We start from the raw sequence: 72,089 nt of genomic DNA, 5'->3' as shown, positions 1-72,089 counted from the left end.
CGTTGGATAGAAACACCCACTGGTTGGACAGTAACACATCACCGTTGGATAGGAACACCCCTGGTTGGATAGGAACACCCCCTGGTTGGACAGTAACACACCACGGTTGGATAGGAACACCCCCTGGTTGCATAGGAACAGCCCCTGGTTGGACAGTAACACACCGCCCTTGGATAGGAACACCCCCTGGTTGGAAAGGAACACATAACTGTTGGATAGGGACACCCCTTGGTTGAATAGGAATACCCCCTTGTTGGATAGGAACACACCACGGTTGGACAGTAGCACACCACCGTTGGATAGGAACACCCCCTGGTTGGACAGTAACACACCCCATGGTTGGATAGGAACACCCCCTGGTTGGACAGTAACACACCACTGTTGGATAGGAACAGCTCCTGGTTGGACAGTAACACACCGCCCTTCGATAGGAACACCCCCTGGTTGGAAAGGAACACCCTCTGGTTGGACAGTACCACATAACTGTTGGATAGGGACACACCCTGGTTGAATAGGAACACCCCTGGTTGGACAGTAACACACCACATGGTTGGATAGGAACACCCCCTGGTTGGACAGTAACACACCCCATGGTTGGATAGGAACACCCCCTGGTTGTACAGTAACACACCACCATTGGATAGGAACATCCCTTGGTTGGATAGGAACACCCCCTGGTTGGACAGTAATACACCACTGTTGGATAGGAGCACCCCCTGGTTGGACAGTAATACACCACTGTTGGATAGAGCACCCCTGGTTGGACAGTAACACACCACCCTTGGATAGTAACACACCCTGGTTAGAAAAGAAAACCCTGGTTGGACAGTAACACATAACTGTCGGATAGGGACACCCCTGGTTGAATAGGAACACCCCCTGGTTGGACAGTAACACATCACCGTTGGATAAGAACACCCCCTGGTTGGACAGTAACACACCATCCTTGGATAGGAACACCCCCTGGTTGGACAGTAATAAACCACTGTTGGATAGGAACACCCCCTGGTTGGACGGTAACACACCACCGCTGGATAGGAAAACCCCCTGGTTGGACAGTAACACACCACTGTTGTATAGGAACACCCCCTGGTTGGACGGTAACACACCACCGCTGGATAGGAAAACCCCCTGGTTGGACAGTAACACACCACTGTTGGATAGGAACAACCCCTGGTTGGACAGTAATAAACCACCATTGGATAGGAACACCCCCTGGCTGGACAGTAACACATCACCGTTGGATAGGAACAGCCCCTGGTTGGACAGTAATACACCACCGTTGGATAGGAACAGCCCCTGGTTGGACAGTAATACACCACCTTTGGATAGGAACACACCACCGTTGGATAGAAACACTCCCTGGTCGGACAGTAACACCCCCTGGATGGACAGTAACCTACCACCTTTGGATCGGAACAGCCCCTGGTTGGACAGTAATACACCACCTTTGGATAGGAACACACCACCGTTGGATAGGAACACCCCCTGGTTGGACAGTAACACACCCCCTGGATGGATAGGAACACCCCCTGGTTGGACAGTAACACACCACCGTTGGATAGGAACACCCCCTTGTTGGATAGAAACATCCCCTGGTTGGACAGTAACACACCACAGTTGGATAGGAACACCCCCTGGTTGGACAGTAAAACACCACTGTTGGACAGGTACACCCCCTGGTTGGATAGCACCCCTGGTTGGACAGTAACACACCGCCCTTGATAGAACAGATGGTTGGAAAGGAACAGATAACTGTTGGATAGGACACCCCTTGGTTGGATAGGAACACAGAGCGCACCACGGTTGGACGGTAGCACACACCGTTGGATAGGAACACCCCCTGGTTGGACAGTAACACACCACTGTTGGATAGGAACACCCCTGGTTGTACAGTAACACACCACCATTGGATAGGAACAGCCCCTGGTTGGACAGTAAACACCACCCTGATAGGAACACCCCTGGTTGGAAAGGAACACCCCCTGGTTGGAGTACCACATAACTGTTGGATAGGGACACCCCTGGTTGAATAGGAACACCCCCTGGTTGGACAGTAACACACCCCATGGTTGGATAGGAACACCCCCTGGTTGGACAGTAACAGACCACCATTGGATGGAACACCCCGCTGGACAGTAACACATCACCGCTGGGAACACCCTGGTTGAATAGGAACACCCCTGGTTGGACAGTAATAAACACCCTTGGATTGGAACACCCCCCTGGTTGGACAGTAATGTGCACTGTTGGATAGGAACACCCCTGGTTGGACAGTAACACACCACCCTTGGATAGGAACACCCCCTGGTTAGAAAGAACACCCAGCTGGTCGGACAGTAATGCAAACTGTTGGATAGACACCCCTGGTTGAATAGACACCCCCTGGTTGGACAGTACACACCACGGTTGTTAGGAACACCCCTGGTTGCATAGAACAGCCCCTGGTTGGACAGTAACACACCGCCTTGGATAGAATCCCCCTGGTTGGAAAGGAACACATAATTGTTGGATAGGGACACCCCTTGGTTGAATAGGAATACTTGTTGGAGTAGGAACACACCACGGTTGGACAGTAGCACACCACCGTTGGATAGGAACACACACCGTTGGATAGGAACACCCCCTGGTTGGACAGTAACACACCCCATGGTTGGATTGGTTGGACAGTAACACACCACTGTTGGATAGGAACAGCTCCTGGTTGGACAGTAACACACCGCCCTTCGATAGGAACACCCCCTGGTTGGAAAGGAACACCCTCTGGTTGGACAGTACCACATAACTGTTGGATAGGGACACACCCTGGTTGAATAGGAACACCCCCTGGTTGGACAGTAACACACCCCATGGTTGGATAGGAACACCCCCTGGTTGGACAGTAACACACCACCATTGGATAGGAACACCCCCTTGCTGGACAGTAACACATCACCGTTGGATAGGAACATCCCTTGGTTGGATAGGAACACCCCCTGGTTGGACAGTAATAAACCACCCTTGGATTGGAACACCCCCTGGTTGGACAGTAATACACCACTGTTGGATAGGAGCACCCCCTGGTTGGACAGTAACACACCACCCTTGGATAGGAACACCCCCTGGTTAGAAAAGAAAACCCCTGGTTGGAAGTAACATAACTGTCGGATAGGGACACCCCTGGTTGAATAGGAACACCCCCTGGTTGGGCAGTAACACATCACCGTTGGATAAGAACACCCTGGTGGACAGTAACACACCATCCTTGGATAGGAACACCCCCTGGTTGGACAGTAATAAACCACTGTTGGATAGGAACACCCCCTGGTTGGACGGTAACACACCACCGCTGGATAGGAAAACCCCCTGGTTGGACAGTAACACACCACTGTTGTATAGGAACACCCCCTGGTTGGACGGTAACACACCACCGCTGGATAGGAAAACCCCCTGGTTGGACAGTAACACACCACTGTTGGATAGGAACAACCCCTGGTTGGACAGTAATAAACCACCATTGGATAGGAACATCCCCTGGCTGGACAGTAACACATCACCGTTGGATAGGAACAGCCCCTGGTTGGACAGTAATACACCACCGTTGGATAGGAACAGCCCCTGGTTGGACAGTAATACACCACCTTTGGATAGGAACACACCACCGTTGGATAGAAACACTCCCTGGTCGGACAGTAACACCCCCTGGATGGACAGTAACCTACCACCTTTGGATCGGAACAGCCCCTGGTTGGACAGTAATACACCACCTTTGGATAGGAACACACCACCGTTGGATAGGAACACCCCCTGGTTGGACAGTAACACACCCCCTGGATGGATAGGAACAGCCCCTGGTTGGACAGTAACACACCACCGTTGGATAGGAACACCCCCTTGTTGGATAGAAACATCCCCTGGTTGGACAGTAACACACCACAGTTGGATAGGAACACCCCCTGGTTGGACAGTAAAACACCACTGTTGGACAGGAACACCCCCTGGTTGGATAGGAACACCCCCTGGTTGGACAGTAACACACCGCCCTTGGATAGGAACACCCCCTGGTTGGAAAGGAACAGATAACTGTTGGATAGGGACACCCCTTGGTTGGATAGGAACACACCACGGTTGGACGGTAGCACACCACCGTTGGATAGGAACACCCCCTGGTTGGACAGTAACACACCACTGTTGGATAGGAACACCCCCTGGTTGTACAGTAACACACCACCATTGGATAGGAACAGCCCCTGGTTGGACAGTAACACACCACCCTTCGATAGGAACACCCCCTGGTTGGAAAGGAACACCCCCTGGTTGGACAGTACCACATAACTGTTGGATAGGGACACCCCCTGGTTGAATAGGAACACCCCCTGGTTGGACAGTAACACACCCCATGGTTGGATAGGAACACCCCCTGGTTGGACAGTAACACACCACCATTGGATAGGAACACCCCCTTGCTGGACAGTAACACATCACCGTTGGATAGGAACACCCCTGGTTGGACAGTAATAAACCACCCTTGGATTGGAACACCCCCTGGTTGGACAGTAATACACCACTGTTGGATAGGAACACCCCCTGGTTGGACAGTAACACACCACCCTTGGATAGGAACACCCCCTGGTTAGAAAAGAACACCCCCTGGTCGGACAGTAACACATAACTGTTGGATAGGGACACCCCCTGGTTGAATAGGAACACCCCCTGGTTGGACAGTAACACACCATCCTTGGATAGGAACACCCCCTGGTTGGACGGTAACACACCACCGCTGGATAGGAAAACCCCCTGGTTGGACAGTAACACACCACCCTTGGATAGGAACACCACCTGGTTGGACAGTAATACACCACTGTTGGATAGTAACACCCCCTGGTTGGACAGTAATAAACCACCCTTAGATAGGAACACCCCATGGTTGGAAACACACCACCGCTGGAACTCCCTGGTTGGACAGTACCACACCCCATGGTTGGATAGGAACACCCCCTGGTTGGACAGTAACACACCACCATTGGATAGGAACACCCCCTTGCTGGACAGTAACACATCACCGTTGGATAGGAACATCCCTTGGTTGGATAGGAACACACCACCCTTGGATAGGAACACCCCCTGGTTGGACAGTAACACACCACCCTTGGATAGGAACACCCCCTGGTTGGACAGTAACACACCACCCTTGGATAGGAACACCCCCTGGTTAGAAAAGAACACCCCCTGGTTGGACAGTAAGACATAACTGTTGGATAGGGACACCGCCTGGTTGAATAGGAACACCCCCTGGTTGGACAGTAACACATCACAGTTGGATAGGAACACCCCCTGGTTGGACAGTAACACACCACCCTTGGATAGGAACACCCCCTGGTTGGACGGTAACACACCACCCTTGGATAGGAACACCCCCTGGTTGGACAGTAACACACCACCCTTGGATAGGAACACCCCCTGGTTGGACAGTAACACACCACCCTTGGATAGGAACACCCCCTGGTTGGACGGTAACACACCACCACTGGATAGGAACACCCCCTGGTTGGACAGTAACACACCACCGCTGGATAGGAACATCCACTGGTTGGACGGTAACCCACCACCGTTGGATAGGAAAAACCCCTGGATGGACAGTAACACACCACTGTTGGATAGGAACACCCCTGGTTGGAAAGTAAGACACCCCATGGTTGGATAGGAACACCCCCTGGTTGGATAGGAACACCACCTGGTTGGACGGTAACACACCACCGCTGGATAGGAACACCCCCTGGTTGGATAGGAACACCCCCTGGTTGGATAGGAACACCCCCTGGTTGGACAGTAACACACCACCCTTGGATAGCAACACCCCCTGGTTGGATAGGAACACCCCCTGGTTGGATAAGAACACCCCCTGGTTGGACAGTAACACACCACCGTTGGATAGGAACACCCCCTGGTTGGACAGTAACACATCACCGTTGGATAGGAACACCCCCTGGTTGGATAGGAACACCCCCTGGTTGGATAAGAACACCCCCTGGTTGGACAGTAACACACCACCCTTAGATAGGAACACTCTGGTTGGACAGTAACACACCACCGTTTGATAGGAACACCCCCTGGTTGGACAGTAATACACCACTGTTGGATAGGACCACCCCCTGGTTGGATAGTAACACACCACCCTTGGATAGGAACACCCCCTGGTTGGAAAGGAACACCCCCTGGTTGGACAGTAATACACCACTGTTGGATAGGACCACCCCCTGGTTGGATAGTAACACACCACCCTTGGATAGGAACACCCCCTGGTTGGAAAGGAACACCCCCTGGTTGGACAGTAACACATAACTGTTGGATAGGAACACCCCCTGGTTGAATAGGAACACCCCCTGGTTGGACAGTAACACACCCCCTGGTTGGATAGGAACAACTCCTGGTTGGACAGTAACACACCACCTTTGGATAGGAACACCCCCTGGTTGGACAATAATATACCACCGTTGGATAGGAACACCCCCTGGTTGGACAATAATATACCACCGTTGGATAGGAACACCCCCTGGTTGGACAATAACACACCACCGTTGGATAGGAACACCCCCTGGTTGGACAGTAACACACCCCATGGTTGGATAGGAACACCCCCTGGTTGGATAGGAACACCCCCTGGTTGGACAGTAACACACCACCCTTGGATAGGAACACCCCCTGGTTGGACAGTAACACACCACCGTTGGATAGGAACACCCCCTGGTTGGACAGTAACACACCCCATGGTTGGATAGGCACACCCCCTGGTTGGATAGGAACACCCCCTGGTTGGACAGTAACACACCACCCTTGGATAGCAACACCCCCTGGTTGGATAGGAACACCCCCTGGTTGATACAGTAACACCCCTGGTTGGACAGTAACACACCCTGGTTGGATGTAACACACCACTGGTTGGATAGGAACACCCCCTGGTTGGACAGTAACACACCACCCTTGGATAGGAACACCCCTGGTTGGACAGTAACACACCACTGGTTAGATAGAACACCCCTTGTTTGGATAGGAACACCCCTGGTTGGACAGTAACACACCACCCTTGGATAGGAACACCCCCTGGAGGACAGTAGCACACCACCGTTGGAGGAACACCCCCTGGTTGGACAATAACACACCACCGTTGGATAGGAACACCCCCTGGTTGGACAGTAACACACCACCCTTAGATAGGAACACACCTTGGTTGGATAGGAACACCCCCTAGTTGGACAAACACACCACCGTTGGATAGCAACACCCCTGGTTAGACAGTAAGACATCAGCATACATAGGAACACCCCCTGGTTGGAGCACCCCTGGTTGGACAGTAAACACCACCCTTGGATAGGAACACCCCTGGTTGAAAAGAACCACCCCTGGTCGGACAAAACAGATAACTGTTGGATAGGGAATGGCACAGGCTAGTTGAATAGCCAACACCCCTGGTTGGACAGTAACAGATCCTTGATAGATGGTTGACAACACACCACCTGGATTAGGAAAACTGGTTGGACAGTAACACACCACCCTTGGATAGGAACACCACCTGGTTGGACAGTAATACACCACTGTTGGATAGTAACACCCCCTGGTTGGACAGTAATAAACCACCCTTAGATAGGAACACCCCATGGTTGGACGGTAACACACCACCGCTGGATAGGAACACCCCCTGGTTGGACAGTACCACACCCCATGGTTGGATAGGAACACCCCCTGGTTGGACAGTAACACACCACCATTGGATAGGAACACCCCCTTGCTGGACAGTAACACATCACCGTTGGATAGGAACATCCCTTGGTTGGATAGGAACACACCACCCTTGGATAGGAACACCCCCTGGTTGGACAGTAACACACCACCCTTGGATAGGAACACCCCCTGGTTGGACAGTAACACACCACCCTTGGATAGGAACACCCCCTGGTTAGAAAAGAACACCCCCTGGTTGGACAGTAAGACATAACTGTTGGATAGGGACACCGCCTGGTTGAATAGGAACACCCCCTGGTTGGACAGTAACACATCACAGTTGGATAGGAACACCCCCTGGTTGGACAGTAACACACCACCCTTGGATAGGAACACCCCCTGGTTGGACGGTTTCCACCACCCTTGGATAGGAACACCCCTGGTTGGACCTTAACCACACCTTGGATAGGAACACCCCCTGGTTGGACAGTAACACACCACCCTTGGATAGGAACACCCCCTGGTTGGACGGTAACACTTTATCCACCACTGGATAGGAACACCCCTGGTTGGACAGTAACACACCACCGCTGGATAGGAACATCCACTGGTTTGGACGGTAACCCACCACCGTTGGATAGGAAATGCCCTTGTTTGGGTGTAGGGCCCTGGATGGACAGTAACCACTGTTGGATAGGAACACCCCTGGTTGGAAAGTAGACACCCCATGGTTGGATAGGAACACCCCCTGGTTGGATAGGAACACCACCTGGTTGGACGGTAACACACCACTTGGATAGGAACACCCCTGGTTGGATAGGAACACCCCTGGTTGGATAGGAACACCCCCTGGTTGGACAGTAACACACCACCCTTGGATAGCCAACACCCCCTGGTTGGAGGAACACCCCGGTTGGATAAGAACACCCCTGGATTGGACAGTAACACACCACCGTTGGATAGGAACACCCCCTGGTTGGACAGTAACACATCATCGTTGGATAGGAACACCCCCTGGTTGGATAGGAACACCCCCTGGTTGGATAAGAACACCCCCTGGTTGGACAGTAACACACCACCCTTAGATAGGAACACTCTGGTTGGACAGTAACACACCACCGTTTGATAGGAACACCCCCTGGTTGGACAGTAATACACCACTGTTGGATAGGACCACCCCCTGGTTGGATAGTAACACACCACCCTTGGATAGGAACACCCCCTGGTTGGAAAGGAACACCCCCTGGTTGGACAGTAATACACCACTGTTGGATGGACCACCCCCTGGTTGGATAGTAACACACCACCCTGGATAGGAACACCCCCTGGTTGGAAAGGAACACCCCTGGTTGGACAGTCTGCATAACTGTTGGATAGGAACACCCCCTGGTTGAATAGGAACACACCCCTGGTTGGACAGTGAGACACACCCCCTGGTTGGATAGGAACAACTCCTGGTTGGACAGTAACACACCAGATTTGGATAGGAACACCCCCTGGTTGGACAATAATATACCACCGTTGGATAGGAACACCCCCTGGTTGGACAATAATATACCACCGTTGGATAGGAACACCCCCTGGTTGGACAATAACACACCACCGTTGGATAGGAACACCCCTGGTTGGACAGTAACACACCCCCATGGTTGGATAGGCACGTGGTGAGGAGACCCTGGTTGGATAGGAACACCCCTGGTTGGACAGTAACACAGACCCTTGGATAGGAACACCCCTGGTGGACAGTAACACACCACCGTTGGATAGGAACACCCCTGGTTTGGACAAGTAACACACCCTGATGGTTGGATAGGCAGACCTGGATAGGAACACCCCTGGTTGGACAGTAACACACCACCCTTGGATAGCAACACCCCTGGTTGAGTTGGAACACCCCCTGGTTGGATAAGAACACCCCTGGTTGGACAGTAACACACCCCATGGTTGGATAGGAACACCCCCTGGTTGGATAGGAACACCCCCTGGTTGGACAGTAACACACCACCCTTGGATAGGAACACCCCCTGGTTGGACAGTAACACACCATAGGTTGGATAGGAACACCCCCTGGTTGGATAGGAACACCCCCTGGTTGGACAGTAACACACCACCCTTGGATAGGAACACCCCCTGGGTGGATAGGAACACACCACCGTTGGACAGTAGCACACCACCGTTGGATAGGAACACCCCCTGGTTGGACAATAACACACCACCGTTGGATAGGAACACCCCCTGGTTGGACAGTAACACACCACCCTTAGATAGGAACACACCTCATGGTTGGATAGGAACACCCCTAGTTGGACAGTAACACACCACCGTTGGATAGGAACACCCCCTGGTTAGACAGTAACACATCACCGTTGGATAGGAACACCCCCTGGTTGGATAGGAACACCCCCTGGTTGGACAGTAATACACCACCCTTAGATAGGAACACACTCTGGTTGGACAGTAACACACCACCGTTGGATAGGAACACCCCCTGGTTGGACAGTAATACACCACCCTTAGATAGGAACACACTCTGGTTGGACAGTAACACACCACTGTTTAGTTTAGTTTAGTTCATTTTATTTTTACAGGGACAGTGCACATTAATCAACGTTTCAGTAAAAGTGCCGGTTTTAGCCAGGCAGATTTTCAACCGAGTCCCTGGGCAGGTTATTGGACAATTACAATATAGACAATAGCACCATAGAACAAGCAAGACATAGCAACATAGGACAAGCAAGACGTAGCATACAGACAGAGGAACACAGAACAAAAACCAGCAAGACAAAATTCAGGAAAGCAACAAAGTGTTTCCACAGAGGAGACAGACAACATGGAAGAGGCAACACACAGCTAGGGACCATGTTCACAAATCTGATTGACCTTCAGCCAGGTCTTCACATTTTGTGAGGTGTGCAGTGGTGGGAAGTGTGTGGATGAGTGCGACATGGGAAAAGGATACAGAGAATGCAGTTTACTAAAGGTGACTTTTCCTTAGGGGAACTATACAGTCACCTTAGTGGAGGAACAGCATCTGGGTTTTCTGTTTAAAAAAATGAGTGGAGGGTATTGCCTGGCCATTGGATCTTGAATACAAGAATGGTGAGGGTATTGTGAGGTTTTCCCAACTCAAGAGCTCAGAGGATGTGACAATGATGATGGCTATTGGGCTTCCTATCAAAGGTACTTTGGGAGGTTTGTAGACAGACTGAATAGAACTAATGTTGTACAGCAAGCTTGGGCCCAACTAGTCAAGCAGTATGTTAAGTGGGGGAGTATCATAGATTTGAAGTACAGTTTTGCTACCTCTGTAGTCAAACAATTTCGTATAAATCGGAAATTAGCTAGATTGAATTTAGTTATTTGAATGACCTTTTTCACATGCTTTTTAAAAGAGAGGTTGGAATCAAGTATGATGCCAAGGTACTTAAAATCGGATACCACCTGGAGCTTCTCCCCTGACACATAGACATCTGGCTCAGTAGCATCTGTTGCCCTCTTTGTGAAGAACATGCAAACAGTTTTTTTCACATTGAGATGCAAACACGAGTCACTGAGCCACTTTGTAACCTGGACCGAGTTCTTGTGCAGCTTGTTGTTTGCTCTTTGCATGCACATATATCACTGTATCATCTGCATACATTTGAACTTCAGACCCAGTACAGACAGAAGGCAGATCATTAATGTACAGGCTGAACAGGAGGGGCCCCAGTATTGACCCTTGGGGCACGCCCACATCATAGCTACGAGTGGGCGACAGCTCATTGCTCACTCTGACACACTGAGTTCTGCCTTCAAGGTATGATTTCATCCATCTCAAGGCATCAGGGGAAAAGTTGAACTTGGACAATTTTGTGATGAGAATCTCATGGTTAACAGTATCAAAAGCCTTCCTTAGGTCCAGAAACACAGCCCCAACAGCACCCCCTTTGTCCATCTTGGACTTCACATTTTCCAGAAGAAAGCAGTTGGCCGTTTCTGTGGAGTGTTTCGCTCTGAAGCCAAACTGCATGGAGTGTAATGTGAAGGGGCTGTTGTTGAGGTGGGCAATCAGTTGTTCTGCTACACACTTTTCAACAACCTTTGACACCACAGGTAGTATACTAATGGGCCTGTAGTTACTCACGTCAGCAGGGTCGCCTGATTTAAAGATGGCCGTTATTATGGCCGACTTCCATACCCTTGGAAACACACCGAGACCAATAGATGTGTTGGTGACCTTAGTAATGGGGCCAATGAGTGACTCTTTGTAGTTTTTAAGAAAGGTAGAGTCCATCCCAAACACATCTTTGGCTTTAGAGTTCTTTAGTGAGCTAATCACCGTGTTCACCTTTGACTCAGAAACCTCCCTTATGATGAAGACAGGTTGAGTGTCATTCACTAGCACTGAGCCCAAGAAACCAGTGGAGGGGTTCTGTGTCAGTAACCTGACAGAGTCAATAAAGTAGGAATTGAAGGCTGTTGCTATTTCAACTGCATCCTGTGTTAGATTGTTATTCACCATGATTTCTAGTCTTTTTGCAGTGTTACTATGGTCTTTCCCTGTTAACTTTTTTAGATTCTCCCATATCAATTTAGAATTTCCCTTTGCTTCACCAATTATGTTAATAAAAAAGTTTGCCTTGGCCTGTCTGATTTCTTTTATCACCTTATTTCTCAACATGGTAAACCTACGTCTGTCATGCTCTAATTTAGATTTTAGGGCTATTTTTAGAGCATAATCTCGTTCTTTCATCAATTTCCAGATTTCTCCATTTAGCCAAGGAAGAGTGCTCTTTTGGCCAGGTTTGGATTTGATTTTCTTTAGGAAGCCATTTATTGTAGTCTGGATTGTGGATAGAAAAACCTGACTATCAGCTTCCACGTCTGTATAGGACAAGAGATCATTCCAGTTTATTCCCTTAATTGCTTTTTCAAAATAGTTTAATTCACTCTTAGGTATTCTGAGTTGATCCGGCTTTCTAACAGTAGAGAGGTTAAACCTGCTCTTAGACAGCTTTCTGGCTATAAGTGTCAGATTATGATCAGACAGCCCAGTAACCATATTGAATGATTTAGTCACTCTCTCTGGTTTATTACTGAACACCAGATCAATCTGTGTTTTAGAGCAACAAGTCACCCTGGTTGGCCCTTTAACTAGCTGTGTAAGGTCAAAGGTATTAGTGATCCGTTTGAGGGTTTTCCTACAACACTTGTCTTCATAATTAATGTTAAAATCTCCCATTAAGATGACCTCTTTCCCAAAATCACATTCCCTAAGCATGGTATTAAACTGATCAAAAAACACACTTTTGGTGGAAGGTGGCCTATACATTCCAATGAGGGTAAAAGACATTTGGGGAGACAGTGTAACGTTCAGGCCGATACATTCTAGTTCATTATCACATGACCACTCAATTTGTTTACATCGGATATGTTCTTTAATGTAAATCATCACACCCCTCCTCTTCCTTCAATCCTGTCTCTCCTGAAAACATTGTAGCCAGGCACAATCAAAGCAGCATATGGAGAGTGTTTATGGAGCCATGTCTCTGAGAGGCAGAGAAAGTCAAGGTTGGAGTCTGTGAGTAGATGTTGAATTTGATCACTTTTTGGAATGACACTACGAATGTTCAAGTGCCCCCCTAGTAGTCCCTTGGGCTTAGCTCGTGGGTCCCAGATGACTCGAGAGTGATTGACACATTGAAAAAAGTTAAATTTTCTGTGTTTTCTGACGGCTGGGTTTAGGCCGTTTTGTTTCGTTTTGATTAGGGGCAGTTCGGTAGCGCAATTAACAATCCCTCCCGCCTGCACTGGATGCGGGGAACTAATTAAAATAGCTTGCGTACCAGAAGCAGAGTCAGGGATCGCATATAGCGACTCTGGTATGTTTGAAGAGTCAAAATCTATCCTGGAGCCGGGTGAGTCGAGAGAAACCATAGGACCATAGCACTCACCCACCTCCACAGCGGTCGACGACCAGTGGACAAGGCCATAGGACCATAGCACTCACCCACCTCCACAGCGGCGACGACCAGTGGAGGCCTTCCACCGCTCTCCACTCCGGTGCGTATCACTGGCTCGGTGATATTGGGCCCAGGGTTGAGTTGTATAAGGAGCGAGGTAGACTTGGCCATTATTCAGAACATTATGGTATGCTGTGTACTGTCCGCTCCCGTGGAACGGTGAACCAATGTGTTTGGTGTTGATATTCTCTGGTAGTAGACTGATTGTGTCATCCCAGCAAGGACGCACTGAGATTATCAGTAGAGCAGCTACATAACTGACAATCATGGCAGAGTACTGGAGATAAAACACATAATTGCGCTTTAACTCTTTGCATGAGTTACTTAGCTGGGATCGGCGTACACCTGATGGTTTAGATAAAATTACAGCATTCGAATGAGAAGCGGCACCTGCCGCACCACCCTGTCTTCCGTCCGCCATTTTCCGTGTGTGAAGGAGGCTTTGTTGCAAAATTGGAAGCAGATTCTAGATTTAACTTTTTTAGGGTAGATACTGGTTGGATAGTAACACACCACCCTTGGATAGGAACACCCCCTGGTTGGAAAGGAACACCCCCTGGTTGGACAGTAACACATAACTGTTGGATAGGAACACCCCCTGGTTGATTAGGAACACCCCCTGGTTGGACAGTAACACACCCCCTGGTTGAATAGGAACACCCCCTGGTTGGACAGTAACACACCCCCTGGTTGGATAGGAACAACTCCTGGTTGGACAGTAACACACCACCTTTGGATAGGAACACCCCCTGGTTGGACAATAATATACCACCGTTGGATAGGAACACCCCCTGGTTGGACAATAACACACCACCGTTGGATAGGAACACCCCCTGGTTGGACAGTAACACATCACCGTTGGATAGGAACACCCCCTGGACAGTAACACACCACCGTTGGATAGGAACACCCCCTGGTTGGACAGTAATACACCACTGTTGGATAGGAACACCCCCTGGTTGGACAGTAATACACCACCCTTAGATAGGAACACACTCTGGTTGGACAGTAACACACCACCGTTGGATAGGAACACCCCCTGGTTGGACAGTAATACACCACCGTTGGATAGGAACACCCCCTGGTTGGATAGGAACACCCCCTGGTTGGACAGTAATACACCACCCTTAGATAGGAACACACTCTGGTTGGACAGTAACACACCACCGTTGGATAGGAACACCCCCTGGTTGGACAGTAATACACCACTGTTGGATAGGAACACACCCTGGTTGGACAGTAACACACCCCATGGTTGGATAGGAACACCCCCTGGTTGGATAGGAACACCCCCTGGTTGGACAGTAACACACCACCCTTGGATAGGAACACCCCCTGGGTGGATAGGAACACACCACCGTTGGACAGTAGCACACCACCGTTGGATAGGAACACACCCTGGTTGGACAATAACATACCACCGTTGGATAGGAACACCCCCTGGTTGGATAGGAACACACCCTGGTTGGACAATAACACACCACCGTTGGATAGGAACACCCCCTGGTTGGACAGTAACACACCACCCTTAGATAGGAACACACCTTATGGTTGGATAGGAACACCCCCTGGTTGGACAGTAACACACCACCGTTGGATAGGAACACCCCCTGGTTGGACAGTAACACATCACCGTTGGATAGGAACACCCCCTGGTTGGACAGTAATACACCACCCTTAGATAGGAACACACTCTGGTTGGACAGTAACACACCACCGTTGGATAGGAACACCCCCTGGTTGGACAGTAACACACCACCGTTGGATAGGAACACCCCCTGGTTGGACAGTAATACACCATTGTTGGACAGTAACACACCCCATGGTTGGATAGGAACACCCCCTGGTTGGATAGGAACACCCCCTGGTTGGACAGTAATACACCACTGTTGGATAGTAACACACCCCATGGTTGGACAGTAACACACCCCATGGTTGGATAGGAACACCCCCTGGTTGGATAGGAACACCCCCTGGTTGGACAGTAACACACCACCCTTGGATAGGAACACCCCCTGGGTGGATAGGAACACACCACCGTTGGACAGTAGCACACCACCGTTGGATAGGAACACCCCCTGGTTGGACAGTAATACACCACCCTTAGATGGGAACACACTCTGGTTGGACAGTAACACACCACCGTTGGATAGGAACACCCCCTGGTTGGATAGGAACACCCCCTGGTTGGATAGGAACACCCCCTGGTTGGACAGTAACACACCACCCTTGGATAGGAGCACCCCCTGGGTGGATAGGAACACACCACCGTTGGACAGTAGCACACCACCGTTGGATAGGAACACCCCCTGGTTGGACAGTAATACACCACCCTTAGATGGGAACACACTCTGGTTGGACAGAGTACACACCACCGTTGGATAGGAACACCCCCTGGTTGGACAGTAACACACCCCATGGTTGGATAGGAACACCCCCTGGTTGGATAGGAACACCCCCTGGTTGGACAGTAACACACCACCCTTGGATAGGAACACACCACCGTTGGACAGTAGCACACCACCGTTGGATAGGAACACACCCTGGTTGGACAATAACATACCACCGTTGGATAGGAACACCCCCTGGTTGGATAGGAACACCCCCTGGTTGGACAGTAACACACCACTGTTGGATAGGAACACCCCCTGGTTGGACAGTAACACATCACCGTTGGATAGGAACACCCCCTGGTTGGATAGGAACACCCCCTGGTTGGACAGTAATACACCACTCTTAGATAGGAACACACTCTGGTTGGACAGTAACACACCACCGTTGGATAGGAACACCCCCTGGTTGGACAGTAACACATCACCGTTGGAAAGGAACACCCCCTGGTTGGACAGTAATACACCACTGTTGGATAGGAACACCCCCTGGTTGGACAGTAATACACCCCATGGTTGGATAGGAACACCCCCTGGTTGGACAGTAACACACCCCATGGTTGGATAGGAACACCCCCTGGTTGGATAGGAACACCCCCTGGTTGGACAGTTTTTATTTATTTTACCTTTATTTTACTAGGCAAGTCAGTTAAGAACAGATTCTTATTTTCAATGACGGCCTAGGAACAGTGGGTTAACTGCCTGTTCAGGGGCAGAACGACAGATTTGTACCTTGTCAGCTCGGGGGTTTGAACTTGCAACCTTCCGGTTACTAGTCCAACGCTCTAACCACTAAGCTACCCTGCCGCCCTTGGATAGGAACACCCCCTGGTTGGATAGGAACACCCCCTGGTTGGACAGTAATACACCACTGTTGGATAGGAACACCCCCTGGTTGGATAGTAACACACCACCCTTGGATAGGAACACCCCCTGGTTGGAAAGGAACACCCCCTGGTTGGACAGTAACACATAACTGTTGGATAGGAACACCCCCTGGTTGAATAGGAACACCCCCTGGTTGGACAGTAACACACCCCCTGGTTGAATAGGAACACCCCCTGGTTGGACAGTAACACACCCCCTGGTTGGATAGGAACAACTCCTGGTTGGACAGTAACACACCACCTTTGGATAGGAACACCCCCTGGTTGGACAATAATATACCACCGTTGGATAGGAACACCCCCTGGTTGGACAATAACACATCACCGTTGGATAGGAACACCCCCTGGTTGGACAATAACACACCACCGTTGGATAGGAACACCCCCCATGGTTGGACAGTAACACACCCCCTGGTTGGACAGTAACACACCCCATGGTTGGATAGGAACACCCCCTGGTTGGATAGGAACACCCCCTGGTTGGACAGTAACACACCACCCTTGGATAGGAACACACCACCGTTGGACAGTAGCACACCACCGTTGGATAAGAACACACCCTGGTTGGACAATAACATACCACCGTTGGATAGGAACACCCCCTGGTTGGACAGTAACACACCACTGTTGGATAGGAACACCCCCTGGTTGGACAGTAACACATCACCGTTGGATAGGAACACCCCCTGGTTGGATAGGAACACCCCCTGGTTGGACAGTAATACACCACCCTTAGATAGGAACACACTCTGGTTGGAAAGTAACACACCACCGTTGGATAGGAACACCCCCTGGTTGGACAGTAACACATCACCGTTGGAAAGGAACACCCCCTGGTTGGACAGTAATACACCACTGTTGGATAGGAACACCCCCTGGTTGGACAGTAATACACCCCATGGTTGGATAGGAACACCCCCTGGTTGGACAGTAACACACCCCATGGTTGGATAGGAACACCCCCTGGTTGGATAGGAACACCCCCTGGTTGGACAGTTTTTATTTATTTTACCTTTATTTTACTAGGCAAGTCAGTTAAGAACAGATTCTTATTTTCAATGACGGCCTAGGAACAGTGGGTTAACTGCCTGTTCAGGGGCAGAACGACAGATTTGTACCTTGTCAGCTCGGGGGTTTGAACTTGCAACCTTCCGGTTACTAGTCCAACGCTCTAACCACTAAGCTACCCTGCCGCCCTTGGATAGGAACACCCCCTGGTTGGACAGTAATACACCACTGTTGGATAGGAACACCCCCTGGTTGGATAGTAACACACCACCCTTGGATAGGAACACCCCCTGGTTGGAAAGGAACACCCCCTGGTTGGACAGTAACACATAACTGTTGGATAGGAACACCCCCTGGTTGAATAGGAACACCCCCTGGTTGGACAGTAACACACCCCCTGGTTGAATAGGAACACCCCCTGGTTGGACAGTAACACACCCCCTGGTTGAATAGGAACACCCCCTGGTTGGACAGTAACACACCCCCTGGTTGGATAGGAACAACTCCTGGTTGGACAGTAACACACCACCTTTGGATAGGAACACCCCCTGGTTGGACAATAATATACCACCGTTGGATAGGAACACCCCCTGGTTGGACAATAACACATCACCGTTGGATAGGAACACCCCCTGGTTGGACAATAACACACCACCGTTGGATAGGAACACCCCCTGGTTGGACAGTAACACACCCCATGGTTGGACAGTAACACACCCCCTGGTTGGACAGTAACACATCACCGTTGGACAGTAACACACCACCTTTGGATAGGAACACCCCCTGGTTGGACAGTAACACACCACCTTTGGATAGGAACACCCCCTGGTTGGACAGTAACACACCCCTGGCTGGACAGTAACACACCACCTTTGGATAGGAACACCCCCTGGTTGGACAATAACACATCACCGTTGGATAGGAACACCCCCTGGTTGGACAGTAACACACCACCGTTGGATAGGAACATCCCCTTTGTCGGACAGGAAAACCTTGTTGGGCAGGACAACCTCCCTCGGACACCCTCGCTATCGGTGGTGATAACCTGGTCCAGTACGATGTCATAGCAGTCCCGTGAAAGACAAAATGTTTTCAAACTGTGTATTGGTTCATTCTCATATCATGTCCTACAAAAACATACCATTTAGTAGCTTCTACAAAACCTATGTGAATGTTAATATTATTATTAGAATGTTTACACAGACCAAACACAAACCTTTCGTCGCACATAAAACACATTAAAAACAATTAAAATATCAGATAAATCTTGTTGCACACTCAGTAGTTCAATAACAAACTTGAATCTAATTGATGATGAATAGTGCTTATTCTTTCAAATCTGTGGAGAAGATTTGAGTAGTTACCAAATTTACTTAAAATAAACATACATTCCTATTGTAAAAGAGGACAGTATAAAAAATACATGATAAAATAACTGAGATGTCAAACATAACCATGAGGAAATAGCCTGGCGTACATTTGTGATGCGGAAGTCAGATACGATATTGTCAACACAGAAACAAATGATTTTTGAATAGTCTGACAACAACAAATGAGGTAAACATTATATGGAATTTGAAGTTTGTTAGTTGCAACTGTAGGCCTATGTTACTCTATGATATCACCCTGAGAGGGGCCATTCAGGTGATGGCCAGAGCTGGTTTTTCCCCTACAATTAGAATGACTGGCATGTGTACACTCAATATGGCTGCCCGACAACTCATCATGGACGTTGACGTGAATGAAATCATGCGTTCTAGTCATTCTAATTTCCTTTCATGGTTGTCTTCTCTTCTCTACGCCATCTCAATTGGTTCTTCTTGCAGTTGTGTCTCCAGCTTGACATCTTTCACTTTCTTTGTATCACTTTTGTGATTCTTCCTGATATTTGATATAAAAGAACAGTTCGTTATTTGTAGCATAAATATGCTAAAAAAACTAAAATAGAACAAACTGAGTGATTCTAATTTTCCTGTTCAACTAGTTTCCTAACAGAAGAGATTAGAGAAGAGAATGATGAATAGTGTACTGACTTGCTCTGCATGGCCAGGACAACAATGACTATGATGAGTATTGCTCCAGTGATCCCAAACACCACTCCTAGAATCAGGGCTGCAGGACACAGAATAACAGGTCAGTGTTTAATTAACAGAAGACAATAAATGAATATTAAGTCCAAACTGTTGAACAGGCCTACAGTATATTGTTTTTTAACAGACCTACACTACACAGTGCCTTTGGAACTTATTCATAACCCTTGGCTTTTTCCACATTTTGTTACTTAACAGCATTATTCTAAAATGGATTAAATTATTTATTTTTCTCATTAATCTACACACAATACCCCATAATGACAAAGTGAAAAAGTGTTTTTAGAATTTTTGCAAATGTTAAAAAATTATATATGAGACACGAACATGAGACTCGAAATTGAGCTCAGGTGCCTCCAACTTATTGGACATGATTTGGATAGGCACACACCTGTCTATATAAGGTCCCACAGTTTGGAACCATCAAGACTCTTCCTAGAGCTGCTGCCCGGCCAAACTAAGCAATCAGGGGACAAGGGCCTTGGTCAGGGAGGTGACCAATAACCTAATGGTCCCTGGGACAGAGCTCCAGAGTTTCTCTGTGGAGATGGGAGAACCTTCCAGAAGGACAACCATCTCTGCAGCACTCCACCAAGCAGGCTTTTATGGTAGAGTGGCCAGACGGAAGCCCCTCCTCAGTAAAAGGCACATGATAGCCCTCTTGGAGTTTGCCAAAAGGCACCTAAAGGACTCTCAGACCATGAGAAAAAAGATTCTCTGGTCTGATGAAACCAAAATTTAACTGAATGCCAAGCGCCAGGTCTGGAGGAAACCTGGTAACATCATCCCTACGGTGAAGCATGGTGGTGGAGGCATCATGCTTTGGGGATGTTTTTCATAGGCAGAGACTGGGAGACTAGTCAGGATCGAGGGAAAGATGAACGGAGCAAAGTACGGAGAGACCCTTGATGAACCCTGTGAAAGGTCTGAATACTTATATAAATGTTATTTTTCCGTTTTTTATTTTGAATAGATTTGCACAGATTTCTTAAGAACGGTTTTGATTCGTCATTACGGGGTATTGTGTGTTGACTGGTGAGGGAAAAAACGATTTAATAAATTTTAGAATAAGGCTGTAACGTAACAAATGTGGAAAAAGTTACGGGGTCTGAATACTTCCGAATGCACTGTACAATACAAAAGTATGTGGACACCACTTCAAATGATTGGATTTGGCTATTTCAGCCACATCCGTTTGCTGACCGGTGTATAACATCGAGCACACTGCTCGACCTCACTAATGCTCGTGGCTGAATGGAAGCAAGTCCCCGCAGCAATAATCCAACATCTAGTGGAAAGCCTTCCCAGAAGAGTGGAGGCTGTTATAGCAGCAATGTTCCTACATCTAGTGGAAAGCCTTCCCAGAAGAGTGGAGGCTGTTATAGCAGCACAGGGGGGACCAACTCCATATTAAAGCCTTCCCAGAAGAGTGGAGGCTGTTATAGCAGCAAAGGGTAGACCAACTCCATATTAATGCCTTCCCAGAAGAGTGGAGGCTGTTATAGCAGCAAAGGGTAGACCAACTCCATATTAATGCCTTCCCAGAAGAGTGGAGGCTGTTATAGCAGCAAAGGGTAGACCAACTCCATATTAATAATGCCTTCCCAGAAGAGTGGAGGCTGTTATAGCAGCAAAGGGTAGACCAACTCCATATTAATGCCTTCATCTAGTGGAATGCCTTCCCAGAAGAGTGGAGGCTGTTATAGCAGCAAAGGGTAGACCAACTCCATATTAATGCCTTCCCAGAAGAGTGGAGGCTGTTATAGCAGCAAAGGGTAGACCAACTCCATATTAATGCCCATGATTTTGGAATGGGATGTTCGACAGGTGTCCACATTCATTTGATCATGTAGTGTATTTCTCTACTCACCAACAGGAGTATCAGGCTCATCCTCCTCCTCTTCAGTACCCTCATCTGATGACAGAACATGTCAGAAATATTATAGACAACATAATATCAGGTTATTATAATATCAGATTATTATAGACATAACATCAGATTAATATAAATATTATATTATCAGATTAATATAGATATTATATTATCAGATTAATATAGATATTATAACATCAGATTATTATAGACCGAATCATCAGATTAATATAGATATTATAACATCAGATTATTATAGATATTATATTATCAGATTATTATAGACCGAACATCAGATTGTTATATAAATTATAATATCAGATTATAGATATTATAATATCAGATTAATATAGATATTATAACATCAGATTATTATAGACCGAACATCAGATTGTTATATAAATTATAATATCAGATTATAGATATTATAATATCAGTTTATTTTTCAACATGACATTCATCTGTAGTTAGTTTTCAGTTTCATTGAACACTACAAGAAAAATTGATATTTCATCATTGATTAATACATTTTTTTGCTATGCTATGTAATTTTATGTAATGTAATTTTACCATGAATCCCAGCACAGGTGGCATTGCAGGCATGATGGTCGATGAACCTGTTCCCGTTCCCCACACAGCCAGTCCAGTGAAACTTCTTACACTTCTCATGGATGGGGTCGTAGAAATAACGCAGGTAGGTGCCAAAGCATTCACCCAGAGCCTTCTTGAAGTGGCAGGCTTTTGACTCTGGGGAAGGACAAGGGTTGGGTATGGAGAGATGGCATTAATTACACACCAAGATGTGTGATTAATTACACACTAGGAGCCCATGCACTTACAATGGAAAGCATAGGGTCATATGCAATCCCAGATTGCAATTCCTATGGCTTCCACTAGATGTCAGCAGTCTTTGTTCAAGGTTTCAGGCTTGAAAAATGAAGAATAAATATGAGTTTTAGTACGATGACACAAGTTTGGAAATCCGTGTTTGCGTTCGCAGCGAAGCGAACCTGCTAATTTTGCTTTCCTATTGAACATACTTCTTTAATTATAGTGTAATTACATTTTAGGGTACGTGAAGAATAAAATAGAAAATTATTTTGACTTGTTGAAACAAAGTTTAAGTGTAGATTTCGGATTCCATTCTTTCCATGTTAAACGAGTGGATTACTCAAATCGATGGCGCAAACTAAATTGACTTTGGGATATAAAGAAGAATTTTTCTAACAAAACGACACTACATGTTGTAGCTGGGACCCTTTGGTTTGCAAATCAGAGGAAGATTTTCAAAAAGTAAGTGAATATTTAATCGCTATTTGTGAATTTATGAAACCTGTCCTGGTTGAAAAATATTTTGATGTGGGGCGCCGTCCGCATGGTATGCTTTTGCTGTAAAGCCTATTATAAATCGGACAATTCAGTTAGATTAACATTAATTTAAGCTTTCAACCGATATAAGACACTTGTATGTACCTAAATGTTTAATATCCATACATTTTATGATTATTTATTTGAATTTGATCGCACTGCAATTTCACCGGAAGTTGACAACAGGTATCCCACTGGCAGGATGCCTAGCTCATGTTTAAATATTTGTATGAACATAGCAAGATTCAACAACTGAGACATAAACTGAACAAGTTCCACAGACATGTGACTAACAGAAATTGAATAATGTGTCCCTGAACAAAGTGTGTTGCTAAAAGGCTATAAGTTCTACTTTAAATGTGTGTTATCTCACCGTCCATGGGATAGATCTCCTCTGCCTTGGCAGAACAGTTCCTCATACAGAGCCTCTCCAGGGTGAAGCGGTTTGCGTTGCCGCCCTCCCCCAAGTACTTGAAGGGGTAGCACAGGTCTTTCGCTGCGTCATAATACAGCAGGATCTGGAAGTCATCTGCTCCTGAGGTTGGAGCTGTACCCTCATCCTGCGGTAGGGAACAGTACTCTGTTGGAACACAGAGAGAAATGGAGAGGGAGGGTTAGAACACAGTACGCTGTTGGAACACAGAGAGAAATGGAGAGGGAGGGTTAGAACACAGTACTCTGTTGGAACACAGAGAGAAATGGAGAGGGAGGGTTAGAACACAGTACTCTGTTGGAACACAGAGAGAAATGGAGAGGGAAATGAGGGTTAGAACACAGTACGCTGTTGGAACACAGAGAGAAATGGAGAGGGAGGGTTAGAACACAGTACTCTGTTGGAACACAGAGAGAAATGGAGAGGGAGGGTTAGAACACAGTACGCTGTTGGAACACAGAGAGAAATGGAGAGGGAGGGTTAGAACACAGTACTCTGTTGGAACACAGAGAGAAATGGAGAGGGAGGGTTAGAACACAGTACTCTGTTGGAACACAGAGAGAAATGGAGAGGGAGGGTTAGAACACAGTACGCTGTTGGAACACAGAGAGAAATGGAGAGGGAGGGTTAGGTACTCTGTTGGAACACAGAGAGAAAGGGAGGGTTAGAACACAGTACTCTGTTGGAACACAGAGAGAATGGAGAGGGAGGGTTAGAACACAGTACTCTGTTGGAACACAGAGAGAAATGGAGAGGGAGGGTTAGAACACAGTACTCTGTTGGAACACAGAGAGAAATGGAGAGGGAGGGTTAGAACACAGTACTCTGTTGGAATACAGAGAGAAATGGAGAGGGAGGGTTAGAACACAGTACGCTGTTGGAACACAGAGAGAAATGGAGAGGGAGGGTTAGAACACAGTACTCTGTTGGAACACAGAGAGAAATGGAGAGGGAGGGTTAGAACACAGTACTCTGTTGGAACACAGAGAGAAATGGATAGGGAGGGTTAGAACACAGTACGCTGTTGGAACACAGAGAGAAATGGAGAGGGAGGGTTAGAACACAGTACTCTGTTGGAACACAGAGAGAAATGGAGAGGGAGGGTTAGAACACAGTACGCTGTTGGACCATACAAGATAAAAGGAACATTTACAAAAGACAGGTTGAGAGAACTGAGAACATCCTGTGTGCTGCTGGACCATGGAGAGATGGAGATAAAGTAGAGAGAACTGAGAACATCCTGTGTGCTGCTGGACCATGGAGAGATGGAGATAAAGTAGAGAGAACTGAGCAGACACATTTAGGGGTTGGATGCATTTAGAAAAATAGATTATTTTAAGATGAAAATTGCACTTGTATACCACTTGTATTTGTAATGTTGTAATGTCGCAGTATGAGGGGGAGAATTAGACAGACAAACAGCACATGCACTACATACATCCACTACGATTGACTGCAGATGATTATCGTGCAATATGTTGAATGTAAATGTTTAACCAACTCTGTCACCAGAGAGGCCCACTCCTAGTTTTTATGATGGCTGTAAACATCATAATGTCATCTACAGTTTCACCACTCCCTTCTCAGTCCCACCCTCAACTCCCTCCTCAGTCCCACGTTTTCAATATGGCAGCCTAGAGGCTTTCTGGCTTCTTGTTTTTAAAGCAAGTCAAAGTGAGGGTGTCCATCACAGAGATGTAGGTACGGTCTAATTATTTTTCTGGACGTATGTATCCAATCCCTTACAATGCAACACAGATTCCATTGGTAGAAAGATGTCCTTTTGCCAAGATGGTCTAGACCTCCAGAGAGAGCTGAAACCAAGATGGTCTAGACCTCCAGAGAGAGCTGAAACCAAGACGGTCTCGAACTCCAGAGAGAGAACTGGAACCAAGGTGGTCTATACCTCCAGAGAGAGAACTGGAACCAAGGTGGTCTAGACCTCCAGAGAGAGATTTGGAACCAAGGTGGTCTAGACCTCCAGAGAGAGAACTGGAACCAAGATGGTCTAGACCTCCAGAGAGAGAACTGGAACCAAGACGGTCTCGAACTCCAGAGAGAGAACTGGAACCAAGACGGTCTAGACCTCCAGAGAGAGAACTGGAACCAAGGTGGTCTAGACCTCCAGAGAGAGAACTGGAACCAAGATGGTCTAGACCTCCAGAGAGAGAACTGGAACCAAGATGGTCTAGACCTCCAGAGAGCTGAAACCAAGATGGTCTAGACCTTCAGAGATGGTCAGAACACCATGCGGAAAACTGAACCAGGTCAAACCATCCAGCCTGCTGCCACAGCACAACTTCCCTGTATCTTATTGACCTTGACCGTAACCCCTCCCCAACCACTAGTCACAGCCCAACTAACTTCCCTGTATCTTATTGACCATAACCCCTTCTCATCCAGCAACCACACCCCAACTAACTATCCTGATGGTATTAAGGCCTATAACAATTAGCTGTGGTCCCAGTCTGGGGTAGATTTGAGGTTGTTGAGTCCCTTAATGGCAGAAACCCATGTGACCGTCTCAGTTTGCGCAATATCGCTATCATTGTTGGGCAAATGATTGTTCCTAGCTTTATAGGGTCCTAAAACATTTCAAATACAGGAAGCAGCATTCTCTGTAAACTCTGACTCCTAAACTGTAGGACAACAACATCCAACCACATTCTTTTCATTGTAGTCTTGATGATTCTCAGATTTACACCATGTGACCTGGACTTAGCACTACGCTGGTGTTGGATATGGCCCACAAGGTCGAAAGGTAAACCTTCAACACCTCATCAACGCCCATCAAAACAGATGAGTACGAAGCATTCATATTTCACTGTACAATGTATACTCTATTCAACTGCTTCAGAAAGAAAACCTTTGACACAGAAACAGATGAGAATTAGTGCTTGTCTTTTATTACGTCTTGATCTAAAGTAAAGCCTTCAACTGTCAGTGAAACCGCCATGTTGTCAGACTGATACTGTCACGGATCATAAAGGATTTGAAGAGAATAACCTTTGACCTCCCTGTTCTATATTAGTTTCAGTGTTACCATACATGCAGAATCTTTGAATGGATAACATATTGAAACATGAGTAACTTCATTCATTGATTAAATTAATAAATATTGTTGTAAAATATTGTCATATTTTCTATATTGAATTAAATGTGTGTTGGACTTTTTTGCACTCCCTCCCAAACTCAAGTGAAGTGAACTCAAGTTGAAGAGAATCACAGACAGGCTTCCCTTATTTCAAGTGGCAGAGGAGTAAAACTAATTGAAAAACATTACAAGCGTTTGATGCTAGAACGAAAACATAGTAAAAGAAGAGTTATAAGACAACTTTATAAGCAGAGAACGGTAGACATATTTGATGAAATCATAGTCTCAAAATGCAAATTCATTTCAGATGTACAGACAGAGTACTGACTGAGGTAGTCACACATAAATACTAGATGGTTGAACCTACCTGGTACTGACTGAGGTAGTCACATAAATACTAAATGGTTGAACCTACCTGGTACTGACTGAGGTAGTCACACATAAATACTAGATGGTTGAACCTACCTGGTACTGACTGAGGTAGTCACATAAATACTAGATGGTTGAACCTACCTGGTACTGACTGAGGTAGTCACATAAATACTAGATGGTTGAACCTACCTGGTACTGACTGAGGTAGTCACATAAATACTAAATGGTTGAACCTACCTGGTACTGACTGAGGTAGTCACATAAATACTAAATGGTTGAACCTACCTGGTACTGACTGAGGTAGTCACATAAATACTAGATGGTTGAACCTACCTGGTACTGACTGAGGTAGTCACACATAAATACTAAATGGTTGAACCTACCTGGTACTGACTGAGGTAGTCACACATAAATACTAAATGGTTGAACCTACCTGGTACTGACTGAGGTAGTCACACATAAATACTAGATGGTTGAACCTACCTGGTACTGACTGAGGTAGTCACATAAATACTAGATGGTTGAACCTACCTGGTACTGACTGAGGTAGTCACACATAAATATTAAATGGTTGAACCTACCTGGTACTGACTGAGGTAGTCACACATAAATACTAGATGGTTGAACCTACCTGGTACTAACTGAGGTAGTCACATAAATACTAAATGGTTGAACCTACCTGGTACTGACTGAGGTAGTCACATAAATACTAGATGGTTGAACCTACCTGGTACTGACTGAGGTAGTCACACATAAATACTAGATGGTTGAACCTACCTGGTACTGACTGAGGTAGTCACACATAAATACTAAATGGTTGAACCTACCTGGTACTGACTGAGGTAGTCACACATAAATACTAGATGGTTGAACCTACCTGGTACTGACTGAGGTAGTCACACATAAATACTAGATGGTTGAACCTACCTGGTACTGACTGAGGTAGTCACACATAAATACTAGATGGTTGAACCTACCTGGTACTGACTGAGGTAGTCACACATAAATACTAAATGGTTGAACCTACCTGGTACTGACTGAGGTAGTCACACATAAATACTAAATGGTTGAACCTACCTGGTACTGACTGAGGTAGTCACATAAATACTAGATGGTTGAACCTACCTGGTACTGACTGAGGTAGTCACATAAATACTAGATGGTTGAACCTACCTGGTACTGACTGAGGTAGTCACATAAATACTAGATGGTTGAACCTACCTGGTACTGACTGAGGTAGTCACATAAATACTAGATGGTTGAACCTACCTGGTACTGACTGAGGTAGTCACACATAAATACTAGATGGTTGAACCTACCTGGTACTGACTGAGGTAGTCACATAAATACTAGATGGTTGAACCTACCTGGTACTGACTGAGGTAGTCACACATAAATACTAAATGGTTGAACCTACCTGGTACTGACTGAGGTAGTCACATAAATACTAGATGGTTGAACCTACCTGGTACTGACTGAGGTAGTCACATAAATACTAAATGGTTGAACCTACCTGGTACTGACTGAGGTAGTCACATAAATACTAAATGGTTGAACCTACCTGGTACTGACTGAGGTAGTCACATAAATACTAGATGGTTGAACCTACCTGGTACTGACTGAGGTAGTCACATAAATACTAAATGGTTGAACCTACCTGGTACTGACTGAGGTAGTCACATAAATACTAGATGGTTGAACCTACCTGGTACTGACTGAACCTACCTGGTAGTCACATAAATACTAAATGGTTGAACCTACCTGGTACTGACTGAGGTAGTCACATAAATACTAGATGGTTGAACCTACCTGGTACTGACTGAGGTAGTCACACATAAATACTAGATGGTTGAACCTACCTGGTACTGACTGAGGTAGTCACATAAATACTAAATGGTTGAACCTACCTGGTACTGACTGAGGTAGTCACACATAAATACTAAATGGTTGAACCTACCTGGTACTGACTGAGGTAGTCACACATAAATACTAAATGGTTGAACCTACCTGGTACTGACTGAGGTAGTCACATAAATACTAAATGGTTGAACCTACCTGGTACTGACTGAGGTAGTCACATAAATACTAGATGGTTGAACCTACCTGGTACTGACTGAGGTAGTCACACATAAATACTAAATGGTTGAACCTACCTGGTACTGACTGAGGTAGTCACATAAATACTAGATGGTTGAACCTACCTGGTACTGACTGAGGTAGTCACACATAAATACTAGATGGTTGAACCTACCTGGTACTGACTGAGGTAGTCACATAAATACTAAATGGTTGAACCTACCTGGTACTGACTGAGGTAGTCACACATAAATACTAAATGGTTGAACCTACCTGGTACTGACTGAGGTAGTCACACATAAATACTAAATGGTTGAACCTACCTGGTACTGACTGAGGTAGTCACATAAATACTAAATGGTTGAACCTACCTGGTACTGACTGAGGTAGTCACATAAATACTAGATGGTTGAACCTACCTGGTACTGACTGAGGTAGTCACACATAAATACTAAATGGTTGAACCTACCTGGTACTGACTGAGGTAGTCACATAAATACTAGATGGTTGAACCTACCTGGTACTGACTGAGGTAGTCACACATAAATACTAAATGGTTGAACCTACCTGGTACTGACTGAGGTAGTCACATAAATACTAAATGGTTGAACCTACCTGGTACTGACTGAGGTAGTCACATAAATACTAGATGGTTGAACCTACCTGGTACTGACTGAGGTAGTCACACATAAATACTAAATGGTTGAACCTACCTGGTACTGACTGAGGTAGTCACATAAATACTAGATGGTTGAACCTACCTGGTACTGACTGAGGTAGTCACACATAAATACTAAATGGTTGAACCTACCTGGTACTGACTGAGGTAGTCACATAAATACTAAATGGTTGAACCTACCTGGTACTGACTGAGGTAGTCACACATAAATACTAAATGGTTGAACCTACCTGGTACTTCAGTGTGAACCATGTAGAATGTAGCAAAAGGAAAAACCCCAAATATGACCATTTGTTTCATGATGTTGTCTGTGTGTTCTCTCTAGTCTTCAGCAGAGTGAATGACGATTGTAGTCTCCAGTAAACTACAGGGGAAGTGGAGGATTGGCAGTTAACATCACTGACCTTTGTACTTATAATGGTTCCTCTGATACCAGGGTTGTGTCCCAAACCCTATTCCATATGGGCCCCAGGTAAAAGGAGTGTACTATAAGGGTATTGGGTGCAAAAAGGATATTAGCCTGGTCCCAGATCTGTTAGCCTGGTCCCAGATCTGTTAGCCTGGGCCCAGATCAGTTAGCCTGGTCCCAGATCTGTTAGCCTGGTCCCAGATCTGTTAGCCTGGTCCCAGATCTGTTAGCCTGGTCCCAGATCTGTTAGCCTGGTCCCAGATCTGTTAGCCTGGTCCCAGATCTGTTTGTGCTGTATAGGTTAACATATAGAGAGGATGTCAAAACTCGATCTTTAACCAGAGATCACACTTTTTTTCAAATACTGTAAAAGTATTTGCTCCAATTTGTTTATTAACTTTAATTTACTGTTCCATGAATACATGTGCACAAAAAAAAAAACGCAAACCAAGCAGGGACGGACTGGGACAAAAATTAAGCCCTGGCATTTTAGCCACGCTAGCCCACATCACCCCAATGTCTGTCACTCCTGTTAATCGCTATTACATATAGAGCCAACATATTCTTCCTACCTCCACTGCACTCACCTCTGAGCTGTCTATGCTAAGTCTAGCGTCCTTTACCACAGCACTGGGACCAGAAGACCAGGGGACCACACTGCCTGCACTGGGCCCAGCAACATCCTAGTTGTGAATGAATAATCACATGTCGTGACTTGACTTTAACATTGCTCTCAAATCAAATCAAATTGTATTAGTCACATGTGCCAAATACAGCAGGTGTAGTAGACCTTACAGTGAAATGCTGAATACAACAGGTGTAGTAGACCTTACAGTGAAATGCTGAATACAACAGGTGTAGTAGACCTTACAGTGAAATGCTGAATACAACAGGTGTAGTAGACCTTACAGTGAAATGCTGAATACAACAGGTGTAGTAGACCTTACAGTGAAATGCTGAATACAACAGGTGTAGTAGACCTCACAGTACAGTGAAATGCTGAATACAACAGGTGTAGTAGACCTTACAGTGAAATGCTGAATACAACAGGTGTAGGTAGACCTTACAGTGAAATGCTGAATACAACAGGTGTAGTAGACCTTACAGTGAAATGCTGAATACAACAGGTGTAGTAGACCTCACAATGAAATGCTGAATACAACAGGTGTAGTAGACCTCACAGTGAAATGCTGAATACAACAGGTGTAGTAGACCTCACAGTGAAATGCTGAATACAGCAGGTGTAGTAGACCTTACAGTGAAATGCTGAATACAGCAGGTGTAGTAGACCTCACAGTGAAATGCTGAATACAGCAGGTGTAGTAGACCTTATAGTGAAATGCTTACTTACGAGCCCCTAACCAACAGGTGTAGTAGACCTTACAGTGAAATGCTGAATACAACAGGTGTAGTAGACCTCACAGTGAAATGCTGAATACAGCAGGTGTAGTAGACCTTACAGTGAAATGCTGAATACAGCAGGTGTAGTAGACCTTACAGTGAAATGCTGAATACAACAGGTGTAGGTAGACCTCACAGTGAAATGCTGAATACAACAGGTGTAGTAGACCTTACAGTGAAATGCTGAATACAACAGGTGTAGTAGACCTTACAGTGAAATGCTTACTTACGAGCCCCTAACCAACAGGTGTAGTAGACCTTACAGTGAAATGCTGAATACAACAGGTGTAGTAGACCTTACAGTGAAATGCTGAATACAACAGGTGTAGTAGACCTTACAGTGAAATGCTGAATACAACAGGTGTAGTAGACCTCACAGTGAAATGCTTACTTACGAGCCCCTAACCAACAATGCAGATAAAAAAAATATGAATAAGAATAAGAAATAAAAGTAATTTAAGAGCAGCAGTAAAACCACAATAGCAAGACTATATACAGGGGGTGCCGGTACAGAGTCGGTTTGTTGAGGTAATATGTACATGTAGGTAGAGTTATTAAAGTAACTATGCATAGATGATAACAACAGAGTGTAATAGCGGTGTAAAAGAGAGGGGGGGGGGGGCAATCCCTGATGTCCTCACACAGCTCTCTGGTGTTGGCCATTGTGGAGAGGTTGGAGTCTGTCTGATTGAGTGTGTGGACAGGTGTCTTTTATACAGCTAACCAGTTCAAACAGGTGCAGTTAATACAGGTAATGAGTGGAGAACAGGAGGGCTTCTTAAAGAAAAACTAACAGGTCTGTTAGAGCCGGAATTCTCATCATACAATGTGATTTTATGGATTTTTGTTTTATATTCCGTCTCACAGTTGAAGTGTACCTATGATAAAAAAAATGACAGACCTCAACATGCTTTGTAAGGAGGAAAACCTGCAAAATACTTGTTCTCCCCACTGTACATATGAGATGAGTAATGTAGGGTATGTAAGCATTATATTAAGTGGTCAAATAAAGTTTGTTCAGGGCCATAGATGTGTCTACTTGGGGAGGAATATACACGACTGTGATTATAATCGAAGAGAATTCCCTTGGTAGATAATGCGGTCAACATTTGATTGTGAGGAATTCTAAGTCAGGTGAACAGAAGGACTTGAGTTCCTGTATGTTGTTATGATCACACCACGTCTCGTTAATCATAAGTCATCCACCCCCGCCCCTCTTCTTACCAGAAAGATGCTTGTTTCTGTCGGCGCGATGCCGACATCAGGTAACTGATGCAAGCAGTTGAATCAGATTTAAAAAGCAGGTAAAAATACACCTTAAGGAACAGCGGGGACTGTGAAGTAACAAACATAGGCACAGACACATGCACACACACACATGATAACATACATTTACATTTACATTTACATTTAAGTCATTTAGCAGACGCTCTTATCCAGAGCGACTTACAAATTGGTGCGTTCACCTTATGACATCCAGTGGAACAGCCACTTTACAATAGTGCATCTAAATCTTTTAAGGGGGGGGGTGAGAAGGATTACTTTATCCTATCCTAGGTATTCCTTAAAGAGGTGGGGTTTCAGGTGTCTCCGGAAGGTGGTGATTGACTCCGCTGTCCTGGCGTCGTGAGGGAGTTTGTTCCACCATTGGGGGGCCAGAGCAGCGAACAGTTTTGACTGGGCTGAGCGGGAACTGTACTTCCTCAGTGGTAGGGAGGCGAGCAGGCCAGAGGTGGATGAACGCAGTGCCCTTGTTTGGGTGTAGGGCCTGATCAGAGCCTGGAGGTACTGAGGTGCCGTTCCCCTCACAGCTCCGTGAGGCAAGCACCATGGTCTTGTAGCGGATGCGAGCTTCAACTGGAAGCCAGTGGAGGGAGCGGAGGAGCGGGGTGACGTGAGAGAACTTGGGAAGGTTGAACACCAGACGGGCTGCGGCGTTCTGGATGAGTTGTAGGGGTTTAATGGCACAGGCAGGGAGCCCAGCCAACAGCGAGTTGCAGTAATCCAGACGGGAGATGACAAGTGCCTGGATTAGGACCTGCGCCGCTTCCTGTGTGAGGCAGGGTCGTACTCTGCGGATGTTGTAGAGCATGAACCTACAGGAACGGGCCACCGCCTTGATGTTAGTTGAGAACGACAGGGTGTTGTCCAGGATCACGCCAAGGTTCTTAGCGCTCTGGGAGGAGGACACAACGGAGTTGTCAACCGTGATGGCGAGATCATGGAACGGGCAGTCCTTCCCCGGGAGGAAGAGCAGCTCCGTCTTGCCGAGGTTCAGCTTGAGGTGGTGAGCCGTCATCCACACTGATATGTCTGCCAGACATGCAGAGATGCGATTCGCCACCTGGTCATCAGAAGGGGGAAAGGAGAAGATTAATGGTGTGTCGTCTGCATAGCAATGATAGGAGAGACCATGTGAGGTTATGACAGAGCCAAGTGACTTGGTGTATAGCGAGAATAGGAGAGGGCCTAGAACAGAGCCCTGGGGGACGCCAGTGGTGAGAGCGCGTGGTGAGGAGACAGATTCTCGCCACGTCACCTGGTAGGAGCGACCTGTCAGGTAGGACGCAATCCAAGCGTGGGCCGCGCCGGAGACGCCACAGGATCTGATGGTTCACAGTATCGAAGGCAGCCGATAGGTCTAGAAGGATGAGAGCAGAGGAGAGAGAGTTAGCTTTAGCAGTGCGGAGCGCCTCCGTGATACAGAGAAGAGCAGTCTCAGTTGAATGACTAGTCTTGAAACCTGACTGATTTGGATCAAGAAGGTCATTCTGAGAGAGATAGCGGGAGAGCTGGCCAAGGACGGCACGTTCAAGAGTTTTGGAGAGAAAAGAAAGAAGGGATACTGGTCTGTAGTTGTTGACATCGGAGGGATCGAGTGTAGGTTTTTTCAGAAGGGGTGCAACTCTCGCTCTCTTGAAGACGGAAGGGACGTAGCCAGCGGTCAGGGATGAGTTGATGAGCGAGGTGAGGTAAGGAGAAGGTCTCCGGAAATGGTCTGGAGAAGAGAGGGGATAGGGTCAAGCGGGCAGGTTGTTGGGCGGCGGCCGTCACAAGACGCGAGATTTCATCTGGAGAGAGGGAAGAAAGAGGTCAGAGCACAGGGTAGGGCAGTGTGAGCAGAACCAGCGGTGTCGTTTGACTTAGCAAACGAGGATCGGATGTCGTCGACCTTCTTTTCAAAATGGTTGACGAAGTCATCTGCAGAGAGGGAGGAGGGGGAAGGGGAGGAGGATTCAGGAGGGAGGAGAAGGTGGCAAAGAGCTTCCTAGGGTTAGAGGCAGATGCTTGGAATTTAGAGTGGAAGAACGTGGCTTTAGCAGCAGAGACAGAAGAGGAAAATGTAGAGAGGAGGGAGTGAAAGGATGCCAGGTCCGCAGGGAGGCGAGTTTTCCTCCATTTCCGCTCGGCTGCCCGGAGCCTTGTTCTGTGAGCTCGCAATGAGTCGTCGAGCCACGGAGCGGGAGGGGAGGACCGAGCCGGCCTGGAGGATAGGGGACATAGAGAGTCAAAGGATGCAGAAAGGGAGGAGAGGAGGGTTGAGGAGGCAGAATCAGGAGATAGGTTGGAGAAGGTTTGAGCAGAGGGAAGAGATGATAGGATGGAAGAGGAGAGTAGCGGGGGAGAGAGAGCGAAGGTTGGGACGGCGCGATACCATCCGAGTAGGGGCAGTGTGGGAAGTGTTGGATGAGAGCGAGAGGGAAAAGGATACAAGGTAGTGGTCGGAGACTTGGAGGGGAGTTGCAATGAGGTTAGTGGAAGAACAGCATCTAGTAAAGATGAGGTTGAGCGTATTGCCTGCCTTGTGAGTAGGGGGGGAAGGTGAGAGGGTGAGGTCAAAAGAGGAGAGGAGTGGAAAGAAGGAGGCAGAGAGGAATGAGTCAAAGGTAGACGTGGGGAGGTTAAAGTCGCCCAGAACTGTGAGAGGTGAGCCGTCCTCAGGAAAGGAGCTTATCAAGGCATCAAGCTCATTGATGAACTCTCCGAGGGAACCTGGAGGGCGATAAATGATAAGGATGTTAAGCTTGAAAGGGCTGGTAACTGTGACAGCATGGAATTCAAAGGAGGCGATAGACAGATGGGTAAGGGGAGAAAGAGAGAATGACCACTTGGGAGAGATGAGGATCCCGGTGCCACCACCCCGCTGACCAGAAGCTCTCGGGGTGTGCGAGAACACGTGGGCGGACGAAGAGAGAGCAGTGTTATCTGTGGTGATCCATGTTTCCGTCAGTGCCAAGAAGTCGAGGGACTGGAGGGAGGCATAGGCTGAGATGAACTCTGCCTTGTTGGCCGCAGATTGGCAGTTCCAGAGGCTACCGGAGACCTGGAACTCCACGTGGGTCGTGCGCGCTGGGACCACCAGATTAGGGTGGCCGCGGCCACGCGGTGTGGAGCGTTTGTATGGTCTGTGCAGAGAGGAGAGAACAGGGATAGACAGACACATAGTTGACAGGCTACAGAAGAGGCTACTCTAATGCAAAGGAGATTGGAATGACAAGTGGACTACACGTCTCGAATGTTCAGAAAGTTAAGCTTACGTAGCAAGAATCTTATTGACTAAAATGATACAGTACTGCTGAAGTAGGCTAGCTGGCAGTGGCTGCGTTGTTGACTTTGTAGGCTAGCTGGCAGTGGCTGCGTTGTTGATTCGGGGGCTAGCTGGCTAGCTAGCAGTGTTGATTACGTTACGTTGCGTTAAAAGAACGACAATAGCTGGCTAGCTAACCTAGGAAATCGCTCTAGACTACACAATTATCTTTGATACAAAGACGGCTATGTAGCTAGCTATGTAGCTAGCTACGATCAAACAAATCAAACCGTTGTACTGTAATGAAATGAAATGAAAATTTGATACTACCTGTGGAGCGAAGCGGAATGCGACCGGGTTGTTGAGTGAGGAAGTTCTATTCGGTAGACGTTGGCTAGCTGTAGGCTAGCTAGCAGTGTCTCCTACGTTAAGGACGACAGATAGCTGGCTAGCTAACCTCGGTAAATTAAGATAATCACTCTAAGACTACACACTCTAAACTACACAATTATCTTGGATACGAAGACAGCAAAGACAACTATGTAGCTAGCTAACACTACACTAATCAAGTCGTTCAGTTGAGTGTAATAGTTTTTACAGTGCTGCTATTCGGTAGACTGTGGACGTTAGCTAGCTGGCTAGCTGCTGGGCAGATAGCAGTGTAGACTACGTTAGGACGACGAAATACGATAATTACGCAATTATCTTTGATACAAAGACGGCTATGTAGCTAGCTAAGAAGAAATTGCTAAGATTAGACAAATCAAACCGTTGTGCTATAGTGAAATGTAATGAAAAGTTATACTACCTGCGGGCCGAAGTGCGAATGCGACCGCTCGCTCCAACCCCACGCACGTACACATAGATACAGTGGGGAGAACAAGTATTTGATAACCTGCAAAATCGGCAGTGTTTCCCACTTACAAAGCATGTAGAGAGCCGGAATTATTATCTTCCAACCAGTAAGAATTCCGTCTCTCACAGACCTGTTAGTTTTTCTTTAAGAAGCCCTCCTGTTCTCCAGTCATTACCTGTATTAACTGCACCTGTTTGAACTCATTACCTGTATAAAAGACACCTGTCCACACACTCAATCAAACAGACTCCAACTCCTCCACAATGGCCAACACCAGAGAGCTGTGTAAGGACATCAGAGTTAAATTGTAGACCTGCAAAAGGCTGGGATGGGATACAGGACAATAGGCAAGCAGCTTGGTGAGAAGGCAACAACTGTTGGCGCAATTATTAGAAAATGGAAGAAGTTCAAGATGAAACAGCTTCTATCTCAAGGCCATCAGACTGTTAAACAGCCACCACTAACATTGAGTGGCTGCTGCCAACACACTGTCATTGACACTGACCCAACTCCAGCCACTTTAATAATGGGAATTGATGGGAAATGATGTAAATATATCACTAGCCACTTTAAACAATGCTACCTTATATAATGTTACTTACCCTACATTATTCATCTCATATGCATACGTATATACTGTACTCTACATCATCGACTGCATCCTTATGTAATACATGTATCACTAGCCACTTTAACTATGCCACTTTGTTTACTTTGTCTACATACTCATCTCATATGTATATACTGTACTCGATACCATCTACTGTATGCTGCTCTGTACCATCACTCATTCATATATCCTTATGTACATATTCTTTATCCCCTTACACTGTGTATAAGACAGTAGTTTTGGAATTGTTAGTTAGATTACTTGTTGGTTATCACTGCATTGTCGGAACTAGAAGCACAAGCATTTCGCTACACTCGCATTAACATCTGCTAACCATGTGTATGTGACAAATAACATTTGATTTGATTTGATTTGAATTTATGTAGTACTGTGCACCTCCCATAGTCTGTTCTGGACTTGGGGACTGTGAGGATACCTCTGGTGGCATGTCTTGTGGGGTATGCATGGGTGTCCGAGCTGTGTGCTAGTATTTTAAACAGACAGCTCGGTACCTTCAGCTTGTCAACACCTCTTACAAAAACAAGTAATGAGGAAGTCAATCTCTCCTCCACTTTGAGCCATGAGAGATTGACATGCACATCATTAATGTTAGCTCTCCATGTACTTTTCAGGACCAGCCATGCTGCCCTGTTCTGAGCCAACTGCAATTTTCCTGAGTCCTTTTTTGTGGCACCTGACCACACGACGGAACAGTAGTCCAGGTGTGACAAAACTAGGGCCTGTAGGACCTGCCTTTTTAATAGTGCTGTTAAGAATGCAGAGCTGCTCTTTGTTATGGACAGACTTCTCCCCATTTTGGCTACTGTTGTATCGATATATTTTGACCGTGACAGTTTAGTCCAGGCAGTTTAGTCACCTCAACTTGCTCAATTTCCATTTTAGATAAGCATGCTCCATTCAAAAAATGCAGAACTAAGAACAGATATAGCCCTTGGTTCACTCCAGACCTGACTGCCCTCGACCAGCACAAAAACATCCTGTGGCGGACTGCAATAGCATCGAATAGTCCCTGCGATATGCAACTGTTCAGGGAAGTCAGGAACCAATACACGCAGTCAAAGCTAAGGCCAGCTTCTTCAGGCAGAAATTTGCATCCTGTAGCTCCAACTCCAAAAAGTTCTGGGACACTGTGAAGTCCATGGAGAACAAGAGCACCTCCTCCCAGCTGCCCACTGCTCTGAGGCTAGGTAACACGGTCACCACCGATAAATCCATGATTATCGAAAACGTCAACAAACATTTCTCAACGGCTGGCCATGCCTTCCGCCTGGCTACTCCAACCTCGGTCAACAGCTCCGCCCCCCGCAGCTACTCGCCCAAGCCTCTCCAGGTTCTCCTTTACCCAAATCCAGACAGCAGATGTTCTGAAAGAGCTGCAAAACCTGGACCCGTACAAATCAGCTGGGCTATTCTATTCTATCAGCTGGGCTTCTATTCCGCAACAAAGCCTCCTTCACTTACGCCGCCAAACTTACCCTAGTAAAACTGACTATCCTACCGATCCTCGACTTCGGCGATGTCATCTACAAAATAGCTTCCAACACTCTACTCAGCAAACTGGATGCAGTTTATCACAGTGCCATCCGTTTTGTCACTAAAGCACCTTATACCACCCACCACTGCGACCTGTATGCTCTAGTCGGCTGGCCCTCGCTACATATTCGTCGCCAGACCCACTGGGTCCAGGCCATCTACAAGTCCATGCTAGGTAAAGCTCCGCCTTATCTCAGTTCAATGGTCACGATGGCAACACCCATCCGTAGCATGCGCTCCAGCAGGTGTATCTCACTGATCATCCCTAAAGCCAACACCTCATTTGGCCGCCTTTCGTTCCAGTTCTCTGCTGCCTGTGACTGGAACGAATTGCAAAAATCGCTGAAGTTGGAGACTTTTATCTCCCTCACCAACTTCAAACATCTGCTATCTGAGCAGCTAACCGATCGCTGCAGCTGTACATAGGCTATCGGTAAATAGCCCACCCATTTTTACCTACCTCATCCCCATACTGTTTTTATTTATTTACTTTTCTGCTCTTTTGCACACCAGTATCTCTACCTGTACATGACCATCTGATCAGTTATCACTCCAGTGTTAATCTGCAAAATTGTAATTATTCGCCTACCTCCTCATGCCTTTTGCACACAATGTATATAGACTCTCTTTTTTTCTACTGTGTTATTGACTTGTTAATTGTTTACTCCATGTGTAACTCTGTGTTGTCTGTTCACACTGCTATGCTTTATCTTGGCCAGGTCGCAGTTGCAAATGAGAACTTGTTCTCAACTAGCCTACCTGGTTAAATAAAGGTGTTCTCAACTAGCCTACCTGGTTAAATAAAGGTGTTCTCAACTAGCCTACCTGGTTAAATAAAGGTGTTCTCAACTAGCCTACCTGGTTAAATAAAGGTGAAATAAAAATTTAAAAAAAAAATGAAGATAATTTCTGTCGTGCTTGTCGAGCTGCTATATCAAAGTGCTGTACTAAAACCCAGCCTAAAACCCCAAACATATTGCACATACACGCACAAATCTAAATTACACCTGTGCTGGAATAATACATTATGGCATTTCAAACATGATAGTACAAAAAAACGCATTTCATATTTCCACAAACTTCAGTGTTTCCTTTCAAATTGTATCAAAAATAGGTCCTGAGCTACAGGCAGTTAGATTTGGGTCTCAACTGAGCTAACTACCAAATAAAGGTTACAGGCAGTTAGATTTGGGTCCTGAGCTACAGGCAGTTAGATTTGGGTCCTGAGCTGGTTAGGCAGTTAGATTTGGGTCTGGAGGGCAGTTAGATTTGGGTCCTGAGCTACAGGCAGTTAGATTTGGGTCCTGAGCTACAGGCAGTTAGATTTGGGTCCTGAGCTACAGGCAGTTAGATTTGGGTCCTGAGCTACAGGCAGTTAGATTTGGGTCCTGAGCTACAGGCAGTTAGATTTGGGTCCTGAGCTACAGGCAGTTAGATTTGGGTATGTCATTTTAGTTGAAAATTGAAAAAAAAGGGGCGGATCCTTTTAATGGGTTTGTGCTTATTAGTAATTGGAATAAGCAATTGCATAAATGTGTCAAGTGCAGCGTCTGGTTGCTCCTCATTACACACCACAGACCAGCAAATATTATTTACATCAACATATTAATCAATAAAAAACGTATTGTATGACCTCTCATACACCATATTAGGCCCAGACATTGGAACTTTGGTTTTCCTAGATAAATAAATGAAATCAAAGTTTATTTGTCACGTGCGCTGAATACAACAGGTGTAGACCTTACAGGGAAATGCTTAAAATGGCTATTATATTGTGATCAGTACATCCTATGGATTTGGATACTGCTTGAAAGCTAATTCTGCAGCGTTAGTAAAGATATGATTAATACATGTTGATGATTTAATTCCTGGGCTGTTTGTAACTACCTGGTAGGTTGACCAACAACCTGATCCAGGTTACAGGCACTAGTTAGAGTTTGAAGCTTTTCCTGATTGGGCAGCTTGATGATGTCCAGTCAATATTTAAATCACCCAGAAAATATACTTCTGTTGATATCACATACATTATCAAGCATTTCACACGTTATCCAGATACTGACTGTTGTCACTTGGTGATCTATAGCAGCTTCCCACCAGAATGGGCTTTAGGTGAGGCAGATGAACCTGTAGCCATATTACTTCAACAGTATTTAACATTATCCAGATAGTGACTGTTAACACTTGGTGGTCTATAGCAGCTTCCCACCAGAATGGGCTTTAGGTGAGGCAGATGAACCTGTAGCCATATTACTTCAACAGTATTTAACATTATCCAGATAGTGACTGTTAACACTTGGTGGTCTATAGCAGCTTCCCACCAGAATGGGCATTAGGTGAGGCAGATAAACCTGTAGCCATATTACTTCAACATTATTTAGCATGTAAGCTTTATTTTGGAATGTGGTTCTTTATATTTCCACGCCTAGTCATGGCGACGTATATTTTCTCATTGTACATTTTTGGGGCTTTAGTACTTCTCTTAGCAGAACTTTTAGAGTGTCACGACTCCTGCGCCTGACCCCTGAGAGAGGTAAAGTTGGCTCCCCCGCCTGTTCTGGGCGGTGTTTGGTTGGTCGTTCTGGAGTTCACCGGACTACTAGCCGCCACCGATCCCTTTTTTTTGAGACGGTTAGTTTTGTCTCATTTGTTACACCTGGTCCTATTTTGTGGTTGATTTTCTTCCCTATTCAGCGCAGACTGGAACCCACCCCTTTGTTGTGGGGATTATTTGGATGTTCACGTTGTATCGTTGGTGTTGTTAGTGCTCTGGACCTTGTTACCCACAGTTGGTTTGGGTTGGTCACTGTTTGCGCCCTGTGTGTCGGGCACGTATTAAAGTGCTCTTTTCCCCCACAGGACCTCTCTGCGCCTGACCCTGAGAGAGGGGTAAAGTCAGAAACCTTCTGCCGTGTTCCCACGCCTTTCTGTACCGAGCTCTGGTTGGGAGCTTGGTTGTTTGGTTGGGTGACTGTTCTGGAGTTCCCAGGTGGTATCAGCTCCTACTGCTGCTAGCGAGGGGTGAGACTGGTAGGGAGCACCACAGGGTTAAAGATCAGCTCCTACTGCTGCTAGCGTGGGGGTGAGACTGGTAGGGAGCACCACAGGGTTAAAGATCAGCTCCTACTGCTGCTAGCGTGGGGGTGAGACTGGTAGGGAGCACCACAGGGTTAAAGATCAGCTCCTACTGCTGCTAGCGTGGGGGTGAGACTGGTAGGGAGCACCACAGGGTTAAAGATCAGCTCCTACTGCTGCTAGCGAGGGGGTGAGACTGGTAGGGAGCACCACAGGGTTAAAGATCGCTCCTACTGCTGCTAGCGGGGGGGTGAGACTGGTAGGGAGCACCACAGGGTTAAAGATCAGCTCCTACTGCTGCTAGCGCGGGGGTGAGACTGGTAGTGAGCACCACAGGGTTAAAGATCAGCTCCTACTGCTGCTAGCGCGGGGGTGAGACTGGTAGGGAGCACCACAGGGTTAAAGATCAGCTCCTACTGCTGCTAGCGGGGGGGGTGAGACTGGTAGGGTGCACCACAGGGTTAAAGATCAGCTCCTACTGCTGCTAGCGGGGGTGAGACTGGTAGGGAGCACCACAGGGTTAAAGATCAGCTCCTACTGCTGCTAGCGAGGGGGTGAGACTGGTAGGGAGCACCACGGGGTTAAAGATCAGCTCCTACTGCTGCTAGCGAGGGGGTGAGACTGGTAGGGAGCACCACGGGGTTAAAGATCAGCTCCTACTGCTGCTAGCGAGGGGGTGAGACTGGTAGGGAGCACCACGGGGTTAAAGATCAGCTCCTACTGCTGCTAGCGTGGGGGTGAGACTGGTTCCAGGGAGCACCACAGGGTTAAAGATCAGCTCCTACTGCTGCTAGCGAGGGGTGAGACTGGTAGAGAGCACCACAGGGTTAAAGATCAGCTCCTACTGCTGCTAGCTGTCACAGGGGGTGAGACTGGTAGGGCTCCTTTCCTGAGCACCACAGGGTTAAAGATCAGCTCCTACTGCTGCTAGCGAGGGGTGAGACTGGTAGGGAGCACCACATGGTTAAAGATCAGCTCCTACTGCTGCTAGCGCCCCTAGGGGTGAGACTGGTAGGGAGCACCAACACGGTTAAAGATCAGCTCATACTGCTGCTAGCGTGGGGGTGAGACTGGTAGGGAGCACCACAGGTTAAAGATCAGCTCCTACTGCTGCTAGCGGGGTGAGACTGGTAGGGAGCACCACAGGGTTAAAGATCAGCTCCTACTGCTGCTAGCGAAATCCCTCCACGACTGTGAGACTGGTAGGGAGCACCCCTCATTCTCTCTCTCTCTGCCTACAGGGTTAAAGATCAGCTCCTACTGCTGCTACACTGGACCTCTTCAGATGAAATCTCGCGTTTTGGGTGAGACTGGTAGGGAGTCACCACAGGGTTAAAGATCAGCTCCTACTGCTGCTAGCGAGGGGTGAGACTGGTTTCAAGGTCATTCAACTGAGCACCACAGGGTTAAAGATCAGCTCCTCTGCTCTCATCCTGCTGCTAGCGTGGGGAACCATGAGACTGGTAAGGAGCACCACAGGGTTAAAGATCAGCTCCTACTGCTGCTAGCGGGGGTGAGACTGGTAGGGAGCACCACAGGGTTAAAAATCAGCTCCTACTGCTGCTAGCGGTGGGGTGAGACTGGTAGACGGAGCACCACAGGGTTAAAGATCAGCTCCTGACTGCTGCTGACAACTCCATTGTGAGACTGGTAGAACCTTGGCACCACAGGGTTAAAGATCAGCTCCTACTGCTGCTAGCGTGGGGGTGAGACTGGTAGTGAGCACCACAGGGTTAAAGATCAGCTCCTACTGCTGCTAGCGGGGGCCTGAGACTGGTAGGGGAGCACCACAGGGTTAAAGATCAGCTCCTACTGCTGCTAGGCGGGGGTGAGACTGGTAGAAGTACAGCACCACAGGGTGAAAGAACAAACAGCTCCAGGTTACTGCTGCTCACCACTGCTTCCGGAGACACCTGAAACCCCACCTCTTTAAGGAATACCTAGGATGAGACTGGAAAAGATTTAGCACCACTGGGGTTAAAGATCAAGCTCCTAAATGCTGCTAGCGGGGGGTGAGACTGGTAGGGAGCACCACAGGGTTAAAGATCAGCTCCTACTGCTGCTAGCGAGGGGTGAGACTGGTAGGGAGCACCACAGGGTTAAAGATCAGCTCCTACTGCTGCTAGCGAGGGGTGAGACTGGTAGGGAGCACCACGGGGTTAAAGATCAGCTCCTACTGCTGCTAGCGAGGGGGTGAGACTGGTAGGGAGCACCACGGGGTTAAAGATCAGCTCCTACTGCTGCTAGCGAGGGGGTGAGACTGGTAGGGAGCACCACGGGGTTAAAGATCAGCTCCTACTGCTGCTAGCGTGGGGGTGAGACTGGTAGGGAGCACCACGGGGTTAAAGATCAGCTCCTACTGCTGCTAGCGAGGGGGTGAGACTGGTAGGAGCACCACAGGGTTAAAGATCAGCTCCTACTGCTGCTAGCGCGGGGGTGAGACTGGTAGGGAGCACCACAGGGTTAAAGATCAGCTCCTACTGCTGCTAGCGAGGGGGTGAGACTGGTAGGGAGCACCACATGGTTAAAGATCAGCTCCTACTGCTGCTAGCGAGGGGGTGAGACTGGTAGGGAGCACCACATGGTTAAAGATCAGCTCCTACTGCTGCTAGCGTGGGGGTGAGACTGGTAGGGAGCACCACAGGGTTAAAGATCAGCTCCTACTGCTGCTAGCGGGGGTGAGACTGGTAGGGAGCACCACAGGGTTAAAAATCAGCTCCTACTGCTGCTAGCGTGGGGTGAGACTGGTAGGGAGCACCACAGGGTTAAAGATCAGCTCCTACTGCTGCTAGCGTGGGGTGAGACTGGTAGGGAGCACCACAGGGTTAAAGATCAGCTCCTACTGCTGCTAGCGGGGGGTGAGACTGGTAGGGAGCACCACAGGGTTAAAGATCAGCTCCTACTGCTGCTAGCGTGGGGGTGAGACTGGTAGGGAGCACCACAGGGTTAAAGATCAGCTCCTACTGCTGCTAGCGTGGGGGTGAGACTGGTAGGGAGCACCACAGGGTTAAAGATCAGCTCCTACTGCTGCTAGCGTGGGGGTGAGACTGGTAGGGAGCACCACAGGGTTAAAGATCAGCTCCTACTGCTGCTAGCGTGGGGTGAGACTGGTAGGGTGCACCACAGGGTTAAAGATCAGCTCCTACTGCTGCTAGCGGGGGTGAGACTGGTAGGGAGCACCACAGGGTTAAAGATCAGCTCCTACTGCTGCTAGCGAGGGGGTGAGACTGGTAGGGAGCACCACAGGGTTAAAGATCAGCTCCTACTGCTGCTAGCGAGGGGGTGAGACTGGTAGGGAGCACCACAGGGTTAAAGATCAGCTCCTACTGCTGCTAGCGTGGGGGTGAGACTGGTAGGGAGCACCACAGGGTTAAAGATCAGCTCCTACTGCTGCTAGCGAGGGGTGAGACTGGTAGGGAGCACCACAGGGTTAAAGATCAGCTCCTACTGCTGCTAGCGGGGGTGAGACTGAGACTGGTAGGGAGCACCACAGGGTTAAAGATCAGCTCCTACTGCTGCTAGCGAGGGGGTGAGACTGGTAGGGAGCACCACATGGTTAAAGATCAGCTCCTACTGCTGCTAGCGTGGGGGTGAGACTGGTAGGGAGCACCACAGGGTTAAAGATCAGCTCCTACTGCTGCTAGCGGGGGGTGAGACTGGTAGGGAGCACCACAGGGTTAAAGATCAGCTCCTACTGCTGCTAGCGCGGGGGTGAGACTGGTAGGGAGCACCACAGGGTTAAAGATCAGCTCCTACTGCTGCTAGCGTGGGGGTGAGACTGGTAGGGAGCACCACAGGGTTAAAGATCAGCTCCTACTGCTGCTAGCGTGGGGGTGAGACTGGTAGGGAGCACCACAGGGTTAAAGATCAGCTCCTACTGCTGCTAGCGTGGGGGTGAGACTGGTAGGGAGCACCACAGGGTTAAAGATCAGCTCCTACTGCTGCTAGCGGGGGGGTGAGACTGGTAGGGAGCACCACAGGGTTAAAGATCAGCTCCTACTGCTGCTAGCGTGGGGACGAGTGGGAGACTGCTAGGGAGCACCACAGGGTTAAAGATCATTCACAGTTGAGGGTTCCAGATCAAAGCTGATGCTGAATATTACATGGTTTGGGCTTTTCATGCAATAATCGTTTAGAGGTCATATATTTATTGATGACTAAGTATAAAAAATATACATGCTATAGTGCTAGCCATTAAAAAGTATTTTCCAATAGAGCTGACTTACGACATCTACCGTGAATGGAGTCTCCGCGAATATGGGAACATTGCCTTTAAAGGCTTCTGACAAAGGGGCGATCAGATTGAATCCAGGTCAAGGTATGATGATTACCATACATCACTCCTTTATGGTCACCTCAAGAAAGTACCATGAACGGTAACACTTTTCTTAGAAGATGAGAGAATCGACAGTTGTCAGAAGTCAAACCATCCAGTCAACAAGCCACAGAAAATGTGTTTATTAAAAGTTAAGCCAAATGCCACAAATTCATATCAAATACTGAACATTTTTTATTTAAGAGACAATAACAAGGAGTTTAAATACAGGAACATTTGTATTAATCAGAGAATCACTGTATAAAGATGAATGGTGGATGGCTTGATAAAGCGGCTAAGACAGGGGTTCTCAAACCTCTCCTCTGGGACCCCCAGCCGTCCCAAACTCTCCTCAGGACAACTAGCCATCCCAAACCTCTCCTCAGGACAACTAGCTGTTCCAAACCTCTCCTCTGAGACCCCAGCTGTTCCAAACCTCTCCTCAGGACCCCCAGCTATTCCAAACCTCTCCTCAGGACCCCCAGCTGTTCCGAACCTCTCCTCTGAGACCCCCAGCTGTTCCAAACCTCTTCTCAGGACCCCTAGCTGTTCCAAACCTCTCCTCTGGACCCCCAGCTGTTCCAAACCTCTTCTCAGGACCCCTAGCTGTTCCAAACCTCTCCTCTGGACCCCCAGCTGTTCCAAACCTTTCCTCTGGACCCCTAGCTGTTCCAAACCTCTTCTCAGGACAACTAGCTGTTCCAAACCTCTCCTCTGAGACCCCCAGCTGTTCAAAACCCCTCCTCTGGACCACAAGCTGTTCCAAATCTCTCCTCTGGGAACCCCAGCTGTTCCAAACCTCTTCTCAGGACCCCCAGCTGTTCCAAACCTCCTCTCAGGACCCCCAGCTGTTCCAAACCTCCTCTCAGGACCCCCAGCTGTTCCAAACCTCTCCTCAGGACCCCCAGCTGTTCCAAACCTCTACTCCGGACCACCAGCTGTTCCAAACCTCTCCTCGGGACAACTATCTGTTCCAAACCTCTCCTCTGAGACCCCCAGCAGTTCCAAACCTCTCCTCTGAGACCCCCAGCTGTTCCATACCTCTCCTCGGGACAACTAGCTGTTCCAAACCTCTCCTCGGGACAACTAGCTGTTCCAAACCTCTCCTTAGGACCCCCAGCTGTTCCATACCTCTCCTCTGAGACCCCCAGCTGTTCCAAACCTCTCCGTAGGACCCCCAGCTGTTCCAAACCTCTCCTCTGAGACCCCCAGCGGTTCCAAACCTCTCCTCAGGACCCCCAGCTGTCCCAAACCTCTTCTCAGGACAACTAGCTGTTCCAAACCTCTCCTCTGAGACCCCCAGCTGTTCCAAACCTCTCCTCAGGACCCCCAGCTGTTCCAAACCTCTCCTCCGAGACCCCCAGCTGTTCCAAACCTCTCCTCACGACCCCCAGCGGTTCCAAACCTCTCCTCAGGACCCCCATTTGTCCCAAACCTCTCCTCAGGACCCCCAGCTGTTCCGAACCTCTCCTCCGAGACCCCCAGCTGTTCCAAAACTTTCCACGGGGACCCCCAGCTGTTCCAAACCTCTCCTCTGAGACCCCAGCTGTTCCAAACCTCTCCTCTGGACCCCCAGCTGTTCCAAACCTCTCCTCTGGACCCCCAGCTGTTCCAAACCTCTTCTCAGGACAACTAGCTGTTCCAAACCTCTCATCTGGGACCCCCAGCTGTTCCAAACCTCTCCTCAGGACCCCCAGCTGTTCCAAACCTCTCCTCCGAGAACCCCAGCTGTTCCAAACCTCTCCTCACGACCCCCAGCTGTTCCAAACCTCTCCCCTGGACCCCCAGCTGTTCCAAACCTCTCCTCAGAACCCCCAGCTGTTCCAAACCTCTCCTGAAGACCCCCAGCTGTTCCAAACCTCTCCTCTGGACCCCCAGCTGTTCCAAACCTCTCCTCTGGACCCCCAGCTGTTCCAAACCTCTCCTCTGGACCCCCAGCTGTTCCAAACCTCTCCTCTGGACAGCTAGCTGTTCCAAACCTCTCCTCAGGAACCCCAGCTGTTCCAAACATCTCCTCTGGGACCCCCAGCTGTTCCAAACCTCACCTCAGGACAACTAGCTGTTCCAAACCTCTTCTCAGGAAAACTATCTGTTCCAAACCTCTCCTCTGAGACCCCCAGCTGTTCCAAACCTCTCCTCTGGGACCCCCAGCTGTTCCAAACCTCCCCTCAGGACAACTAGCTGTTCCAAACCTCTCCTCAGGAACCCCAGCTGTTCCAAACCTCTCATCGGGACAACTAGCTATTTCAAACCTCTTCTCAGGAAAACGAGCTGTTCCAAACCTCTCATCAGGACAACTAGCTGTTCCAAACCTCTTCTTAGGAAAACTAGCTGTTCCAAACCTCTCCTCAGGAACCCCAGCTGTTCCAAACCTCTCCTCTGAGACCCCCAGCTGTTCCAAACCTCTCCTCTGGGACCCCTAGCTGTTCCAAACCTATCCTCTGAGACCCCCAGCTGTTCCAAACCTCTCCTCTGAGACCCCCAGCTGTTCCGAACCTCTCCTCTGAGACCCCCAGCTGTTCCAAACCTCTTCTCAGGACCCCTAGCTGTTCCAAACCTCTCCTCTGGACCCCCAGCTGTTCCAAACCTCTTCTCAGGACCCCTAGCTGTTCCAAACCTCTCCTCTGGACCCCCAGCTGTTCCAAACCTTTCCTCTGGACCCCTAGCTGTTCCAAACCTCTTCTCTCAGGACAACTAGCTGTTCCAAACCTCTCCTCTGAGACCCCCAGCTGTTCCAAACCTCTCCTCTGGACCCCCAGCTGTTCCAAACCTCCTCTGGGAACCCCAGCTGTTCCAAACCTCTGGACCCCAGCTGTTCCAAACCTCCTCTCAGGACCCCAGCTGTTCCAAACCTCCTCCTCTGGACCCCCAGCTGTTCCAAACCTCTCCTCTGGACCCCCAGCTGTTCCAAACCTCTCCTCTGGACCACCAGCTGTTCCAAACCTCTCCTCGGACAACCAGCTGTTCCAAACCTCTCCTCTGAGACCCCCAGCAGTTCCAAACCTCTCCTCTGGACCCCAGCTGTTCCATACCTCTCCTCGGGACAACCAGCTGTTCCAAACCTCTCCTCTGGACAACTAGCTGTTCCAAACCTCTCCTCTGGACCCCCAGCTGTTCCATACCTCTCTCTGAGACCCCCAGCTGTTCCAAACCTCTCCTCAGGACCCCAGCTGTTCCAAACCTCTCCTCTGAGACCCCCAGCTGTTCCAAACCTCTCCTCAGGACCCCCAGCTGTTCCAAACCTCTTCTCAGGACAACTAGCTGTTCCAAACCTCTCCTCTGAGACCCCAGCTGTTCCAAACCTCTCCTCTGGACCCCCAGCTGTTCCAAACCTCCCTCAGGACCCCCAGCTGTTCCAAACCTCTCCTCACGACCCCAGCTGGTTCCAAACCTCTCCTCAGGACCCCCATTTGTCCCAAACCTCTCCTCAGGACCCCCAGCTGTTCCAAACCTCTCCTCCGAGACCCCCAGCTGTTCCAAACCTCTTCTTAGGGACCCCAGCTGTTCCAAACCTCTCCTCTGAGACCCCAGCTGTTCCAAACCTCTCCTCTGGACCCCCAGCTGTTCCAAACCTCTCCTCTGGACCCCAGCTGTTCCAAACCTCTTCTCAGGAAAACTAGCTGTTCCAAACCTCTCATCAGGACAACTAGCTGTTCCAAACCTCTTCTCAGGACCCCTAGCTGTTCCAAACCTCTCCTCTGAGACCCCCAGCTGTTCCAAACCTCTCCTCTGAGACCCCCAGCTGTTCCAAACCTCTCCTCTGGACCCCAGCTGTTCCAAACCTCTCCTCTGAGACCCCCAGCTGTTCCAAACCTCTCCTCTGAGACCCCCAGCTGTTCCAAACCTCTCCTCTGAGACCCCCAGCTGTTCCAAACCTCTCCTCTGAGATCCCCAGCTGTTCCAAACCTCTCCTCTGAGACCCCCAGCTGTTCCAAACCTCTCCTCTGAGACCCCCAGCTGTTCCAAACCTCTCCTCTGGGACCCCCAGCTGTTCCAAACCTCTCCTCTGGACCCCTAGCTGTTCCAAACCTCTCTTCTCAGGACCCCCAGCTGTTCCAAACCTCTCCTCAAGACCCCCAGCTGTTCCAAACCTCTCCTCTGGACCCCCAGCTGTTCCAAACCTCTCCTCTGGACCCCCAGCTGTTCCAAACCTCTCCTCTGGACCCCCAGCTGTTCCAAACCTCTCCTCTGGACAGCTAGCTGTTCCAAACCTCTCCTCAGGAAAACCCAGCTGTTCCAAACCTCTCCTCTGGACCCCCAGCTGTTCCAAACCTCTCCTCTGGACCCCAGCTGTTCCAAACCTCACCTCTGGACCCCAGCTGTTCCAAACCTCTCCTCTGGACAGCTAGCTGTTCCAAACCTCTCCTCAGGAACCCCAGCTGTTCCAAACATCTCCTCTGGGACCCCCAGCTGTTCCAAACCTCTTCTCAGGAAAACTAGCTGTTCCAAACCTCTCCTCTGAGACCCCCAGCTGTTCCAAACCTCTCCTCTGGGACCCCCAGCTGTTCCAAACCTCTCCTCTGGACCCCTAGCTGTTCCAAACCTATCCTCTCTGAGACCCCCAGCTGTTCCAAACCTCTCCTCTGAGACCCCCAGCTGTTCCAAACCTCTCCTCTGAGACCCCCAGCTGTTCCATACCTCTCCTCTGAGATCCCCAGCTGTTCCATACCTCTCCTCTGAGACCCCCAGCTGTTCCAAACCTCTCCTCTGAGACCCCCAGCTGTTCCAAACCTCTCCTCTGGACCCCCAGCTGTTCCAAACCTCTCCTCAGGACCCCCAGCTGTTCCAAACCTCTCCTCAAGACCCCCAGCTGTTCCAAACCTCTCCTCTGGACCCCCAGCTGTTCCAAACCTCTCCTCTGGACCCCAGCTGTTCCAAACCTCTCCTCTGGACCCCCAGCTGTTCCAAACCTCTCCTCTGGACAGCTAGCTGTTCCAAACCTCTCCTCAGGAACCCCAGCTGTTCCAAACCTCTCCTCTGGACCCCCAGCTGTTCCAAACCTCTCCTCTGGACCCCCAGCTGTTCCAAACCTCTCCTCTGGACCCCCAGCTGTTCCAAACCTCTCTCCTCTGGACAGCTAGCTGTTCCAAACCTCTCCTCAGGAACCCCAACTGTTCCAAACATCTCCTCTGGGACCCCAGCTGTTCCAAACCTCTTCTCAGGAAAACTAGCTGTTCCAAACCTCTCCTCTGAGACCCCCAGCTGTTCCAAACTTCTCCTCTGGGACCCCCAGCTGTTCCAAACCTCTCCTCTGGACCCCTAGCTGTTCCAAACCTATCCTCTGAGACCCCCAGCTGTTCCAAACCTCTCCTCTGAGACCCCCAGCTGTTCCAAACCTCTCCTCTGAGACCCCCAGCTGTTCCATACCTCTCCTCTGAGATCCCCAGCTGTTCCAAACCTCTCCTCTGAGACCCCCAGCTGTTCCAAACCTCTCCTCTGAGACCCCCAGCTGTTCCAAACCTCTCCTCTGGACCCCCAGCTGTTCCAAACCTCTCCTCAGGACCCCCAGCTGTTCCAAACCTCTCCTCTGGAGACCCCCAGCTAGCTGTCCAAACCTGTTCCAAACCTCTCCTCTGGACCCCCAGCTGTTCCAAACCTCTCCTCTGGACCCCCAGCTGTTCCAAACCTCTCCTCTGGACCCCCAGCTGTTCCAAACCTCCCCTCAGGACAACTAGCTATTTCAAACCTCTTCTCAGGAAAACTAGCTGTTCCAAACCTCTCATCAGGACAACTAGCTGTTCCAAACCTCTTCTCAGGAAAACTAGCTGTTCCAAACCTCTCATCAGGACAACTAGCTGTTCCAAACCTCTTCTCAGGAAAACTAGCTGTTCCAAACCTCTCCTCTGAGACCCCCAGCTGTTCCAAACCTCTCCTCTGGGACCCCCAGCTGTTCCAAACCTCTCCTCTGGACCCCTAGCTGTTCCAAACCTATCCTCTGAGATCCCCAGCTGTTCCATACCTCTCCTCGGAGACCCCCAGCTGTTCCAAACCTCTCCTCTGAGACCCCCAGCTGTTCCAAACCTCTCCTCTGGACCCCCATCTGTTCCAAACCTCTCCTCAGGACAACTAGCTGTTCCAAACCTCTCCTCTGGACCCCCAGCTGTTCCAAACCTCTCCTCAGGACCCCAGCTGTTCCAAACCTATCCTCTGGGACCCCCAGCTGTTCCAAACCTCTCCTCAGGACCCCCAGCTGTTCCAAACCTCTTCTCAGGACAACTAGCTGTTCCAAACCTCTTCTCTTGGACCCCCAGCTGTTCCAAACCTCTCCTCGGGACCCCCAGCTGTTCCAAACCTCTTCTCAGGACAACTAGCTGTTCCAAACCTCTCCTCAGGACCCCCAGCTGTTCCAAACCTCTCCTCAGGACCCCCAGCTGTTCCAAACCTCTCCTCAGGACCCCCAGCTGTTCCAAACCTCTCCTCGGGACCCCTAGCTGTTCCAAACCTCTCCTCTGAGACCCCCAGCTGTTCCAAACCTCTCCTCAGGACCCCAGCTGTTCCAAACCTATCCTCTGAGACCCCCAGCTGTTCCAAACCTCTCCTCAGGACCCCCAGCTGTTCCAAACCTCTTCTCAGGACCCCCAGCTGTTCCAAACCTCTCCTCAGGACCCCCAGCTGTTCCAAACCTCTTCTCAGGACAACTAGCTGTTCCAAACCTCTCCTCAGGACCCCCAGCTGTTCCAAACCTCTCCTCAGGACCCCAGCTGTTCCAAACCTCTCCTCAGGACCCCCAGCTGTTCCAAACCTCTCCTCAGGACCCCAGCTGTTCCAAACCTCTTCTCTTGGACCCCCAGACATTCAATGCATTTTACCTGGGACCACAGCTAGCACACCTGATTCAACTTGTCAATTAATAATCAGGCCCTTATAGGTGAATCAGGTGAGCTACCCAGGGCTATATCAACATTGTGAATTGTCTGAGGGTCCCCAGAGTTCCAGAGGGGTAAGAGACTGGTAGCAGTAGAGATGTCTGAGGGTCCCCCAGGAGAGGGGTAAGAGACTGGTAGCAGTCGAGATGTCTGAGGGTCCCCTGAGGAGAGGGGTAAGAGACTGGTAGCAGTAGAGATGTCTGAAGGTCCCCAGAGGAGAGGGGTAACAGACTGGAAGCAGTAGAGATGTCTGAGGGTCCCCAGAGGAAGGGGTAAGAGACTGGTAGCAGTAGCGATGTCTGAGGGTCCCCTGAGGAGAGGGGGGTAAGAGACTGGTAGGGTCCTCTCCTCAGAGATGTCTGAGGCTATGGTAGAGATAGTAGAGATGGGTACATGTCTTCATGAGAACTAGAGAACAGTCAGGTGTGATATCATCATTAATTATAGCAACAACAGAACATAGAAATGTCCGGAGAAATTCATCAAGAGCAGGAGGGAGTTCCAAACGGCACCCTCTTCACTAGATAGTGCACTACTGGCCCCCAAAAGTAGTGCACTATTAAGGGACTAGGTTGCCATTTTGGACAAGACTTAGAAATGACCCAACAATTCACTAACAACAGGAGAAACAGAATATTATGTTTTATAACGTGTGATGAGTAAATAGTGCATTGCTGTCATAAACTCTGTCCGTCTGTCTGTGTGACCTTGGTGATGCAGTGCTGTCCTCTCTGTCTGTCCTGTCTGTCTGTCTGTCCTGTCTGTCTGTCCTGTCTGTCTGTCCTCTCTGTCTGTCCTCTCTCTCTGTCCTGTCTGTCTGTGCTCTCTGTCTGTGCTCTCTCTTTGTCATCTGGTCTTGTATAATGTTCACCAAGGCAGGTTTCAAAAACAGGCATGTTCCAGGTCCTGACCTCTCAGGGCTGTAGATGGTCCTCATCCGTTCATTAAGGAGACCTGAGTATGGAGATCCTCTGAGGCACAAGGGGAATGTTTCTGTGGATCTGCTTGTACTCCTCCAGGGCTGGTCTGGGTTTGAGTGGGGAGGAACAGTTTATAAAGGTTCCCTTTCACCTTCCCTTTCTCTGTCGCTTTAAGAAAACATACAAAGCATCGTTGCATCAGAGGCTGTAGTAATAATATTACTACGACATATAAACATCAACAACAAAACTAAACGACATCCTCAAACCAAACAGAGGAAAAACAAGTAACTCCTCCCTCAGGCTAATGAAGAGGAAACACAGGAGGCCAAGAGAATGTGGTTGTGTCTAAGAGAGGACAACCAAACTGAAGAGATCCAGGGTCATAGTGAGAACGAAACCAGTCTGTTCCTGGTTCAGCTGACATCTCCACAGACAGACGTCCAGGGAGAGTGATGTCTGTAGCCGCCAGAAGAGGCACTGTGCTGTGGTCAGGGTGTGTGTGGGCAGTGTTTTTGCATGGTCAGGATCTCCAGCCATAAAATCAGAATATAGACCTTTCCAAGGAGCCTTTTCATATTCTTATGTGGAAGGTACTGCAAAACAGAGACAGAACCGACAGAAAACATGTTAAGGAACAACACACTGACCTACTATCATGACCTCAATAACACACTGACCTACTATCATGACCTCAATAACACACTGACCTACTGTCATGACCTCAATAACACACTGACCTACTGTCATGACCTCAATAACACACTGACCTACTATCATGACCTCAATAACACACTGACCTACTGTCATGACCTCAATAACACACTGACCTACTATCATGACCTCACTGACCTACTATCATGACCTCAACAACACACTGACCTACTGTCATGACCTCTATAACACACTGACCTACTCCATGACCTCAACAACACACTGACCTACTATCATGACCTCTATAACACACTGACCTACTATCATGACCCCTCACTGACCTACTGTCATGACCTCAATAACACACTGACCTACTATCATGACCTCAATAACACACTGACCTACTATCATGACCTCAATAACACACTGACCTACTATCATGACCTCAATAACACACTGACCTACTGTCATGACCTCAATAACACACTGACCTACTATCATGACCTCAATAACACACTGACCTACTATCATGACCTCAACAACACACTGACCTACTGTCATGACCTCAATAACACACTGACCTACTATCATGACCTCAATATCACACTGACCTACTATCATGACCTCAATAACACACTGACCTACTGTCATGACCTCAATAACACACTGACCTACTGTCATGACCTCAACAACACACTGACCTACTATCATGACCTCAATAACACACTGACCTACTATCATGACCTCAACAACACACTGACCTACTATCATGACCTCAATAACACACTGACCTACTATCATGACCTCACTGACCTACTGTCAAACCTCAATAACACACCGACCTACTATCATGACCTCAATAACACACTGACCTACTATCATGACCTCAATAACACACTGACCTACTGTCACCTGACCTCTGTTCCATAACACACTGACCTACTATCATGACCTCAATAACACACTGACCTACTATCATGACCTCACTGACCTACTATCATGACCTCAATAACACACTGACCTACTGTCATGACCTCACTGACCTACTGTCATGACCTCAATAACACACTGACCTACTATCATGACCTCACTGACCTACTGTCATGACCTCAATAACACACTGACCTACTATCATGACCTCACTGACCTACTATCATGACCTCAATAACACACTGACCTACTATCATGACCTCAATAACACACTGACCTACTATCATGACCTCAATAACACACTGACCTACTATCATGACCTCTATAACACACTGACCTACTGTCATGACCTCAATAACACACTGACCTACTATCATGACCTCAATAACACACTGACCTACTATCATGACCTCAATAACACACTGACCTACTGTCATGACCTCTATAACACACTGACCTACTATCATGACCTCAATAACACACTGACCTACTATCATGACCTCAATAACACACTGACCTACTATCATGACCTCAATAACACACTGACCTACTATCATGACCTCAATAACACACTGACCTACTGTCATGACCTCAATAACACACTGACCTACTATCATGACCTCACTGACCTACTATCATGACCTCAATAACACACTGACCTACTATCATGACCTCAATAACACACTGACCTACTATCATGACCTCAATAACACACTGACCTACTATCATGACCTCAACAACACATTGACCTACTGTCATGACCTCAATAACACACTGACCTACTATCATGACCTCAATAACACACTGACCTACTATCATGACCTCAATAACACACTGACCTACTATCATGACCTCTATAACACACTGACCTACTATCATGACCTCAATAACACACTGACCTACTGTCATAACCTCAATAACACACTGACCTACTAGATTATTCTGTAGGCTAACAAAACTTAAATTAGATGATGCTGGATACAGACATTACTCTACTGTAGGCTAACATAATACCATTAGATCATGCTGGATACAGACATTACTCTACTGTCTAACCTACACATTAGATGATGCTGGATACAGACATTACTCTACTGTAGGCTAATACAAACCTAATAATAATAAAAATGCTGGATACAACAGACAGTACGTTCCCAGAGTTCTAACATAATACACATTGGATTATTCTGGATACAAACCCCCTCGGACCCCCAGCTGTACCTTCTGTCAGGCTAACATAATACACATTGGATTATTCTGGATACAACTAACAGTTCTGTAGGCTAACATAATACACATTGGATTATTCTGGATACAGACAGACAGTTCTGTAGGCTAACATAATACACATTGGATTATTCTGGATACAGACAGACAGTAACGTTCTGTAGGCTAACATAATACACATTGGATTATTCTGGATACAGACAGACAGTTCTGTAGGCTAACATAATACACATTGGATTATTCTGGATACAGACCTTCTGTAGGCTAACATAATACACATTGGATTATTCTGGATACAGACAGACAGTTCTGTAGGCTAACATAATACACATTGATTATTCTGGATACAGACAGACAGTAACGTTCTGTAGGCTAACATAATACACATTGGATTATTCTGGATGACAGTACGTTCTGTAGGCTAACATACCACAGCTGGATTATTCTGGATCAACAGTTCTGTAGGCTAACATAATACACATTGGATTATTCTGGATACAACAGACAGTAACGTTCTGTAGGCTAACATAATACACATTGGATTATTCTGGATACAGACAGACAGTAACGTTCTGTAGGCTAACATAATACACATTGGATTATTCTGGATACAGACAGACAGTAACGTTCTGTAGGCTAACATAATACACATTGGATTATTCTGGATACAACAGACAGTTCTGTAGGCTAACATAATACACATTGGATTATTCTGGATACAACAGACAGTTCTGTAGGCTAACATAATACACATTGGATTATTCTGGATACAGACAGTAACGTACTGTAGGCTAACATAATACACATTGGATTATTCTGGATACAACAGACAGTTCTGTAGGCTAACATAATACACATTGGATTATTCTGGATACAACAGACAGTAACATAGGGTCCCGTAATACACATTGGATTATTCTGGATACAACAGACAGTAACGTACTGTAGGCTAACATAATACACATTGGATTATTCTGGATACAACAGACAGTTCTGTAGGCTAACATAATACACATTGGATTATTCTGGATACAACAGACAGTAACGTACTGTAGGCTAACATAATACACATTGGATTATTCTGGATACAACAGACAGTTCTGTAGGCTAACATAATACACATTGGATTATTCTGGATACAGACAGTAACGTACTGTAGGCTAACATAATACACATTGGATTATTCTGGATACAACAGACAGTAACGTACTGTAGGCTAACATAATACACATTGGATTATTCTGGATACAGACAGAAATGACTGTAGGCTAACATAATACACATTGGATTATTCTGGATACAACAGACAGTTCTGTAGGCTAACATAATACACATTGGATTATTCTGGATACAACAGACAGTTCTGTAGGCTAACATAATACACATTGGATTATTCTGGATACAGACAGTAACGTACTGTAGGCTAACATAATACACATTGGATTATTCTGGATACAACAGACAGTAACGTACTGTAGGCTAACATAATACACATTGGATTATTCTGGATACAACAGACAGTAACGTACTGTAGGCTAACATAATACACATTGGATTATTCTGGATACAACAGACAGTTCTGTAGGCTAACATAATACACATGGGATTATTCTGGATACAACAGACAGTAACGTACTGTAGGCTAACATAATACACATGGGATTATTCTGGATACAACAGACAGTAACGTACTGTAGGCTAACATAATACACATTGGATTATTCTGGATACAGACAGTAACGTTCTGTAGGCTAACATAATACACATTGGATTATTCTGGATACAGACAGACAGTTCTGTAGGCTAACATAATACACATTGGATTATTCTGGATACAACAGACAGTAACGTACTGTAGGCTAACATAATACACATTGGATTATTCTGGATACAACAGACAGTAACGTACTGTAGGCTAACATAATACACATTAGATTATTCTGGATACAACAGACAGTAACGTACTGTAGGCTAACATAATACACATTAGATTATTCTGGATACAACAGACAGTAACGTACTGTAGGCTAACATAATACACATTAGATTATTCTGGATACAGACAGACAGTTCTGTAGGCTAACATAATACACATTGGATTATTCTGGATACAGACAGACAGTTCTGTAGGCTAACATAATACACATTGGATTATTCTGGATACAGACAGACAGTAACGTTCTGTAGGCTAACATAATACACATTAGATTATTCTGGATACAGACAGACAGTTCTGTAGGCTAACATAATACACATTGGATTATTCTGGATACAACAGACAGTAACGTACTGTAGGCTAACATAATACACATTGGATTATTCTGGATACAACAGACAGTAACGTACTGTAGGCTAACATAATACACATTGGATTATTCTGGATACAGACAGTAACAATACACATTGGATTATTCTGGATACAGACAGTAACGTTCTGTAGGCTAACATAATACACATTGATTATTCTGGATACAGACAGACAGTTCTGTAGGCTAACATAATACACATTGGATTATTCTGGATACAACAGACAGTAACGTACTGTAGGCTAACATAATACACATTGGATTATTCTGGATACAACAGACAGTAACGTACTGTAGGCTAACATAATACACATTAGATTATTCTGGATACAACAGACAGTATTAGGCTAACATAATACACATTAGATTATTCTGGATACAACAGACAGTAACGTACTGTAGGCTAACATAATACACATTGATTATTCTGGATACAGACAGACAGTTCTGTAGGCTAACATAATACACATTGATTATTCTGGATACAGACAGACAGTTCTGTAGGCTAACATAATACACATTGATTATTCTGGATACAGACAGACAGTAACGTACTGTAGGCTAACATAATACACATTAGATTATTCTGGATACAGACAGACAGTTCTGTCAGGCTAACATAATACACATTGATTATTCTGGATACAACAGACAGTAACGTTCTGTAGGCTAACATAATACACATTGATTATTCTGGATACAGACAGACAGTTCTGTCAGGCTAACATAATACACATTGGATTATTCTGGATACAACAGACAGTTCTGTAGGCTAACATAATACACATTGGATTATTCTGGATACAGACAGACAGTAACGTTCTGTAGGCTAACATAATACACATTGGATTATTCTGGATACAACAGACAGTAACGTACTGTAGGCTAACATAATACACATTGGATTATTCTGGATACAGACAGACAGTTCTGTAGGCTAACATAATACACATTGGATTATTCTGGATACAGACAGACAGTTCTGTAGGCTAACATAATACACATTGGATTATTCTGGATACAACAGACAGTTCTGTAGGCTAACATAATACACATTAGATTATTCTGGATACAACAGACAGTAACGTACTGTAGGCTAACATAATACACATTAGATTATTCTGGATACAGACAGACAGTTCTGTAGGCTAACATAATACACATTGGATTATTCTGGATACAGACAGACAGTTATGTAGGCTAACATAATACACATTGGATTATTCTGGATACAGACAGACAGTTCTGTAGGCTAACATAATACACATTGATTATTCTGGATACAGACAATACAGTTCTGTAGGCTAACATAATACACATTAGATTATTCTGGATACAGACAGACAGTTCTGTAGGCTAACATAATACACATTGGATTATTCTGGATACAGACAGACAGTTCTGTAGGCTAACATAATACACATTGGATTATTCTGGATACACAGACAGTTCTGTAGAACATAATACACATTGGATTATTCTGGATACAGACAGACTGTCTAACATAATACACATTAGATACTGGATACAGACAGACAGTTCTGTAGGCTAACATAATACACATTAGATTATTCTGGATACAGACAGACAGTTCTGTGACTAACATAATCATTGATTATTCTGGATAACACACTAACCTACTGTCATGACATAATACACATTGATTATTCTGGATACAGACAGACAGTAACGTTCTGTAGGCTAACATAATACACATTGGATTATTCTGGATACAGACAGACAGTAACGTCTGTAGGCTAACATAATACACATTGGATTATTCTGGATACAGACAGACAGTTCTGTAGGCTAACATAATAACACATTGATTATTCTGGATACAGACAGACAGTAGACCTACTGTAGGCTAACATAATACACATTGGATTATTCTGGATACAGACAGACAGTTCTGAGGCTAAATAATACACATTAGATTATTCTGATACAGACAGACAGTTCTGTACCTAACATAATACACATTAGATTATTCTGGATACAGACAGACCTAACGTATCATGTAGGCTAACATAATACACATTAGATTATTCTGGATACAACAGACAGTGACCTACGTTCTGTAGGCTAACATAAATAACACATTGATTAATCTGGATACAGACAGACAGTAACGTACTGTAGGCTAACATAATACACATTAGATTATTCTGATACAGACAGACAGTAACGTTCTGTCAGGCTAACATAATACACATTGGATTATTCTGGATACAGATTATTAGGCTAACATAATATTAGATGATGCTGGATACAGACAGACAGTTCTGTAGTAGGCTAACATAATACACATTGGATTATTCTGGATACAGACAGACAGTTCTGTAGGCTAACATAATACACATTAGATTATTCTGGATACAACAGACAGTAACGTACTGTAGGCTAACATAATACACATTAGATTATTCTGGATACAGACAGACAGTTCTGTAGGCTAACATAATACACATTGGATTATTCTGGATACAGACAGACAGTTCTGTAGGCTAACATAATACACATTGGATTATTCTGGATACAGACAGACAGTTCTGTAGGCTAACATAATACACATTGGATTATTCTGGATACAGACAGACAGTTCTGTAGGCTAACATAATACACATTAGATTATTCTGGATACAGACAGACAGTTCTGTAGGCTAACATAATACACATTGGATTATTCTGGATACAGACAGACAGTTCTGTAGGCTAACATAATACACATTGGATTATTCTGGATACAGACAGACAGTTCTGTAGGCTAACATAATACACATTGGATTATTCTGGATACAGACAGTAACGTTCTGTAGGCTAACATAATACACATTAGATGATGCTGGATACAGACAGACAGTTCTGTAGGCTAACATAATACACATTAGATTATTCTGGATACAGACAGACAGTTCTGTAGGCTAACATAATTCACATTGGATTATTCTGGATACAGACGGTAACGTTCTGTAGGCAAACATAATACACATTGGATTATTCTGGATACAGACAGACAGTAACGTTCTGTAGGCTAACATAATACACATTGGATTATTCTGGATACAGACAGACAGTAACGTACTGTAGGCTAACATAATACACATTGGATTATTCTGGATACAGACAGACAGTTCTGTAGGCTAACATAATACACATTGGATTATTCTGGATACAGACAGACAGTAACGTTCTGTAGGCTAACATAATACACATTGGATTATTCTGGATACAGACAGACAGTTCTGTAGGCTAACATAATACACATTGGATTATTCTGGATACAGACAGACAGACAGTAACGTACTGTAGGCTAACATAATACACATTAGATTATTCTGGATACAGACAGACAGTAACGTTCTGTAGGCTAACATAATACACATTGGATTATTCTGGATACAAATAGACAGACAGTAACATAATACATTGTAGGCTTCTGTAACATAATACACATTGGATTATTCTGGATACAGACAGACAGTAACGTTCTGTAGGCTAATATACCACACATTAGATGATGCTGGATACAGACAGACAGTTCTGTAGGCTAACATAATACACATTGGATTATTCTGGATACAACAGACAGTAACGTTCTGTAGGCTAACATAATACACATTGGATTATTCTGGATACAGACAGACAGTTCTGTAGGCTAACATAATACACATTGGATTATTCTGGATACAGACAGACAGTTCTGTAGGCTAACATAATACACATTGGATTATTCTGGATACAGACAGACAGACAGTTCTGTAGGCTAACATAATACACATTGGATTATTCTGGATACAGACAGTAACGTACTGTAGGCTAACATAATACACATTGGATTATTCTGGATACAGACAGACAGTTCTGTAGGCTAACATAATACACATTGGATTATTCTGGATACAGACAGACAGTAACGTACTGTAGGCTAACATAATACACATTGGATTATTCTGGATACAGACAGTAACGTTCTGTAGGCTAACATAATACACATTGTTATTCTGGATACAGACAGTAACGTTCTGTAGGCTAACATAATACACATTGGATTATTCTGGATACAGACAGACAGTTCTGTAGGCTAACATAATACACATTGGATTATTCTGGATACAGACAGACAGTAACGTACTGTAGGCTAACATAATACACATTGGATTATTCTGGATACAGACAGACAGTAACGTTCTGTAGGCTAACATAATACACATTGGATTATTCTGGATACAGACAGACAGTAACGTTCTGTAGGCTAACATAATACACATTGGATTATTCTGGATACAGACAGTAACGTTATGTAGGCTAACATAATACACATTAGATTATTCTGGATACAGACAGACAGTTCTGTAGGCTAACATAATACACATTAGATTATTCTGGATACAGACAGACAGTTCTGTAGGCTAACATAATACACATTAGATTATTCTGGATACAGACAGACAGTAACGTACTGTAGGCTAACATAATACACATTGGATTATTCTGGGTACAGACAGACAGTAACGTTCTGTAGGCTAACATAACCACACATTGGATTATTCTGGATACAGACAGTAACGTTCTGTAGGCTAACTTAATTACACATTAGATGATGCTGGATACAGACAGACAGTTCTGTAGGCTAACATAATACACATTGGATTATTCTGATTATTCTGCAGACAGTACTGTACAGTAGGCTAATATACCACACATTAGATGATGCTGGATACAGACAGTACTGTACAGTAGGCTAATATACCACACATTAGATGATGCTGGATACAGACAGTACTGTACAGTAGGCTAATATACCACACATTAGATGATGCTGACAGTACTGAAACAATACCCCATAATGACAAGATTAAAAAAAGGTTTTTATCAATAAAAACTGAAATATCATAATTACATAAGTATTCAGGCCCTATACTCAGTACTTTGTTGAAGCACCTTTGGCAGCGATTACAGCCTCGAGTCTTCTCCGGTATGACGCTACAAGCTTGGCACACCCGTATCTGGGGAGTTTCTACCATTCTTCTCTGCAGATATCCTGAGTGGCGCAGTGGTCTAAGACACTGCATCTCAGTGCTAGAGGTGTCACTACAGACCCTGGTTTGATTCCAGGCTGTATCACAACCGGCCGTGAGTGGGAGACCCATAGGGCTGCGCACAATGCCCAGTGTCGTCCGGGTTAGGGTTTGGCCGGGGTAAGCCGTCATTTTAAATAAGAATGTGTTCCAAACTGACTTGCCTAGTTAATTTAAGGTTAAATAAAAATGTATTAATTAAAAGGTAATCTCAAGCTCTGTCAGGTCGGATGGGGAGCGTCGCTTCACAGCTATTTTCTGGTCTCTCCAGAGATGTTCGATTGGGTTCAAGTCCGGGTTCTGGCTGGGCCACTCAAGGACATTCAGAGACTTGTCCCGAAGCCACGCCTGCATTGTCCTGGCCGTGTGTTTAGGATTGTTGTCCTGTTGGAAGGAGAACCATCGGCCCAGTCTGAGGTCATGGAGCAGGTTTTCAACAAGGATCTCTTTGTACTTTGCTCCGTTCATCTTTCCATCGATCCTGACTAGTCTCCAAGTCTTTGCAGCTGAAAAACATCCCTACAGCATGATACTGCCACCACCATGCATCACCATTGGGATGGTGCCATGTTTCCTCCAGACGTGACGCTTGGCATTCAAGCCAAAGACTTCAATCTTGGTTTCATCAGACCAGAGCATCTTGTTTCTCATGGTCTGAGAGTCTTTAGGTGCCTTTTGGCAAACTACAAGCAGGCAGTCATGTGCCTTTTACTGAGGAGTGGCTTCCGTCTGGCCACTCTACCATAAAGATCTGATTGGTGGAGTGCTACAGAGATGGTTGTCCTTCTGGAAGGTTCTCCCTTCTCCACAGATGAACTCTGGACCACCAAGGCATTTCTCCCCTGATTGCTCAATTTCATTGGGCGGCCACCTCTTATATAGACAGGTGTGTACCTGTCTATATCATGTCCAATCTACTGAATTTACCAAAGGTGGACTCCAATCAATTTTAGAAACATCTCAAGGATGATCAATGGAAACAGGTTGCTTTGTCATTATGGGGTATTGTGATGTCATTATGGGGTATTGTGATGTCATTATGGGGTACTGTGATGTCATTATGGGGTATTGTGATGTCATTATGGGGTATTGTGATGTCATTATGTCATTATGGGGTATTGTGATGTCATTATGGGGTACATGTCATTATGGGGTATTGTGATGTCATTATGGGGTGTTGTGATGTCATTATGGGGTATTGTGATTATGGGGTATTGTGATGTCATTATGGGGTATTGTGATGTCATTATGGGGTATTGTGATGTCATTATGGGGTATTGTGATGTCATTATGGGGTATTGTGATGTCATTATGGGGTATTGTGATGTCATTATGGGGTATTGTGTGTAGATTGATGAGGATTTTTTATTTATTTAATCCATTTTAGAATAAGGCTGTAATGTAACAAAATGTGGAAAACGTCAAGTGGTCTGAATACTTTCCGAATGCAGTTCATGTACAGTATTACACTGACTAAAATAATACTGTTACCTTAAAAAGTCAGGAGCCCTGGTGATCATGTTTTCAAAGTCAGCGAAGGACAGTTTGCTATCTCCGTCTAGGTCAGCCTCTTCGATGGCCTTCTCACAGACCAGGGTGACCTCTTCAGGGCTCAACTCCTCCCTCGTCAGCTTGTTCAAAGTCTTCTCCAGATCCTCCTTACACAGGAAGTTATCCACATTGAAATCTACACACACACACACACACACACACACACACACACACACACCCACACACGGGATGTTATCCAAGTTCAAAACTAACACAGAAAGTTACATAGGTGGTGAATCCCAAACCAGCTCCTCACCCCTACCAACTCGCTCGGAAGGCCCTCTGTTGTAGTGTGTCACTGATGAAACTCAGAGGGTGACTTCAAGAGTGGTGAGGGGATCAAATAAACCCATCAATTTTGGGACAGACTGGACACTTGAATGATGCAATTCATGTTCCACATTTTAGTAATAGAACGAGCATGAAACTCAAATAAGAAAATTCCCCCTGTAGTTTTACAAGATGTGAACCTCATTTAACAGTTAAACATTTAATTTGGAGTTATTTCATATGTTACACGTGTCAAGACTCAAAGTCAGACACAAACAGATTGTGTGAAATTGCACTAACTAAAATATAATGCAGTGCATTATGGGATATCACTATCTGGTGTACGTACGTAATATTATTTTTGTGCTGGCAACTGACTTGGTCGAAGTGACTATCAAAGGGTCTAATTAGCCCCTACACCCTCCATCATTTTTACTCCTTCAGCTTTGGGACACTTATTGTCAACAGGTAGGGTTAACATGAAACTATAGTTTTTTTCTACAAAATGCAGAAATGTGCCGTTTTCACATATGTATACACTGGATTTGTGCTGAAATATTGAAAATGAAGTTGACAAGTGGTAGAATTACCATTTTAACAGAGATTCATGTCGGATTAAATGTGATTACAGTGCCTTCAGCAAGTATTCACACCCCTTGAATTTTTCCACATTTTGTTGTGTTACAAGTGAAATGAAATGGATTTAATTGTAATGTTTGGTCGACGATCTACACAACACTCCATCATGTGAACGTGGAACAAAAATTCTAACTTTTTTTTTTTATATGAAAAATAAAACACTAAAATAGCTTGATTAGATTTGTATTCACCCCCCTAAGACGATACATATTGGGAACACATTTGTCAGCGATAACAGCTGTGAGTCTTTTGGGATAAGCCTCTAAGCGCTTTGCACACCTGGATTGTACAATATTTATTAATTTGTATTTATTTATTTAACCTTTATTTATCTAGGCAAGTTGCCCATTTATACTTTAAAAAATTCTTCAAACTCTGTCAAATTGGTTGTTAATCATTGCTAGAAAGCCCTTTTCAAGTCTTGCCATAGATTTTCAAGCCAAGTTAAGTCAAAACTGTAACTACGCCACTCAGGTACATTCAATATCATCTTGGTAAGCAACTCTACTGTATATTTGGCCTTGTGTTTTAGGTTATTGTCCTGTGGAAAGGTGAATTTGTCTCCCAGTGTCTCTTGTAAAGAAGATTGAACTAAGTTTTCCTCTTTTGCCTGTGCTTAGCTCTTTCTTTATATCATAAAAAACTCCATAGTCCTTGCCAATGACAACCATACCCATAACATGATGCAGCCACTATTATGCTTAAAGAAATATGAAAAGTGGTACTCAATGATGTGTTTCCGTCACGCTCTGACCATAGAGAGCCCTTTGTTCTCTATGGTGTAGTAGGTCAGGGCGTTACTAGGGGGTGTTCTAGCTCAATATTTCTATGTTGGTGTTTTGTATTGTTCCAATTAGAGGCAGCTGGTAATCGTTGCCTCTAATTGGGGATTATATTTAGGTAGCCATTTTTCCCACCTGTGTTTGTGGGATATTGTTTTGTGTTTGTGCATGTGCACCACTATTTTCACGTTTTGTTATTGGTTTATTATTTTTGTTTAAAGTTTCACCGTTATAAAGATGTGGAACTTCAATCACGCTGCACCTTGGCCCGTCTTTAATCACGAGCGTGACAGTTTCCCCAAACATAATGCCTTGTATTTATGACAAAAAGTTCATTTCTTTGCCACATTTTTTTGCAGGATTACTTAAGTACCTTGTTCCAAGCAGAAGGCATGTTTTGTAATATTGTTAATCTGTACAGGCTTCCTTCTTTTTACTCTGTTATTTATGTTAGTATTGTGGAGTAACTAGAACATTGTTGATCCATCCTCAGTTTTCTCCTGTCACAGCCATTAAACTCTGTTACTGTTTTAAAGTCACCATTGGCCTCATGATGAAATCCCTGGGCAGTTTCCTTCCTCTCCGGCAACTGAGTTAGGAAGGACACCTGTATCTTTGTAGTGACTGGGTGTATTGATACAACATCCAAAGTGTATCTAATAACATCACCATGCTAAAAGGGATATTCAGCATCTGTACCCTTCTTTGCAAGGCATTGGTTGAATCTGTGGTTGAAATTCACTACTCAATTGAGTTAATAATTGTAATTGTATGTGTGGGGTACAGAGATGGGGTAGTCATTTAAAAATCATGTTAAACACTATTATTGAACACAGAGTCCAAAAAACTTGTGATTTGTTAAGCACATTTTTACTCTTGAATTTATGTAGACTTGTCATAGCAAAAGGGTTGAAAATCAGCTTTTCATTTTTTATTAATTTAGAAAATGTTCTACAAACAAAATTCCATTTTGAAATGATGGAGTATTTGTGTGTAGATCAGTGACACAACATCTCAATGTAATACATTTTTATTTCAGGCTGTAACACAACAAAATGTGGAAAAGGTTAAGGGGTGTGAATACTTTCTGAAGGCACAGTATATTAGCATACTCACCGTATATTTTGAAGGCGTATATGGCCTTGAGCTCCCTGGGGGCTGTCTCACTGAGGACAGAGAACATATCCACAAAGTCGTTGAAGCTCAGGTTCCCCGCTCCGTCCTCAGAGAAGGACTCCACGATCCTGTTCCTGAACGGGTTCTCCTACAGGACACACAGTGAGAGGGGGAGACAAGGCAAGGCTGTCATTACTCATACATCACTGTCTATCAAGGCTATCATCAGTATGTCACTGATACAATAAGGGTTTTATTCTACAAGAAACAGAGAGAGACAAGAGGACAAGGCTAACATCACTGATAGAAGACAGTGAGCCAGTGGTCAGACAATTACTTATTTACTATGTGTGAATGGAATTTAATGTGGAAAGCAAATAAGTGTCATATCTATTTATTAAGATTAAACAAAGCCTGTGTGTCTATGTATCTCATATCATCTCATATGCATACGTATATACTGTACTCTACATCATCGACTGCATCCTTATGGGTATCACTAGCCACTTTAACTATGCCACACTTTGTCTAATACTCATCTCATATGTATATACTGTCATACCATCTACTGTATGCTGCTCTGTAATCACTCACTCATATATCCTTAACATATTCTTTATCCCCTTACACTGTGTATAAGATCGTTTTAGAATTGTTAGTTAGATTACCACTGCATTGTCGGAACTAGAAGCACAAGCATTTCGAGCATTAACATCTGCTAACCATGTGTATGTGACAAATAAAATTTGATTTGATTTGATTTGATTTATGTATGCTGATTATTCAACAATATGCGGGTCAGCAACCACAGCTAATGAAGTCACTGAAACCCTTAAAACTTCTTCGTAACGGGAAGATCATTTCCCAACAAGATCATTTCCCAGGACATAGACATATCTGATATTGGCAGAAAGCTTAAATACCACGAGGACAAGGCTATTGTTTGAGGAGAGTGCACACATTTGAACATGAAAAGTTATTTAAAAACTAATTAGGCACATTTGGGCAGTCTTGATACAACATTTTGAACAGAAATACAATGGTTCATTGGATCAGTCTAAAACTTTGCACACACACTGCTGCCATCTAGTGGCCAAAATCTAAATTGCACCTGGGCTGGAATAATACATTATGGCCTTTCTCTTGCATTTCAAGGATGATGGTACAAAAAAAAAATATAAAAGAATGGTTGGATTTTTCTTTGTATTATCTTTTTCCAGATCTAATGTGTTATATTCTACTACATTCCTTTCACATGTCCATAAACTTCAAAGTGTTTCATTTGAAATGGTACCAAGAATATGCATATCCTTGCTTCAGGTCCTGAGCTACAGGCAGTTAGATTTGGGTATGTCATTTTAGGCGAAAATTGAAAAAAGGGCTAATCCTTAACAAGGAGTTGCAGTCAGTTTTGGAAGGTGTGGCCAGCAATAAACTGGTCCTGAACATCTCTAAAACTAAGAACATTGTATTTGGTACAAGTTGTTCCCTAAATTCTAGACCTCAGCTGAATCTGGTAATGAATGGTGTGGCTCTTGAACAAGTTGAGGAGACTAAATTACTTGGCTTTACCTTAGATTGTAAACTGTCCCGGTCAAAACATATACTGTACGCACAGTATATACACACAGTATATACACACAGTATATACACACAGTATATACACACAGGCTTTATTCAGAACAAGTGGCAGATCATTAGTAAAGCTTGAAAAAATAAAGAGGGGCCTAGACAGCTGCCCTGGGGAATTCCAGATTCTACCTGGATTATGTTGGAGAGGCTTCCTTTAAAGAACAACCTCTGTGTTCTGTTAGACAGAACACATTATAGCAGGGGGTGTAAAGCCATAACACATACGTTTTTTCCAGACTATGATCGATAAATACATAAGCTGCACTGACGTCTAACACAATCATTTTATCATCAATTTCTCTCAGCCAATCATCAGTCATTTGTTTAAGTACCGTACATGTTGAATGCCCTTCCCTATAAAAAAGTGCCAAAAATCTGTTAATTTGTTTACTGTGAGAGAGCATTGTATCTGGTCAAGCACACCTGTTCCCCAACATTTACTAAGGGTTGGTAACTGGCTGATTGGTCGGCTATTTGAGCCAGTAAAGGGGGCTTTACTATTCTTAGGTAAATCAAATCAAATCAAATGTTATTTGTCACATACACGTGGTTAGCAGATGTTAATGCGAGTGTAGTGAAATGCTTGTGCTTCTAGTTCCGACAATGCAGTAATAACCAACAAGTAATCTAACTAACAATTCCAAAACGACTGTCTTATACACAGTGTAAGGGGATAAAGAATATGTACATAAAGATATATGAATGAGTGATGGTACAGAGCAGCATAGGCAAGATACAGTAGATGGTATCGAGTACAGTATATACATATGAGATGAGTATGTAAACAAAGTGGCAGAGTTAAAGTGGCTAGTGATACATGTATTACATAAGGATACAGTAGATGATATAGAGTACAATATATACGTATACATATGAGATTAATAATATAGGGTATGTAAACATTATATTAGGTAGCATTGTTTAAAGTGGCTAGTGATATATTTTACATAATTTCCCATTAATTCCCATTATTAAAGTGGCTGGAGTTGAGTCAGTGTGTTGGCAGCAGCCACTCAATGTTAGTGGTGGCTGTTTAACAGTCTGATGGCCTTGAGATAGAAGCTGTTTTTCAGTCTCTCGGTCCCAGCTTTGATGCACCTGTACTGACCTCGCCTTCTGGATGATAGCGGGGTGAACAGGCAGTGGCTCGGGTGGTTGTTGTCCTTGATGATCTTTATGGCCTTCCTGTAACATCGGGTGGTGTAGGTGTCCTGGAGGGCAGGTAGTTTGCCTCCGGTGATGGGTTGCGCAGACCTCACTACCCTCTGGAGAGCCTTACGGTTGTGGGCGGAGCAGTTGCCGTACCAGGCGGTGATACAGCCCGCCAGGATGCTCTCGATTGTGCATCTGTAGAAGTTTGTGAGTGCTTTTGGTGACAAGCCGAATTTCTTCAGCCTCCT

General features: G+C 46.0%; 1 protein-coding gene, 1 long non-coding RNA gene and 1 pseudogene across 2 annotated transcripts; all 3 read right to left on the bottom strand.

The window, feature by feature from the left end:
- Window positions 1-19,072: 19,072 nt before the first annotated feature.
- On the bottom strand, window positions 19,073-30,346 carry si:dkeyp-73b11.8 (BPTI/Kunitz domain-containing protein). Its single transcript, XM_065022174.1, has 6 exons — window positions 30,201-30,346; window positions 23,690-23,896; window positions 22,519-22,695; window positions 21,946-21,990; window positions 20,019-20,097; window positions 19,073-19,866 (listed from the first exon to the last, which is right to left on the bottom strand). The coding sequence occupies exons 1-6, from the start codon at window positions 30,268-30,270 to the stop codon at window positions 19,782-19,784; spliced, it is 663 nt and encodes a 220-aa protein (XP_064878246.1). The 5' UTR covers window positions 30,271-30,346; the 3' UTR covers window positions 19,073-19,781.
- A 16,496-nt stretch (window positions 30,347-46,842) lies between these two features.
- LOC135573258 (uncharacterized) lies at window positions 46,843-49,436 on the bottom strand. The gene is made up of 2 exons (XR_010464624.1): window positions 48,816-49,436; window positions 46,843-48,242 (listed from the first exon to the last, which is right to left on the bottom strand). It is a non-coding gene; the product is annotated as an uncharacterized LOC135573258 (long non-coding RNA).
- Window positions 49,437-66,186: 16,750 nt separating this feature from the next.
- LOC135573439 (calcium and integrin-binding family member 2-like) lies at window positions 66,187-69,250 on the bottom strand (annotated as a pseudogene).
- Between the last annotated feature and the right edge of the window lie 2,839 nt (window positions 69,251-72,089).

This window comes from Oncorhynchus nerka, linkage group LG9a, assembly GCF_034236695.1.
Source record: "Oncorhynchus nerka isolate Pitt River linkage group LG9a, Oner_Uvic_2.0, whole genome shotgun sequence".
Classification (NCBI taxonomy): domain Eukaryota; kingdom Metazoa; phylum Chordata; class Actinopteri; order Salmoniformes; family Salmonidae; genus Oncorhynchus; species Oncorhynchus nerka.
Note: the sequence above shows the minus strand (reverse complement) of the source record. Positions and strands in the feature narration are given on the sequence as shown.

Excerpts from the sequence above, each read along its gene's own strand:
- si:dkeyp-73b11.8 (XM_065022174.1), bottom strand. The coding sequence starts at position 30,270 with ATGAAACAAATGGTCATATTTGGGGTTTTTCCTTTTGCTACATTCTAC. Across the intron at positions 23,897-30,200 it reads GGTTCACACTGAAGTACCAG|AGTACTGTTCCCTACCGCAG; the intron begins GTAGGTTCAACC and ends GTGTTCCAACAG. Across the intron at positions 21,991-22,518 it reads CACCTGTGCTGGGATTCATG|ATGAGGGTACTGAAGAGGAG; the intron begins GTAAAATTACAT and ends TTCTGTCATCAG.